Source organism: Chenopodium album, chromosome 17 (assembly GCF_948465745.1).
Source record: "Chenopodium album chromosome 17, dcCheAlbu1.1, whole genome shotgun sequence".
NCBI lineage: Eukaryota > Viridiplantae > Streptophyta > Magnoliopsida > Caryophyllales > Amaranthaceae > Chenopodium > Chenopodium album.
Genome location: NC_137850.1, coordinates 5,689,015 through 5,756,272, shown reverse-complemented (window position 1 = coordinate 5,756,272; position 67,258 = coordinate 5,689,015). Strand labels below are relative to the sequence as shown.

At 35.7% G+C, this 67,258-nt stretch overlaps 3 protein-coding genes and 1 pseudogene across 6 annotated transcripts; 1 reads left to right on the top strand and 3 right to left on the bottom strand.

Annotated features, from left to right (window-relative positions):
* Positions 1-19,451: 19,451 nt before the first annotated feature.
* Positions 19,452-25,129, top strand: LOC145587493 (protein SOSEKI 3-like). Of its 4 annotated transcripts, none has more exons than XM_081644229.1 (8): positions 19,452-19,658; positions 20,190-20,486; positions 20,577-20,646; positions 21,428-21,543; positions 21,706-22,600; positions 23,320-23,624; positions 23,713-23,777; positions 24,999-25,128. In XM_081644229.1, exons 2-8 carry the CDS (start codon positions 20,297-20,299, stop codon positions 25,098-25,100), a joined length of 1,743 nt encoding a protein of 580 aa, XP_081500355.1. In that variant the 5' UTR covers positions 19,452-19,658; positions 20,190-20,296; the 3' UTR covers positions 25,101-25,128. The 4 variants fall into 4 exon arrangements, with proteins under 4 accessions (XP_081500355.1, XP_081500358.1, XP_081500357.1 ...); XM_081644231.1 differs by lacking the exon at positions 19,452-19,658 and adding an exon at positions 19,666-19,835 and having other exon boundaries at positions 24,999-25,129; XM_081644230.1 differs by lacking the exon at positions 19,452-19,658 and having other exon boundaries at positions 19,666-20,486; positions 24,999-25,129.
* A 732-nt stretch (positions 25,130-25,861) lies between these two features.
* On the bottom strand, positions 25,862-27,665 carry LOC145587492 (benzyl alcohol O-benzoyltransferase-like). Its single transcript, XM_081644228.1, has 2 exons — positions 27,210-27,665; positions 25,862-26,853 (listed from the first exon to the last, which is right to left on the bottom strand). The coding sequence occupies exons 1-2, from the start codon at positions 27,660-27,662 to the stop codon at positions 25,945-25,947; spliced, it is 1,362 nt and encodes a 453-aa protein (XP_081500354.1). The 5' UTR covers positions 27,663-27,665; the 3' UTR covers positions 25,862-25,944.
* Positions 27,666-34,407: 6,742 nt separating this feature from the next.
* LOC145587491 (benzyl alcohol O-benzoyltransferase-like) lies at positions 34,408-37,521 on the bottom strand. The gene is made up of 2 exons (XM_081644227.1): positions 37,069-37,521; positions 34,408-35,289 (listed from the first exon to the last, which is right to left on the bottom strand). Exons 1-2 carry the CDS (start codon positions 37,519-37,521, stop codon positions 34,408-34,410), a joined length of 1,335 nt encoding a protein of 444 aa, XP_081500353.1.
* A 17,364-nt stretch (positions 37,522-54,885) lies between these two features.
* Positions 54,886-56,532, bottom strand: LOC145588567 (methanol O-anthraniloyltransferase pseudogene; annotated as a pseudogene).
* Positions 56,533-67,258: the final 10,726 nt, after the last annotated feature.

The window sequence follows — 67,258 nt, the reverse complement described above, 5'->3', positions numbered from 1 at the left end:
GGATTCAGAAAGGCACAACATAAAGAACACAATAATTTGGGGGTACCTCGTAGAAAAAACCCTTTTTTATTTTTTTTATTTATTTATTTTTTATCTTTTATTTTTTTTTTGAAAGGAAATTTAAAAGTTAAAACAACTACTTCTCAAATAAGTTAAAACAATAGCTTATTAAGGAAGATAAACCAAACTAAACACCTAAGCAGCAATAAGGAGGTGGTGGTCGCCTAGCTGCCAACGGTACGAGCAACTAAATCCAGTGATGGTGAAGCTTCAAATACTGGCCTCAACTTTTAATGTTTCGAATACACTTTAACCGCAAATTAACAAGTCCACAACAAATAAATAAAGGATGAGGAGATTAATGTATATGTAAAACTCAAACCCCCTGCATACCAACACGGACATGCCACTTTTGGCGTGAGTGTGCAGCATGCTACCTCAACCCATAGCTTATGGTTTATCGAAACAACTTCATTTTGGACGGTTATAATTTTTCGTTACTCATAAAAAAAAGGCATGTGACCAAATGTTGGAAAACTTTTGAGGTGAAATTTGATTCCCAATTTAAATCAACTCAAAATATTGATCAGAGGAAGAAAAAAAAAAAAAAAAGAAAGATATGTCATTTAAAGTTGATCCTTGCAAAATCCTTCCAATCAATTCCTCTTATTTCACCTAAAAAATTTTGCTTTTATTTCGCTTCAGTGCAATCTTTCTTGGTTTTGTGAGTGAAATTAAGATCTCCATTGTCAAACTACATCATTAAAAATATAAAAATAAAAAAGAAAGTACAAAGTACTGGAAAAGTAACAAACACACATACACACACACCAAAAAAAAAAGGACTTGATCTAGATGAAAAGGAGAATATCATCCCCTTATTATTTCAAACTAGTGAATAGTCCGAGTGTTACTCCGGGTTGCTACTATTGTAGACGTGTAATCGATAACTTTTTTTAAAAGGCTTTTAAAAAGGTAATTGTCATTGTCAAACCAACATTGAATTATTCTTTGAGTTTTTTTAATTGAATCTTGTGGTTTACACTTATATAATTTTGGGTTTTTCTAAGCTATGCCCCCCAAGTTTTTCGGTTTCTAAGTTGTACCCATGCATTTTCAAAGTTATAAGCTGTGCCCTCCACCTCACGATATTTTATCAACAATACTCTTTGACAACCATATCCAATTAACGAAAGTTAAGTTATTTTATCAACAATGGTGTTGTGGCGTTATTAATTTGACACGTGTCCCGTTCTAATTGGTTTAACACTTTATAAAAATTTAAAAAATCAGAAAATAAAATAATAAAAAAAAAGTTATTGTTAATAAAAATTAGTGAGGTTGAGGGCACAACTTAGACGTTTGAAAAGGCATGGGCACAGCTTAAAAACCGAAGAAGTTTGGGGGCATAACTTAGAAAAACCTTATAATTTTTTTTATACATATTAATAACATAGTTGATAATTGGCTTAGTTGATAAGAGGTTGAGGGTTCGAACTTACTCCTTATGTTTTTATATGGAATAATGTTTGTTGCATGGGTGATGTATTTAAGCTATAAAAAGGGAAATCAAATTGTGTGGCAGAACTAAAGGGACGTACAAAAGTTTTGATATCCTCATTACATTTCAAAAAATTACTACTGAAACATTGAAAGTGTGTACTTGATGCTAAAAGAATTGAAGCAATGTAATTAGTATGCAAGAAACATTGAAAGGGATTGCTTGATGCTAAAGATGAGAAGGGTTGCTACCACTACTAGAAAACAACCCATTTTTTACGGACGCATAATTTCATCGAAAAATTCGAAATTTTCAACGGATTTTTATTTCGTTGTCCGCCGGAAAATAAATCCGTCGGAATATATGTATTTTCCGACGGAATATTTTTTCATATATTAAATTTCCTACGGAAATTCCGTCGGAATATATATTAAAAAAATTCTTTTTGTTGATTTTAAATCACGCCACTCGTTCAGTCGTTCCTCTCTTAAAAAAACTTCTCTCCTCATCTCTTCATCTCCTCCTCTTCCTCAGATTTCACGCTTCTCTCCTCCTCTATTCTCTTTCTCTCTCATCTCTCTCCCTCACTTTTCTCTTTCTCAAGCCTCTGCTCTTCTTTTTTTGCCTCCTTTACTCTCTTCTTTTGCTTTCTCACCCCTTTCTTTCCCTCTCTACAGTTTTTATGATCAAATTCATGGTTTTTACTGTCAAATTCGACCTTGAAATCCCTAGATCTAGAGGTTTCATGGTCGAATTTGGCCGTATTACACCAAATTCAAGGTAAAATTTAAAGCTTCGGTTGTAAAGGTATGTTTTCTAGTTTTTAATCTTCTTTCTTTCTTTTTTTTTTGTTAATTTTTGTGTTGTGATTCTGGTTTGAAGTGGCGGTGTAACACTCCCAGGGTTTGATGGTTAGGTTTGGAAGTTAAAAAGGCTACTCTTATTGTTTTAAAAGACTCGAATTTTGGGAATGTTACAAATTGGTATGCAGAGCCAAGGTTTTTCAAAATTTAGGGACTAAAATGAATTAAATTAAAGACTTAGGTTTAAAACTTGTATATAAGTTTTGTAAATTGATTTAAGCTTAGGAAGGCCGTGAGTGTGGGAATCACGATAAGGGATCTATGTGTTTTACAGTTCTTTTATTAAGTACTTATGATGTGGTTATTTATTTTCTTTTGTTAGACGATGGTACGAGAACGTAAAACTGCAAGAAAGGTGGGTGCTAGGAAGAGTACAAATTTATTACCCTATTCACCCTATATGATTCGTATGAAGTACAACGAAGACATTCGACGTTATGTCTACCGTTTGAATCTTTGCATTGAACATTTTCATTACAATGTACTTGAGGGCCAATCTGACTGCTTTACTCCGAAGAGACAATCTCAAATTCTTTTACACACACTACTTATAAAGGGACTCGATATTTTCTCAACTTAATTAAGAAGAAGTATGCTGATTTATACATTAATGGTGAACCAAATGATAAATACTATTATAAGGAAAGATGGATCCCTACTGTGGAATACCTTGAGAAGGCGATGATGGAAGCCAAGCAAGAATTTGACTATAACCTGGATGATGATGAGGAGGAGGAGCCTCGGGAAAATGAAGCTCGTGAGAATCAGGGGGAAAATAATGGTTGAATTTTTTTTAATTGCGTTTAGCTTACTTATTTAAATTTTTTTTAATTTTACAAATAAAAGCTAGTTTCTTATGATTAGAAACTATAGTATAGTTTTGGTTTATTTGTAACTAGTAGTTTATTGAGCTAATTAGCACTAGTGTGTTATTTCAAAGATGATTTTCTTTCTCTTTTGGTTTTGCAATAAAATAATTTTTGACAAACATATTTATAATTTGCCATTTTATGTTTATCAATTAATGTATTTGTAGGACTTTAGATACTATAAGCGGAATTTCATGAATCATATTCATAAGCATTTAATAACCAAGATTATTGCATAACACATAAAGAACATATAATTGTACCTTTGAAGCGTGATTACACGTGTGATCGAGCAAGAACAATGGGAGATAAAGAACCCCAAGCGTGACTCCTCTACTTGGTCCACGGGCACAAGTTAAACCTCCACTAATGCTAGTTAGTCGTGATTGAACGCTTCAATCAACCTTCAACGAAGAAGAGAGACACGAACTAACCACAAACCACCACAACGAACACCACGAGCCACGACGAGGGGCGCTGGCCGTACGAACGTGAAGAGAGATGGGAGGGCCGTGAGTGAGGAGAGAGAAAATGGAGCTTAGGGTTTTTGGGAAAACTGGTTGCCTTGTTTCACAATTCACTTACTGTTAATTGTGACTTATGTCAACCCTAGGCATGAATCTTATTTATAGATCATATCTCTAAATAAGAGTCCATGTCAAGCCTAAAGTCCTAACCCTAATCAAACCATTCTAGCCCAACACTCCATGTGGTATGTCATGATCTAATGAGGCCTATTAATGGGCCTCTTACTTGTTTAACCTAATACCTTTGTTGTGTGACCTTATAGGATCCATTCTATTGGGCTTTGGACTATTTAACTAGCTCAAAGATGATTTGCCATATCTAGTACCAGACAATGACGACCCTGTAGAATGAACTAATTATCTTCATAATAGTGATCCTTGATATATCTAGTAATTGCACTTATCGAAGACATAATTCCTTCAGTATCATAGTAGTATCATTTCATTTTTCTATCTATTATATTTGTATAAAATAAAGCTCTTACTTTCTTGTGCTTACTTTAGTCGAGTGTAGTAATGACTTGGTTGGATTATAGTGGGATCGATAAAAGTCATATGCAGACCAGAATAGGAGAATAGTGGAATTTGAAGTTGGGGAAAAGGCTTTATTTAAGGTTTCACCTACCAAGGGAGTCATGCGGTTCGGTAGGAAAGGGAAACTAAGTCTTGGATACATTAGGCCGTATGAAGTATTAAAGAAATTTGGAGAGGTAGCATATCAACTAGCCTTACGCATTGAGTTACCCAATGTTCATAATGTTTTTCATGTTTCTCAACCTACCCATGTTATCCAACCTGAGACTATTGAGCTAGATGAGACCTTAACTTTCGAAGAACGCCCTGTGAAAATTCTTGACACCAAAGCTTATTCTGTTATTAGCCTTTATCCGTGAAACCATTTATGCCATTTTTTTTTTCAGTTTTTAAAATCAGTTTCTGTAAATTATCCAAAACCATTTTTTTTAATAAATCTGAAAATGGAAGATAATTATTATAAATTTATTACTATAACATATAAATTTGAGAATAATTATAAATTTAAAAGTTTATACTAGAAAATTCGTTGACTAAATATACTAAAAAATTTGGGGTATTACAGGCGGCGGTGGTGGTTTTAGGTGGGTGGTGGGGTGGTTTGTTTAGGATGGGTAGTTCAGCCGGATTTGTTATGGTTAGGGTTGTAGATTCGGGTTTGGTTTGGGTAGTAGATCTTGATTTGGGTGGGTTAGGGTTAAATTAGGTGGGGTGGGTTAAGGTGGTGAATTTGGTCGTTTAGGGTTAAGGGGTGGGTATGGTTTGGTTAGGTGGGTGGTAGGGTGGTTCGATTTGGATGAGTGGTGGTGTGGTCCAGGTTAGGGTGGGGATAGTTTGGATTAGGGTTTAAGGTTAGTAATTGGGGAGTGGCGGTCTAAGTCTGGGCTTAGGGTAGTGGCAGTGGTGGTCTGATGTTGGGGTTAGGGTTAGTTAGGGGTTGAAGGTGGTGATACGTCGTGCGGTGGTGGTGCGACGTGTTTTTTTTAAAATTTGATTGAAGCATTTTCCGACGGAATTTCTGTCACAAATTTCCGACAGAATTGTGTCCGTCGGACTTTTCCAGGGCCAAAAATTCTCTTCCGACAAAGGAATTTCGTTGGAAACTCTATCAGAAAAGTGTTTTTCGGAAAAGGCCATTTTTCCTACAAAATCTTTTTCGACAATCGGTTCTGACGGAATTTCCGTCGAAAAGGGGTTTTTCGATGGAATTCAGGGTGTTTTCGACGGAAATTTTTCAATCGAAAATGGGTTGTTTTCTAGTAGTGTACGATGAATTTGGGGTACAATTGTGAGCTATGGAAGATTATTTTGGTTGCGTTTGTAAGTGTAATGTGGTATTGTAGACACCTGATTGTGTCTCCCCAAAAACCAAACCTAGTAATGAATACCTTTCACGTCTTTGATTAACGAAATCGGTAAAGAGTTGAAGAGTCTCGTGAAGTTCCCCTTAATCCTTGACCATACCCCCTAACCTTACTTAAAATGTTTTAATCCAAAATCATTTATTTTGCGTCCTTAAAATCATTCATTTTGTGTACAATTTATAAAAAATCCAAACCTAATTATTTTGGTCCATAATCCTGGTCTAATTATTATTTAGTTTAATGGCTTTTGAAAAGAGCTTTCCAATGACATATTATAAGCCCAAATATGACTTAAAACGAATAAGTTATGGCCAAAATACTAAATCGAGCACAAACCGAGCCATTCTTAATTTCGTGCCTCATTTTTTTATACAAATTTTAAATGGTTGGATATCCCATGAAATTACCTTTGCAATGATATATCATAATATTAATTCCGATTAGAAACGAAAAATATATGATTAAAATACCAAACTCTATCCAAAACTGACACTGTTCCACTATTTCGATCATATATCAAATTCTACAAAATATATCAATTTTATTCCAATTGGGTTATTCCAATTAGGTTGAAATGTATACTTTAAGAGCTTTTCGACTATATATTATTTATCTTATTCCAAATTCTGGATCAAAAGTTATGATAAAAACAAAATAGCAAAACTGCAGGACCATCGCACCGCGACAGCTCCATCGCGACTCTGGCGCGTCGCGATAGATCTATTGCCTCATGATAAAAGCTTTTTTTTACTTTCGTTCAAATTCTGATTTTTCTGATCGCTTCGACCCTCTTTTTTCCTTATAAATAGAGGTCGTTTCTCTTTATTTCAGATCATGGACAATAGTCATCAACAACCATCATAATCCTTATCATCAATCATCAATCCTCGAAGTTCTTAAACACCAATGTTCTTAGCCTTAACCTAAACACATCCTTGATATTCTCCTAAATCAATCACAATACCTCCTTCACGAGATTCGAATACTATAAGCCATACTCGACGTTGTCTTCGACCTCGACGTGAAATGTTGATAGTTCTGAGGGTTTGGTCCCAAATCTATACTTCAATTCATATTTGATTTCTTTACTTTATTGATTTAACTTTCTTGAAGTTTACTAACGTGCGTATTGTTTTAATAGCAAAAAGGTTGAGACATCAAAGTGAGTAAACCAATCACTCTTAATTATTCTCTGATTTTGGAGTAGAAATCATGTTTTAATTCCTAGTATCATGTTTAGGGACTTAGGGTGTTTTTATGAATTCTAGTATCATACTTAGGATGTTTGTATGATTTTTAGTATCATGTTTAGGATAACGCTTTGATTATGATTATTAATGACATGCTAGGGTTTGTTATTAATCCTTTTAGTATCATGCCTAGGATCTTACTATTAACGATGTTTTGATGGTGTTATTATGATGCTTATTGTTATATTAATCGTTGCTTGATTGTTCATGATTTATTGTTATTGCTTGATCACACCCCTGTCCTTTGTAGGTTTAAAGGAAATTTATACTTGAAATCATGCCTAATAAGATAATTAATCATTAAATTTAGGATAATATGAATTTTTAGATTTGATTGTGCATTAATAATCAACCAACGTAGATTAATCAGGTTTAGGATTAATTTGATGCATGTATGTTGATCTAGGGGTGGCAATTCGGGTTAGCAGGTTGGGTTCGAGTCAGATTTCGGATCGATTTCGGTTTATGCTTAGAAACTATCAAAAATAATGTAAAACTTAATATTGTTACGAAATATGAAATTTGGGTCAAATCGGGTTGAATTCGGGTTGTTCGTGTTCGGTTCGAGTCGGGTTCGTGTTTCTCTCATTAGCTTTGGGTCGGGTTCGGGTCGTGTTATCGGGTTGGGTCAGAGATTGTCTGCCTTATGTTGATCGAAAAGCGCATGCATGAATTTTATAAGAATTAAGTAGAGACCTATTTAGGGCGGGTTTGGTTTCTCTTAGGTCAAATTCGTACCATCATCACTGAACATTCAGTCATAGGTCCGGACCACTATGGAGTTAGCGATCTCCGTGATCATGAATGGGGTGTAACCTTTACACCTGTGCGGTTTACAAGTTGGCAACTCTTTTATCTCTAGTTTCTTTTCCTTGGAACGCCGCCATGCCTTAAAGCATGAACCACAGTATGGCTCAATAAGAGTTTGAAATTTTTTTTGCAAGTATACTATCAAGAAAAGATTGTAATAATAATTGAATATGGATTGAAGAATTGATAAAAGAACCTTCATCACAATTTGAAGAATATAATCTTTATCCTCAAAAAAAAAAAAAAAAATTAAAAAAAAAATTTTAAAAAAAAAACATAAGGAAAAAAAAAGATAAATAAAATTGAAAATCTTTCTCTCACCAACGAATTCTCAATTACATTTTTTTATAATTGCACATTGAATTACTTTAAAATTCAAAATTTAACATTGATTCTCTCTTTATATAGAATCAACTTCTCTTTTTTATACGAAAAAATGAAATTATATTCACTAAAAATATTTTATTAATTAATATCAAATCGAATCCTCAAATCAAAGAGTATAAATGACAAACCAGTTCCTTAAATCAAGAAGGGAATCGTTTTGAATTTTTTTTGCCCGTGTATTTTTAGATTTGTACTCCATCCGTTTTTAAATACTTGCTCCATTTCTCCATGCGCGGAGTTTTAGTAGAAATTGGAGAATGTAATAAAATATGGAGGTAGTGGGATAAGTAGAAGAATAAAAAAAAAATTGTAAAAAGCAAAAGTAATAGAGAAAATTGGAGGCGATGGAAGATAAAATTAATAAAATATGATTTATGTTGAGTCCACTAGGTGAGAGAAAATTGGAGGCGATGGAAGATAAAATTAATAAAAATGACAGAAAATGAAAAGTTGAACAATTATTTAAAAACAGATGAAGTATACAATGTTCTTTCCCACTGGCAGGGCTAGCAATCCCCCTACTTTAAAAAAATAAGAAGAAAAAAAAAACTGTTTATATACATGTAATTTACCTAATTTTTTATACAAAATGAGATAGAGCAGCGGTCAAAGTCACATTAGTAGAGATTTGTGTACTATGACTACACGGAATAATCACTTTTTGTTCATGTAGCCGACCCCACTTTTGAAATTAAGGCTTTGATTAATTGATTGATTTAATGTTTGAATTCTTCGAAAAAAATTCTAAACCCCTAAGCATATATTAATGGAGAAAAAATTGGTATATGATGTTGGATTTATTTTTTTTTTTTTTTTTTGGCTAAGTACATACTCTGTATTTTGTAAATTTTGAGTTGTAATACTTTAACTATTTAAGTGTTGTGTATTCAGATATTTTTGTCAATCTAAGCTATTTCTATTTGTTTCCCCGTTTTGAAATTCCTGACTCCGCCACTGTTCTTTCCGTGTTATTTATAAGCGTAGTATTTTGTTATAATTTTTGTTTATAAATTAATGTTTGATAATATCAATCAATTAAAGCTTTTATTCCAAAAGTGAGGTCGGATATACGAATAAAAGTGATTATTCCATATAATCATCCACAAAAATCTTCTTCCTCGATCCCTTACAATCAATATAATATAATTTCTTTTTGTTAATATAAAAAAAATGTATTTAGAGCTATCTAAAAACTTTGGTTTGATCATTTTTATTTACAACTTTAAAAGTTTTTAGGTAGATACTTATCAAAAAATATTATAATGAAGGATGCTTAAGGAACTGCCACTTGTCACTATGTTAAGTGTGTTTTTTAGTATATTTTAACTTTAAAAGTAATAGTTTATCTCAATCAAATGTCACAGAATTTTTTTTTTTTTTTAAAATGTGTATTTACTATAATATTAATTTATTTAATTATGTATTTTTAAAAAATTTGATTGAGATTTTGCATTTCTTTAGAATTAAACATGTTACTGCAATTATCAAATATAATATTATTTTATAGTCACGTCATTTCTATGCATAAAACTTGAATATATAGTGAATATAAAATTTGTGTAGAGGTATTCGAAATAATTATTAAGTAATTTTTTAAATTAGTTAATAGCTTAAATATTAAAATGTTTGGTATATTTTATAATATACTAATATTCTCAAATAATGATATTGGTAATATTATAGGTAGTTTTGGAAGGAAAAGTTATAAATCGATAATTAAATATATGGCAATTACAAAAATTGGAAAATAAGGTTTTTGGAGGAAATATTTTTTACAAATTATATTGCTTATTTTTTCAAGGTTGAAAAGAAAAGAATATTTTGAATTTCAAGTTGTTTTTATTATATTTAAGGTCATTAGCCTTAAACATCTGTCCAAAAGGCTTGATGTTGAAAATGAGGAATTCAATGGCCGCATATATCGTGATGAAATACGTAAGCTTGATCGGTAGCAATGGCGGAGCCACGTTGGAACATGGGGGACAACTGTCCCCGTTTTCGATTTTTTTTAATTTAAATAGTAAATAAGAATAAATAGATTACTTATTCAACTTATTACCCAAACATAAGCATGACCTGGTCTGGTGGTTGTAGTGCATGAATAGGGTGTGCTCCTCTCTTTGTCCTGGATTTTATTTAATATTTGATTTTCTCTCTCTTTTTTAAATTTGAAAATTCAAAAAAAATTGCAATTTTTTTCCGAATGTAACCCAAATCCCTTCATTCTATTATCAAATTGTTCAAAGGCTTATTATATGAATTTATGATAAGGTAATTGATTCGTACTTATCGTTTGTTGGATTACATATTATGGAATTGGGGTTACGTACAAACAAAATTTATTCCTTTGTTGGATAATATTTAATACGGAGTAATGTAACTTTTAACAACTCCTCTTTTATCATATAGCCGATATAGGAATACTACCATAAGCAATTTCAAATAATATTAAATAATTTATGTGATCAAATTTTTTTTCTCGAGATTTTTTATCAAATTATTAAACATCTGACATTTGTCCGCCGAATTAAAAATCCTGGCTCCACCATTCGGTGCTTCATTAGGTTTAACAATATTATAAAACTTTATGAGCGAATTACCTCCAACAACCACATAAACAATATCACAGTCTGCTTGTACCATAAGTTGTTGTGGAACAATTAGTTATAGCCCAAGGTTCTCTCCGAATGCATAGTGACCTAATTCATGATAATGATCAAATCACTTTTCGGGCACTGTCTCATGCAATTCGATCATTTGCCATAATGTATATACACAAAGTCTTATATGTGGCTGGTCATACCGTGTGGCAAGGGGTTACTTCGTTAATGTAATAAGGGTTACTTGGTCTGTGTTAAAGGGTGTTACTCGTCAGTGCTATAGGGTTACTCGGTTAGTGTTATAGGGCTTACTCAGTTAGTATTACAGGAGTTTCTTGGTCAGTTTTATATGGGTTACTTTGTTCTTTTATAAGTAGCCACATGGTGTGGCTGGCCGCATACAAGACTATGTTATAGCCCATGAGAATAACAATAACGTCACACCCGTACACCTAAAATAAATTAAAACTAGTGTAAGAGCCGGGTGTTGTCCTAAATGTTAATTTAAGTAATTTTTTTTCAAAAGTACTTAAATTTTTTAATATTGGAATATAATGTCGAATATTGAAGAGAATATAAACAATAATATGAGTCTTTTTTGTCTGCGTAAAAAAAAATATGAGTTTTTTTTTGTTTGGATGTTATTTTATCAGATCACATTATTTAAAAAAAATTTGATCATAAATTTTTGTGCGACTTTTTGATTAGTAAATATTTCTGATTCCGTAATGAAAAAATTATAAAAATTAAAAAAAATCCACATTAACTCAAATCTAGTAAGACCCATTTTGTATTTTATCCCTGTGGATTAACGCATATATAATGTCAAAGTTTAATCAGATCAGGCCGTAAAATTAGACCACAAAAAAATAATGTAAGATTATATTAGATAATTTAAGTTTAGATCAAATCAGATAATTAATAATAAGGTGAATAAAAACATAGCTTTAGAGTTGACCCCAGATAATACATTGCGGGGAATAAACTCTAGACCAATTCAAGGAGAACTGGATACACAACAAGAACTTGTGATCAAAATCTTGTCATGTCCGAGCAAATACGAGTTAAGTATAATGGAAGGACTTTACTTTTCGATTTATTCACTTTTAAGGACCTCTCACATTATTTATTTTTTTTTCACTTTTGAGGACTTAAGTTTTGATTTCCGCCAAAAATGGTAAGTTAATTCAAAGTGAGTTAAGCATAAAGTTCTGACATCACTAATAAGTAAGTTAACAAAACTCTAGGACCTTTTTTTTTTTTTAAACACACACCAAAGGAATATTATAGATAAGGCCTAAAGGCCATTAATCAGCAGAATGTTGTTCATTACAATAGGCAAGGGATTTAAAAGGGGAATGCTAATAGAACAAACACCAGCACTCCCAAACATAAAAAAAAAAAAAATAAAAAAAAAAAAAAATAAAAAAAAATAAAAAAAAAAAAAACAAAGAAATGAAGGAAAGTACAACTAGCCGTCATAATTTGGGAAAATTCAGCACGAGCAAGCATGATGTCAGGAGCTTGACTCTTCAAGGTTGTTCCACTAGTTGTGTTTTGGGTCCTTAGCAAAAACATCAGCAACAGGCTTGGCTGGGTAGTAGTAGTACTTCAGGTCATCTTCTGTCATTTGGGATCCCATCTTTGCTAATCCGTGTGCTACAGCATTTGCTGGCCATTTTGCGTGCAGAATAACAACAATCCAATCCTCCTCCAACATCTTCTTGATATCTTGGATGATCATCCCAGTTCGTGATGTAGAAAGTCCTCTGCAGTCACAAGCATTTCTGAAGAGCCTCTACATCTGTTTCCAGCTCAAGGTGGTGAAGATTGAACTTCTTCGCAGCTATAAGACCTTCCTGATCGTGATCAGTTCAGCAGCTTCCGGACTTACTGGCCTTAGCCTCAAAGTAAAGCCTACCAGCCACGACCCATCATCGTTCTTAATTACTCCTCCACCACCTGCATTTTGTTCTCCCTTCTAGCTTCCGTCTGTGTTGAGCTTTTTGTATCCCATTTGAGGGAGTTTCCATTCTGTCGGAGGGCCATTACTTATTGGAATTCCATTTCTTGTCTGCAAAATATATTGTTATTACAATAAAGATCAATTCTGAAATTTGCAAAAAGATGTTGAATTCTTGTCATTGACTTCTCAAAGACTGCCTTGTTCCTGTAATTCCACAAGTGCCATATACCAATTGCAAAAATAACTTTCCATTCTTTGTTTTGGTTGAGATTGTAACAAACCCAATCCCACCATTGGTTATTTTGAAATTGGTACAGATTAATATCTTTTGCTCCCCTGATTTTTGCTAACACACCAATGAGCAAGATGAGGAAGGATAGGAAAGATGGTGAAATTACAGAGAGGGCCATCCCCAACCCAAGTGGATACCAAAGCGAGGTGGTGATACCATTGCCAATAGTACTAATCAGTCCCTGTTTGAGAATATGTCGGCCTTTTAAACTCTAGGACCTAACATTCCATATTTTTCATTCCAAAAAAACTCTAAGACCTAACATTCCATATTTTTCACCTTTAAGGACCTCTCATTTTTTTTTATTTTTTTTTTACCTTTAAAGTAGTTTAAGTGTTCCATCAAAAAAAAAAAAAATTAAGTGTGATCCATTGTAATGATTTCTATTAATTTATCAATTTAATAATAAAGACCATATCATTTAGGGTCTGTTCACATTTACTGAACTGAACTGGACTAAATGGAGCTGAACTAAACTGAACTGAACTGAATTGAGCTGAAATGAATATTTTATGAGAGAGGGAAATTAGAAGCTGAATTGAACTGAACTGATTGGAGCTGAACTGAACTGAACTGAACTGAAATTAAGTAAATGTGAACAGGCCTTTAATTTAACAAGAAAATGTCAACTTTGAACTAGATTCATCAAACCAAAATCCTATACTAACCTGGATAATTATTGAAGCAAATAGATGTCACAAATTACCGAACTTCAAGTATCTTTGTCCAAAAATAAAATTAAAAATAATGAAAAAAATATTACTTCGATTTCTTATTATTTAAAACAAATGAATAATATTATTTATACATATCTCACAAATAATAACCTTTTATTGCAAATAATTAAAAACAAAAGTACTAAAATAAAACTTTCATTAAATCTGAAATCACATAAACCAAAAAAAATCAAATTCTACACATAAAAAACAAAACTCATCAACCTTATCAAATAATACACCATAAAAAACCGATCAACCAAAAAATTAGGGAATTTTTTTTTCAATTATCTGTCGGTGGAGCAACTCCCGGAGAATGAGAAAGAAATGATTCTGATTAAGGAACCAACATTTATGCATGATAATGAATTAAGGGAAATTCTACATGGTGGCCTCTAGTTTTCAATTTTTCTATGTGGAAGACAAACTTTTTTCCAACTCTCTCAAGTGGCACTCTGATTTTGCGAAATTAAGTGTAATGTCCCTTTTTTGGTTTTAGAGCTAACTTTTATAATTAAAATGGTTAACCTAAAGTTTTTTAGTTTAAAAATTAATTAAATTATATTTTAAAATAATAAAATTAAAAAAAAGAAAAATAATATATATGAAAAAACAGCCCCCAACCCATGACCACCCTCCCCACCACCATCCACAACCCTAACCGGAACCCCCACACACCGTCGGCGGCCACAAACCCTTTACCCGCCCCGACAACCCCGTCCCCCTACCCACTGACCCACCACTTGAAAACTGACCCAACCCAAACCAGATCCAAAGTTACCGAGAGAAACCCGAACCCGACCTGATTTCATATTTCGCAATAATATTAAGTTTTACACTATTTTTGATTGTTTCTAAGCATAACCCGAATTGTTGACCCGAATTGCCATCTCTACTGAAAACCCCATGTCCCTAACCCGAAACCCCAAAATCCCCAACCCAAAAACCTTTAAAAAACCCCCCACCCCCACTTTAAACCCCGAATCAAGCCCTCCCCTAACATTGAAAGGATTTTGAGGGTGGGAGAAGGCCGAATTTGGGGTTTGACGTGGTGGGGGAGGGTTTATTGAGGTTTCGGGTTGGTTATTTGGGGTTTCGGGTGGTAGGATTAGTGGGTAGGGAGAGGGGAGAGGGGGGACGGGTCGCCGGCGCGGGAAAAGGTCGTCTAGGCGTCGAAAGAGGTGGGGGGCGGGTTGGGCTGTTGGAATGGTGAAGGTTGCCGCCTTCCAGGATGGTGGGGTGGCCGTTGGAAATTTTGTTTTTTTTTTTAATTATTTTAAAATATAATTTAATTAATTTTTAAATTAAAAAAATCTTAGGTTAACCATTTTAATTATAAAAGTTAGCCATAAAACCAAAAAAAGACACTATACTTACTTTTGCAAAACCAGAGGGCCACTTGAAAGAGTTGGAAAAAAGTTTTTCTTCCACGTAGAAAAATTGAAACTTGGAGGCCACCATGTAGAATTTCCTATCAATTAATTATGATATGATATGCACTTCGTAATGTATATATAAAGAGTTGACATAATATTGTTAACATAAATTGAGTTAAGTATAATACAAGGGTCTAACCTTTTCATTTTTTCACGTTTTGGGATCTCTCACTTTTTTTTCACCTTTTGGGACCTCTAGTTAAGTTTTCGGTCATTTAACCCACCTTTAACTCACCGGAGAAAAAGTGAGTCCCTTATTTCAGTTTTTGGCAAAAAAAAAGTTTGTCCCCTCGTTAACTTTTGTACAAAATAAGTCAGTCCCTTCATTAATTAGCATGCATATCCAAAAAAAAGTGTATATTATCCAAATATTCAACAGAAAATAAAACCCAAAAAAATAAAGTTGCAACAATATTCCAACTAGCCGTTAATCTTAAAAAAAATTAAAATCCAAGAAGAACAGTAGCAGCAAGCCTTCAGTCCTTCGTATTTCTTCTCCAATCTCTGCAAGAAAATAGGAATAGCTATTGTTACAATTTTCTGCAGATGTTTCAGAAGGGTTGCTCGGAGAATTTCAAGAACAACTAGAAATCCTTTTAGGAGATTTCATACATGCCAAAATAACATGAAACCCAATGGATGTGATTTTTGGGAGTGGATTGATGATGATTATGAATGGGAGATGAAAAATGAAATAATCAAAGTGATACAAAGCAATGACAGGCTGCATGAAAGGGAAGAAATCAATAAGAATCATGTTTAATTTTATAGGATTGTAATCGTAAGTCTAGTGATGGTGATTGTTGTAATGTATATGTACAAGTGAATTAGTGTTTGGTAGAAAAATACCTCGTTAGTACATCCGAGCTGTTGTAGTAGTTGAACCGAGGTTGGATTGTGTTTGAGATGTCTGTGATGTATGAATTGGGTGCAAAAATTATCAATAAAAGCTTTTATTATTTTTTTTAATAACAGGAAACAAATCATTTTTAATCTCGACCACTCGTTGACAAAGCTTGCAGCAGAAGGTTTGCCTTCCTCGTGCATACGTGTCCTTGTTTCATATGCCGCCATCCAATCAACCTGCAAAAGTAATAATGAGGGGACTAACATTTTTGAGCTGATTTAATTTCTTTCAGAACGTTTTTAGGGGACTAACTTATTTAACCAAGGGACTCACTTTTTGGCCGGATTCTACCCATGAGGTCCCAAAAGGTGAAAATAAAGTGGGAGATACCAAAAGGTGAAAAATGAAAAGGTTAGTCCTCAAATTTATACTTAACTCACATAAATTAAGGACCTAAGTTTTTTTCATTTGCTCCGATGAGTTAAAGTTGAGTTAATTTGCCGAAAACTTAACCACAAGTCCTTAAAGGAGAAAAATAAGGTGGGAGGTCTTTAGAGGTGAAAAAATCAAAAAGTGAAGTCCTTCTCTTGTGCTTAACTTGAGAAATACTGATGATCACATTTTATTTGTTGTTATAGTGACCATGTGCCGTAGTCCTTAGACCATAGTGCAGTACTAATTTTCGAAATTAGTTGGGTGATTAATATAAATTAACTATTTCATATAATATGAGGATCCAAGGAAAATAGATAAATAAAATAAACACTTTGTAGTTGTGTTAGTTATTGTTATTATTGAGTTGACACAATAATTTAAACCCACGTTGAACTAGAAGCACTAGATATGGTAGCTTCAGGTAGGGATGGCAACGGGTCGGACTCGGAGCGGATTATGCTAAATCCGACTCCGATCCGACAAGAAGTCGGATGTTAAATCCGACATCCGACTCCGAAATCCGACTCCGACTCCGACTTCAATATTCGACCTCCGACTCCGACTCCGATCCGACCCGACTCCGAGTTTCTTTTACATTATTTAATATACTTTGAGATGTTGGGCTATTTGGGCCTTGACAACCCACACCCATTGCCACCATGACCCACACAAAAATCCACTATCTATTGGAGTCGGAGTCGGATAATCCGTCAAAATCGGACATTTGTCGGAGTCGGATTTTTTTCTCGGATTTTTTTTAGGATCCGACTCCGACCCTCCTCCGACTCGGAGTCGGATTATTTTAACGGAGTCGAACTCGGATTACTTTTTTCTCGGACTCGGAGCGGATTTTTTACCTCGGATCGGGGCAGGTTAGGATCGGATTCGGACTGGATTGCCATCCCTAGCTTCACGCCTCACTCTTCTCCATAAAATTTCTTGGTGGACTTTATTCCAAAAAAAAGTCTAAAAAGGATTGAGTGTGATGTTTACCAAAAGTAAACATTGTAGGTAGCTTTAAGAAAATGGAACTTAAAGCAATTAAATTAATTTAAAAAAACATAATGTACTGTACAAGAAACCAAAAGACAAAAGAACCAAATGATGTAAACTTATTCCTTCCTTTCAAACAATGCATTAAAAAAGGGAAGGGACCCAATCAACTAAAACTAGGTCCAAGGCTTTGGACAAGGTCATGTACTCATATAGTGACTTAATTCTCTAGTCAAAATTCATCCCTACATCAATGGACTATTTAATTTATTTTAGGTAATCTTTATTTTCTGATTTTTTTTTTAGAAAGTACTAAGGGTAAGTGATGAGAATCGATCACAAGATGTCTTGAAATCGGAAGAGTAACTCTATTCACTTGAACTATTCCTCAATCTCTTTTGGATCACCTTATTGGTAGTCAAACCTTATTTTCTTATAAAAGGTGGTGAATTACAATATCTACAATAAAAACTTTAAACTAGGAGGTTGTTTATAACTTTTTTTTTAAAGAAAAGATTTTTCACAAAAACAAGGATTTAAAAAGTAATTTTGACAATTTTTTTTCTTCTAATTTGATTCACCTACATAATGGTTGAATTTATATTGCAATCTAGGTTAAACACAACAGTTAATAAATACAATTTGCATACGATAATTAAATGCATGCAATAAAATTTGCCTTTAATAATTCGATACGGATTTTAAATTTCTACAAATACTTATGTATGAAAAGGATATATTTGTCTTGCAAATTGCAATTCAATTTATGTATATATGATCTTAAGTCAATTTAGTTAGTTACTCGTTATTTCAATTCAGCTTTTAAAACACATTTAAAAAGTCGATATTAATACGAACCATTTCAATTTAGGACTTGTTCTCTTCAGCTTAATTTCAGTTCAGTTCAGATTCTAATTTTCTTCTCTCATAAACAGTTCAGTTCAGCTCAATTCAGTAAATCAGAACATGCCCTTAATTAATATCACATTTTTAGTTGAGTTTAATTTTAAAAAATTTTATATAGAATAATTTAGATTTTCGGATTTTTGTACAACCCTACCACAAAAGAGGAAAATGACGGAGTAGGGGCGAAATTTCTCTGTCTTTATAAAATACACACCATATATAATTAAATACTATGTCCATCAACCTTTGTGAAAGTAATGTTTTTTTTAGCTAAAATAAACATTAATACATCAACTAAATCAGTACTAATACATTTGTATTACACTAAAAGAAATTTTAAGTTCAGTTATTTTATCATCATTGTCTTTGAAATTTTACACAATTTTGTGCAACAGAAAACACATTCCTTTTTACAAATTTTAACACTTGAGAACCACTTTCTTTATACTACTAAAAGGGAAAATTTCCTTTATTATTATTATTTTTTTTTTTTTTTGAAGCAGGGAAAATTTCCTTTATAAAGGCATGCAAATGAAACATTAAAGATTCTATTAAAAAAAAAAAAAAAAAATTGTTTGAGCCAAAAAACTAAACAAAAACATTTGAAGATTACCAAGAATGATGCAGGATGAGTAGAAATTAGTAAACCAAATCGAAACAAAAAGTGAATAATTAAAATTTCCAAAGAATAAAGAAGCATTTTGATCTACTTATTTCTTCAAGTATACTTTAAATAAATTTAAAATTATAGCTTCATTACTTTAATACTCCGTATTACTAATATAAGAATGATTTTTTTTTTTTTTTTTTTTTTTGGTGTTTAGAGAGCCACAAGAGCGAGAGAGAGAATTAATCACAGGATCTCCTGAAACCGAGAGAGAAGCTCCAACCACTTAAGCTATCTCTCAATCTCACCAATATAAGAATGATGCAAAGTGAGTAGCAATTAATAAACCACATTGAAACAAAAAAGTGACCTATTAAGATCTACTTATTTTTAGTTACTCTAAATTTTAAATAAATTAAAAATTATACCTACGTTACTTTTATAATTAACGCGCATAATGTGACCTATCATTCAGGAAACGGTAAACAGGACATAAAAACAACAAAAGCCTCGAATTAAAAGCATTTTGGATTGGTAGAATCCCTCATTCTCCGGTTGGTCCCTTTCCTTCTCAAATTTCACTCTCTGTGTGTTGAACCTTTCAGACACACCTTTGCTGTGCTGTACTGCTACTGTTCAGTGCTCAGTTCCCTCTGCTTCTTTCCCGCATTTACTGTCAACACCCCATTTTTGTACTCATGACCACCATTTCCAACCACCTCCTTTCTCCCTCATCTTTCCTCTGCTCTCTTCAGGTTCATTCTCTCTCTTCCTTTTCATTTCCATTTTCTCTCTCTTTTCATCTTTCGATTTCTGCAGTTTTTCATTCTTCTGTTACCACTTTTTATATACTTTTGTTTAGTTAATTTCTTCATTTTATGCTGATTTTGTTTCTAAATTTGCTTTGAAATTGGTGAAGGCGTTGATTCCAGGTGATATTTTTGAAAAATTTGATGTTTGTTATGCTAATTATTTGTTTGATTTTGAATTAAAGCTCGGCTGTAAGCGAGATTTACGTTAATTTGGCTGATATTTGTGTACGAATTAGCTTAAATTTGGTGAAAAAGGAGATTTGAACTGTAATTTTCGAGGAATTTGATGTTAGTTCGGCAATTATCTATGTTCGATTTTGAATTTTAGTTCCGCGTTGAGTGAGATTTGCTTTACTTTGGCCAGTATCTGTGCATAAATTAGCTGTAATTAGCGAAAATGTTGATTCGAGTTCGAAATTTTGAAGAATTTGATGTAAATATATCTATTTTTTGTGTTTGATTTTTGATTTATAGCTCGTATGCGAGTGAGATTTGCGCATTTAATTGGTTGGAATTTGGAAGCAAAGTTTTGTTAGGGATTTGAGATAATAGAGGGAGAAAGAGGAGAGAGAAAGTTGAAAATGGAGGGAAGGATGAAGAAGTACAGACAAGTGAGTCCAGAGAGAGCAAAAGTGTGGAAGGAGAGGTCGCCAAAGTATGTGCAGAATCGTAAAGTGCCGGTTGTTTATTATCTGTGTCGAAATCGACAGCTCGAACATCCTCATTTCATTGAGGTTCCTATATCCTCTCCTGATGGTCTCTATTTAAGAGGTAATGCTGCTAAATTTACTTAAGACAGTGAAAAATTCGTAGTTATTGAAACATGATGCTGATACAAGTGTGTTTATGTTTCTGTTGCAGATGTGATTGAGAGGCTTAACAATCTGAGAGGAAGAGGCATGGCTTCAATGTATTCATGGTCTTCTAAAAGGTAGTCATACATTATCACTTTTGCACATGTTGCTTGTCTGGTGATCTAATAAAAGAAAAAAGGGTTAAAAGGATACTTAGATGTTCTGTGTCAATTTAACTAAAGCCAATGTCTTTGTGACTTTTAATTGCACAATCATGTGTTCTGAAGCTTAGATGTGTTTATTGATACTGTCGACTTTAGCTTGATTTTTCTAGCTTTATTACTGTAATACTTAAGTCTAATTATGCTATTTGCATACGCAATTGAATAGCGAACAAACAACATGCTCACACTTAATTTCTGTAGCTTCTGTAGAAAAAATGTGTTCTGATTTTTTTAAAGCTTAGATGAGTTTATTGGCACTATCGACTTTAGACCAATTTGCTAGTTTTATTACGAGTAATACTTTCTAGTCTACTTGTGGTTTTTGCATACAATAATGAATAGTGAACTTATTCAATTTAGCTTTTAATCTCAAATTGACGAAACTGTAGCCCATAGGATTTATTATTTATGGTAATAGTTATGCAAGTGACCACTAAGATCTCAAGTGTTACTATAAATCTTGATTAATGATATTTTGAGCAGAGAATTCGTTTGTAAACAAATGCCTTCTCTCCTAGCTATATGGATCATTGTCATTGCCTTTTGCTGGTAAAAAAATCTTAAATTTTACTTGGCACCAAAGAGAATTTACTCATGGCTTATTGCTTATTGCATGACCTTTGAACTTCATCTTGAACATAAGTGTTCCCGTTATGGAGTTTTCAACTCATTCTGCTTCTTTAAACCACCACAGAAGCTACAAGAGTGGGTTTGTGTGGCATGATCTGTGTGAAGATGATCTCATACTTCCGGCACATGGAGATGAGTATATTCTCAAGGGTTCGGAGATCATTGAAGATTCCAACTCAGGTAAAATTTCAGTGACAGTAGCTTGTTGAAAGATGTAATGCTATGAAACTATAGAGTTCATTGTTGACAGGTGTTAATTATCAAAATTGAGACAATGAAGAATTTGGCGTCACATACTAATCACAGTGGTATTAATGAATGTTGGTGTATTCAATATTGCAGATCGTTTCAGCCCAGTAGCTGTTTACAGAATGCACAACTTAAAGCAGTTGCCTGAACCACCTACTTGTAGAAGTAACGAGGATACATCCCCTTCCATGAGCATGGATGACAAGAGCACAGATGACAAAGAAACAAAGCATCCTCATGAAGATGAGACATCTCCTCCATCTCAACGTTCAGGTTCCTCAGCTGTTTCTCCTGACTCAAGAGCAGGAAGCCACTCTCCATGGGGAACTTCCTTAAGTCTGACGGAATACAAGTTACCCAACAGTGAAGGTGCAGCCGATGCTTCTACTCAGACTGAGGAAAATCCGAAACAAGATAATCAGAAAGAAACCTGTACTCGAGGTGTTTCTACAGAGGATGGGACATTAGATGGTGAACATCATGAGGACAACCCAATTCATGCTGATAGCTCAAAACAGAATCCAGAGATAAGTGGAAATTCTGTTTCGCCACCAACTTCCTCAAGTGCATCTTCATCTGGTGGAAAAGCTGAAACATTGGAATCTTTAATTAGGTCTGATTTAAGTAAGATTAATAGCTTCAGAAGACTTGAAGCGGAAGGCATGCAGATGCCATCCAGCAACAAAATGAAAGCGTCAAACATGTTGATGCAACTGATATCTTGTGGGTCAATATCAGTGAAAGATCATAGTTTTGGGCTGATACCTCTCTACAGACCGAGATTTTCTGATTCAAAATTTCCTTCTCCCCTATATTCTACTTCGGTTATGTTAGGTGAGCTCGATTGCTTGTCAGACAACTCAAGGTTAATGGGTCTCAGATTGGAAGATAAGGAATACTTTAGTGGAAGCTTGGTTGAGACTAAAATGCCCAAGGAACAAGGGGACGGGCGTACTCTTAAACGGTCTTCTTCATATAATGCTGACAGGTAAAATAAGACTATATCTCAATTTGCACTTCTTTTAACCTAGCATATATTACTGTATTGTAGTGTACTAACATACTTCAATTTTCTCATCCTCAAGCTTATTGGCTTTGTGTGATTAGTTCTTTAGCTAAATCTACCTTCTAGTTTGTAGTTTCCTGGTTCATTAGTACATCATGCTGAGAGGGGAAAACCCATAAAACATCTTTTGGCTCGTAAAATGGAGTTGGGCTTGAAGGTGAGTCAAAGGTGCAAATTAGGAAATATGTCTGGTCCTGATGATGAAACAGAACCTCTGGTCCTGGTCGTTAAAAGACCATGAAAATTAATGGAAATAAAAAAACAAATTTCTCAATTGCCTTTATAAATCTCCTTGTCATATGGTGGATTTTGAAGAAGCATGCTAAAGGAAAAGAGGTCTACAAAACACACTAGTCCTGTAGAACAAAGATCGTACTGAACATCTAGACATGATCGATTGGTTTGCACCAAAAAAAGATATGATAGGCCAGTCAAATCTGAAACAGAAACAGGCATGTTATCGGCTGTAATATCAATTTTGCATTTGCATTATTTTTTAATTGTACTTGATATTTGTTTCTTATTCCATTACTTGATATTTGATTCTTATATCTCTCTATCAGCTTAAGCTGTGAAGAAGCTATAAAATCATGTTACTAAGGAGTTGTGCTTAAAGATAACAATCAATTTGTTTCATTCAGATCTTCTAAAAAATTTGATTCGGTTGATAACAATGGAGAGGCAACCTCAACAAAGACTAAATGCATTCCAAGGTCCATCAAAACCTCTTTAAGCAAGCCAAGAAGCGAGTCATTGAGATCGCCCATTTCAGATAAACCTAGGGTGTCTTCTGATGGAAGCCGTGAATCACGTATCATATCTCATGATATGGCAAATGGTGGCAGTAAAAGGATGTCAGAGACTTCCTCAGGGAAGAATCCATCGACGAGAGTAAATTCCTTCAGAGAAGAAGAGATTCAGGAGAAGATCATTAAAATCGAAGAAAGTTAAGTTTCAACTCCTACCCACTTATTTGTAACCACTTCTTGATCGCATCATTTTGTTGCCTGAATTCCACTATACTATCCTAACAGGCTGGCTTCAGGAGCCCGGATCATTATTCAATCCAAAGAGAACTAACATTGCCTGCTGTAAAACTGTAAGTCCTCGCCTTCTCGGACAATCAAGGTACTCTTTACACAGGTCTGAATGGCAGCCATTAGATTGTTGGCGGGACAATTTGACAAATCTGTAAAAATGAGAAAAGGGAGGGAAATTTAAGATGTCTAAAATTCTTGGGAGATTGGGGGTTGAGGATGTGGTAAAGTACAGCTGAGGTGGTCCTACTGCTTTGATATACAGAACTGTTTTCCAAATGTTAGGTTCCCTGAAGGTGTAGAGTACTATAGTTATGCAGTGAAAGTATCATTCCAATTTTTCTGCTACTGCTGTCCTGTATGTTGTCTCACAAATAGCTTAGCCTGTACTGTAACAGTAAAAAAGGTTGGGCAACCAGCATCTTGTCTCTTTGTTAAATTCTTTTGTCTAAAAAAGAAAGTTTTGTTTTATTCTTCTGAAACGTTTCTCCTAGAATTTATGAGCATATGTAGGTATGTCCAAATCAATGTACCATAAACATGAATTATTAATATGTTGTACTCTGTAGACTGTAGTTGTCCAAAAAAAAAAAAAAAAAAAAAAATGTAATGTTGACTTAGATTCGGTGCAAAATCTTGTATGAGATGAACTTATATAGTAAGACCAGAGTAATTTATCTACTCCATATTTTTAAGGTGACTACAAAGTCCTTGTTCTTCTTAAGGATTGCCCCCTATTGACTACTATTAAGTTTTAGTTGCCTCTCCTATAATTGTTGAAATTTTTGATTGAATTGCTCCTCAATGTCCAAGCTCCATATTGTAGTGATGTACTTGGAGAGAGGGGAATAAAAAAGGGAGAGTTAAATGGTGACATAATATTGTTGAGAGAATGCAAGAAATATTAATAATAAGCTAAGAACCTAAAAAAAAACACACACACACAAATGATATTTGTGGCTCACTACAATGTGTTGACTATATCTGATAGAGTATGAAATATATTCTTGTATTTCAACCATTAGTTTAAGCTTTTGGTTTAGATGGTCCTTTAATCTGGTATCAGAGTTAGCGTGATACAAAGGTCTATTGTCTATATATTATCCATCCCTCCTTTCAAGTGGAATATTAAGCGTTAGTAGGAGGAAAGTCCATCTTCAAAAATAAGTCTATATAGTAGAAAATTGTAGCCAACATATACTGTATTGGATCATTCGTAAATGACTGGCCAATTCAATGCATATTTTAACGGTACATGCTCTATTTTGTTGCATGGAAATCAGAATGCAGCCAAGGTAGCGCTAGCCCAATGTCTGCTGAAGTCCTCGAAGGTCAACGTTGCGATGTATCAGCACGATTCACATGTTTACTGCAGTGGTCCTTAAGTAATTTGTCCAGTTTGTCCTCTTAATCCAGTCCACCTCGGCACCCTCAATGGTCTAATGCCCTACATTAAATGTTTTTTTTTTTTTTTTTTTTTATAAAAAAAAATAATAAATAAGCTTGAGTGCATCTAAAAAAAGAGAAATTTTTGTCCAGCAATACGTTAAGTGAAACTTCCTCTTGATTCCCCCATACTCTAGTGGCCTTTCAATGATTGGAGCAAAAATAGTTGACTATGAAGATCAAACATACAGTCCTTTGATCCTTCCGTGTTTTTTTTTTAAGTGCTCTAATTTGATTTTTGCACTATACTATCACTTTAATAGTTAAGCAAACATGGTATATAAATTAAATAAAATTAAACATAGGCATGAGTACTTGTTATATACGTCTCAATGTGTATATACTCAATGTTAACTTTTTTTTTATAATATACTTTCGTATATTAATATTAATAAAAAATATTATTGGCTAAAGTCACATAAACTAAAAACAAAGGGAGTAAGTTCGTTTATAACATAGGCATAAAATATTTGGGCAAAGTTCATAGACAAATTACATTTTTTTTTTTTTTTGAGGGAAGACATATTACATATCGAGTAAACTGTAAAAGTGACTCTTAGAATTAAAAACCTAGAGAAAGTATAAGCTTACCAATTACCCCAAATATATTGTAAAACGTTCTTAGGTTAATTTTTATTTCTTTCAACCGTACTTTGTGTAGTACAATACAGTTATTCCAATACAATTACAAGAAATCATTAAAAGAATGTAAATAAATTTGGTCTACAACAATTGATAAATTAATAATCATAACACTCCAAAGCACCTTGCAATGCCTAAATTCTAAAAATGGCTGAATGTTGAGGGGTAAATGTCAATCATACCTCGTAGTTCTTTAACAAAAACATCCATTGATGTAGGAGGCAAGGAAATGGGCACCATAATCATATTATCACCTTTCTTGTTCTTAAAGGTAATAAAGAAGCTTGCATCCGGTACCGACCCGTTACTAGCCGGTCCTCCATAAACGGGTTTTCCCCACCCGAAATCCACGTCCGCAAACCCTAAATGCCTAAGGTCAGACACCACGTATGTTTGACGTACCGAAAATTCTGGCCTATCATTTGTTACCATAAGGTTCATAATAGACCTCATATATTCCTCATTCACTTCTTTTTTGGTAGACCTAATGAGGTCCAATATATGTGCCATGTCATTGTTGCATATATCGCCCGCCCTAGCGCAAACTGCCGGAAATGCACACGCATTTCCGTAGTATCCCTTCGCTAAGGGCGGGTTAAACTTGTTCCTTGCATTGACAGCGAATAGTAGACGGACCTCTTCCTCGGGGTCTAGTCCAAGTGCTATGGTACGACAACGCCATAGGGAGGCACTAAGGATGTCGAAAGAGGAGAATTGTTTGATGTGTGGAGGGATATTGCGTCGTAGGGCTGCAAGCTCGGTTGATCCGAAGAGGAAGGATTGTTGGACAAGGTTGGCTGCTTGATCATGATCGGAGTGATGGTGATCGACTTCTTCGTGTTGGTCGTACTCGGGGTGAGGGAAGGTGACATTCGTGGGTTCTTTCGCGGTTAAGCGTTCGCGATCCCAAACTGGGGGGACGGACAGGGTGGTGAAGCCCCTCGCTAGCTCGCCTACCGCGTTCATTAGTTGCATTACGCCTGTGCCATCGGCGATGACATGGTTTCCTCGAATGGCTACTATGAATCCACCACATCTAAGACGGGTTACCTATACACCAAAGAGTATGTCGTATGTTAGCATATTATCAAAGAATTAAACTAGAAGATAATATTTTTTTATTTGAAGAAAACATATGTAAAAGCTTTTATCATCTTAACAGTACATACCAAGGATAATCAATAGTAATTACCGTGTTCACTGTAATTAATGGAATTTATACATCATTCATCAACCTTTGTTTATGTATGAAAGTATGAGCAACTTAATACTTCGTAATGAAGTACTAAAAAGTAGTACAGTATTCGTTTATATTATTTACCACAATTAGACATCTCTCTCACACTGTATATTAAATCGTTACAAATAGTATGAAACAGAGGTAGGGAGTAACAAAAAATAAGTACCTGAACAATGAACAAGGGAGTGCCAAGCATTCCATCAGTACCAGGAATGTCATAAAGCAAATCCTCCAAAGGAAATGGAGGATGAATTTCATCTCCGAAATCCTCTAGCGTTGCATCCGCCTCAGCCTCGATGAAGGGCACGCCTTCACCATTGCAATCGACAATGAGCTTCCTCTTAGGCCCTTCTACTAATCGGCCAGCATAGGGGTAGAAAAACACAAGAGCCTTAGCCAAAGCATCCTTGACCACCTTGACCGGGTCTTTTCCCTCCATGGAGCGTTCAGCCCGGTAAAACATTATGCCCGGCATCTGAAATCGAAGACCCTCTTGGTCATCAATGTCTGAGAGCGGTTTTAGCTCTCGTGGCGTAGGCTCAGCCGGGCACACTAGCTCTGGCTCCCCTCGTGTTACGTTTAACACTAGCGGAGTCGTGTCTTGTGCCATAAGAGCCATAATAGTGATAGTGATAGGTTGAGTTTTGAATGAGAAGATGAACTTTGATAAGTTGAGAAGAAGCTAAGTTGTAATGAACTTTGATGGTGTAAGATAAATGTATGTATTCACGTCTACTTATAGGTGTAATAAGTGGGTTGTTTAATAGTATTAAATCTACAAAAAGTAAAGTAAATGCATTATGATTGGAGTTAAAATTAGGTTAATGTTTTAGCACACGTGAACAATACAAATAATTGAGCAAATAAGATTGGATAATTAAAAAAACTTGGTGGAATTGAATTTTCATGTGCGTGGCTGCGCCAGTATGTGGATGATTTTTTTTTTTTTTCCTTCAAAGTGGGGTAGGTGCAATTCATGTAAAGACCAAAAAAATAACAATATTGCGAGTTGCATGCAATTCATCCGTATTTACCAGAGAGAAAAATATTGAAAAAAACTTTGGGATGTCACAAGAATAGTCAAAATTGAACCAACAATATATTTATGTAAGTAAGAAATATTTATTCAAAGCAATATGAACCATATGGAGTATAAACGTATAATGTACTCAAAGCAAAACGAACCAGGCAATATGGAGTATAATCAACTTTTTTTAAAATATGATTAGGCAGCTAGTAATCCATTTTATATTTCTAACCTATATAATTAATATGGACTAACACCTTACATATATCTTAAAAAATATGTTTTGGATTTGTTTATCTCATTTGAAATTTTGAGAGATTTAATTACAATTAACAATTTTTATATAAAGTCCTTTAGAATATAGTCATGTGGAAAATTTTAGATTTGTTTTGATTATATAGATTTAGAGTCGAATGAAAAGTTCCTTAATCAAAATAAGAAAGACGAGAAGGTTTAAATATGCATATATTAATTGTATATTGAAAGGTGCATACTTTTTAAACAAAATGTGTTAATAATTTTTTTTTAACTAGCTACAATATAATGTTGCATTGTTACCTGCACAAAATAAAAAGTACATTAATGGGACAAAAAAAGAGTAGAGGGTTTAATTAATTAATGAAAAATGTTATACATATCCCTTACGGCTACTCTGAAAAATTATTTAAATTTAGAAAATCATGACCAAAACACAATAATTATACCGATCTACGCGTGTTTTTGTCATAAATTCCTAATTTTATATAATTTTCAAGAGTATTTTTAAAGTTTATACATAGCCCATTAGGATAATGTATAGCATTACCCTTAATTAATCTAGAATTAAATTTTCTTTGAGGTATGTTGATTGCCTATTATATTGCCATTCAAATTTATTGTTTTATGTTTGTCCCATTATTTGCTTTATGCACGGATCCTTTTGCTTTATGCACGTATTCAATACTTAAACATTGACCAATAGTATTTTTAACCACAAACACTAATTAAAAGTTACAAAGCAAAAATTTTGATTCTACACATCGAAACAAATCTAACAAAATTGCACGGTAGAAAACTATATTTTGTTTTGTTTATTATTTTATTGGTACTAATATTAATTGTAAAATATTAATGATCAAAGGTTTGTATGCATTGAAAATGGTAAAGAAAAAAATGCCACCATTTTACTAAACAAAGGTAGAGTATTATAAATTCTTCTTCCTTATTATTTGAAGAAGGCAAAACTACATACAATTGATTTTAAATCTTCAACATTAGGATTAAGGCCATGTCAAAAGTAAATTAGTAAAAAATATGGAGAGTAAAAATAGTACTAATGTAAATAGTTGTTGTTTAACAATATTTGTCTACCTAAAAAGTATGAGATAATCTTAATAGTGTTTGGTTAATTAATCCTCTAAAATGTTTGTTTACTTATTTGCCTTTATTAAAGTTAATTTTTTTTTTTAAACTTATAGTAATAGTGTGCAGACATTTATACCTCTAAAAATAAATTTTTTAACATATTTTCCCTTATTAATATTGCCAATAATTAACTTTGTGGCATAAGGTCAAACCAAAACAGCTCATCAGACATAACTAGCTATGACGCGCACATCACGTGCATTAACCGCCCTACTTTATATAAAAATGTATGCCAAGAATCCAAATTAGTTACTACGAATATAGTCATAATTATTGTTTGTCCATGGTGAAAAGTCAAGAAGTTGGGATTTTTTTTACAAGCTAGAACCAGAAGTTGTTGCCTAATCTATGTTCCTCTTGCCGTTGACTGTTGACGCCACCCATGGCCAGTATGTTGACCAATAATGACAACTCGTATTATTTTTAATTAGTTGACATTCATGATATAGAGTTCTTTCTTAGATATTATTGAACACTTGCAACTTGCAACTTGCAAACTAGTTAGGTTTTTGGCTGTTCACGTCTACTAGTTTGACAAGGTCTATGAATTAAAACTAAGACACTATTCCAACATATGCGACATAAGAATCAGGTACTAGGCACCAAGAAATATCGTGGTATCTCGCTTTATTTTCATCTCAATTTTTTTGGTGTTTAAGAGTCTTTAGGGTGAGTGATGGGAATTGAACCTAAGATCTCCTGAAATTGGGAGGGAGATCTAACAACTCGAGCTATCTCTCACTCTCGCTTTTCATCTCAATTTAAGAACCATAAACTTCCTATTTGACCTATCTTTATCTTCATTTTCTATCATCGTTTCCCTACATTTTAAAAAGTAAGAGATAACTTTTATGAATAGTGTTTGGACAATCTTATGAATAGTGTTTGAACAATTAGAACCTCTAAAATATTTATTTACTTAATTGCCCCCATTAATGTTAATTAACTCTTTTAAAAAACTTTTAAAAATAGTGCATGTGCAGTCATTTATACTCCTAAAATGATTTGTGTACATATTTTCCTTTATTAATGTAACTAACAAATAAAAATAAAATGTACATTATTCCAGCCCCTTAATATTGTCAAATAATTCATTCAATCAACTACCTTAACAGTTTCAACAACTTACCAGTTTTAGCTCCATTATAATTAGTGTTGCAAATATAGCCTAAGGCCCTGTTCACTTCACCTTAAAAAAAATTCTATAAAAATAAGTTCAATTCAGTAAATTAAGTTCAGTTTAGTAAAAATAATTTCAGTTTAGTAAAAATAATTTTAGTTTAGTAAAAAAGGAATATAATAGAGATTCAGTAAAAATAATTAAGTTCAGCAAAAATAATTTTAATTTAGTAAAATTAATTTTGATTCAGTAAAAATAATTTAAGTTCTGCAAAAATATTTTCAGTTTAGTAAAAACAATTTCAGTTCAGCAAAAATAAGGTGAAGTGAACAGGGTCTAAGTTTAACTCAAGCTACAACATGGGATTCTATAGCTATGCAAGAATGATTTCAAATGGCTATAACGCAGTGTAGCTCTAGTACTTACTATCAATGTATATACCAAAAGGCCAAGCCAAAATAGCTCTTTAGACATGACTAGTACAATTACTGTCGCTGCTGCTACTACTACTACTCTTACCACACACTCCTCCTGCTTGTTGTTGTTTACTATAAGAAAACAATTGATTGCCATTGGACAAGTTTCGACAGACACATAATTTTGTCGGAAAAACAGAAAATTTCGACGGAAATATAGTTCGTCATGAATTTCTGACGAGCTCAAATATTCCGTCAAAAATCTGTTGGAAATTTCCGATGGAATATTAATCCATCATATCGGAATATATATACTTTCCAACGGATTCATATTTCGGAAATTTTCGATGGATTATTTAAAAAATACAAAAAAAACCCTAAAAACTCTTTAACCTAACCGAGAACTCAATTAGCCCCTTCTTTGGTCACTTTTCTCTTTCCTCTCTTCTCCCTCTCTCTTCTTTTTTTTTTTGATATTTCAAGGGTTTCTCCTTCTCCATCCCAAAATACCATAGGCCCAGACCTAAACCCCTAACCCGACTCGATTTTTTCCCTTTTCTTCTTTCTTTCTCACAAAATCTTACCGTTAAAAGTTCGCAACAATACCTCACGCATGAAAACTCGACTAGGGTTTTAATTTTTTGAACAAATAAAGGTTTTTCATGTCAACTTTAACCATAGACTTTTCATGATTGAATTTGACCTTTAAAACCCTCCTAGAGTTTTTATGGTTGAATTTGACCTTTAAGACCTAAATTCAAGCCAATTTCAAGGTTTTGTTGGTGGAATTCAAGGTATGTTCTTTTTTTTTTTATCTTTTTTTTTTTGGTTTTTGAGATTTTTTTTATAAATTTTGTGGTAATCTGTGGTTGAATTGCAGCAGTGGTGGGTGGTTTGTGTTCAGGGAATTGCGGTGGTGGTTGGTGGTTTGTGTTTGGGGAATTGTGGTGATGGTGGTGTATGGTTTGTGTTTGGGGAATTTTCGAATGGATCTGGGCCAGTTGTTAGGGTCAGAGTGGGCCAGTTGTTTTGCGCGAATCTGGTTTTGGTGGGTTGGGATGTGGTTTGGGTGGGGATAGGGGTCGTAGTGGGAATCTGGTGGAGATTTTGGTGGTCGGGTTATGGGTGGTGTTGGGAGTTTAATAGGGTAGTGGTACGAGTTAGGGGGGCTAGTAGGGGTGGTGTGGGGAATATTTTTTTTTTAATTTTTTTTAACATTTTGCGACGGAATTTTCGTCGGAAATTTCTGGTTGAATTGTGTAAATGTCGTCGAAAAAGTGTTTCCGATGGAAATTCAGTCGAAAAAGTTCGTTTTTCCAACAACTTTTACAACGATAGTTTTCGACGAAATTCAATTGGAAACACATTTTTCGACGAAAAATTGGGGGACGAAATAATTCCGTTGGAAATCGCCTATTTTCTAGTAGTGGTGTTATGTTACTAATGCTAATACTTCCACTAGAGATGGTAAACGTGATGTGTCGTGCAGTGTCACTCGTTTTTGTGTTCATGTTTGAAGTTAAACGGGTTTGAAGATCTCAGCACTAACCCGACCCATTTCATAAGCATATCATGTCGTATTGACCCATAAACTAAACGCGTCGAAAGCTCTTAACAATAACCCGCTTTTTGTGTTTTTTCGTGTTGTGTGATAATTAGTAAAAATGTTAGCCCACTCAAGATATATACTACCTCCATATTTTTTTTAGTTGACACGTTTTGACTTTAGCACTATTCACACACCTCCCTTTGACTATATTTTGTGCTTTATATGTAATGAAAAATATAATCATGTGAGATCTTGTTAGATTTGTCACGTTATATACTTTCAAAATATCAACTTTTAATAATTTTTGCTTATCGATAATTAAATATATTAATGATTGAATAAGTGCATTGGCAAACGTGACTAAAGAAACGTGTCAACTAAAAAGAAACGGAGAAAGTATATCATAAGTTCCATATATTATTAACTATTTTCCTGAAGCAGGCTGATTCGTGTTTTTTTCGTATTGGAATTCTCAACACTAACCTGACCTATTTAATTAAAGTAAATCGTGTCATGTTGACCTGTTTTATAATACGTGTTTTAAACCCACCCTTGACACTAACCAAATCGTTTCATGTCCGATTTGTGTCGTTTGATTGTGTTGTGTTAGTTTTTGCCATCTCTAATGCCTATTGATATTGTTGCTGCTTACTACTAAAACTGCTATTACTAATTTGAGAACAATTCTTTTGAAATTTTACATAAGAGTTGTTCCTTTTTTGTTTTACAAAATACTTAGATTGAATCAGAGAAATATCTAATTCTAGTTTCATGAAATCAACATAGTTTTTACGATCAATGTGCATGCGGTCCAACGTTAATTTGGAGAAGATAATATCTTATTTTCAAATGAATGTAGGTAATTTAACAAAAATACAGTACAATAGGATAATGTGACCCAAAATATATTTAATGCATAGTTGGTGTACCCGGGTGCACCATGCACTGAGTAACCATGAAAATGAACATGCTTTTTTTTTAATGTATTATCATGTTTTTTTTTTTGTAAAGACTTTATATTCTTTGTAATGTCATGTTTTTTGTCAAACACAAGCATATTCTTTTGTCAAACACAGATATATTCTTTTTCAAACATTAGTATATTTTTTTCCGCCCATGTTGATTAAAATATGTCTTATGTTCTTTCCGGGAGCATGATGCACCTGGGTGCACTATATTACTTTCATAATATATTATTAATTTCTTAATAGATTACATACAAAGGTACAATAGTTACAACCAAACCTAAAATAATAAATTAATATTTGTACAAAAATGAACGAACAAAGAAATTTTTAAAATATGATACTAATATATTTGATATATGTTTCATACTTTCATATGAATGGTTTCCATAATCCCATAGTACTATTGTACTAAAATTTGTTGTTGGGCCAAAACCTCTAGAATTATTACCAAAACTTGATATAGGATCCATATCATTTTCCTAGGCATTGTATATTGCTAATATGGCAATAAAAAAGCTAAAACACCGATAACTTTTATCAACAAGTTTTGTGTAAGGCTGGTGTACGTTAATTTTATTGTAAAACGATCAGTTTAAGAACAACTTAACTATTTTTATGGTAATTTTAAAGAGTAGTTTTTAATTTGTCGTTGATTTAAATTTTATTTTATGTGTAAGTTTTTATACATTCATGATTACATACTATAAAGGCTAATATGATTAATCTAATACATTATAAGATTTTTATAAGATAAAATTTATTATTTGAAAAATAATAACTTTTGTAATACAAAGGGTAACTTTAAATACTTTTAACGTAACTTTAGCTATACCCGTTTTACAATAAATTAATGTACACCGGCCTTTTTAGAGAACTTGTGTTATGGATTAATTTGGAGCATCTCTTGCAATTCCTTAACAAAAACATCCATTTTAGACAGAGGCAAGGAAATGGGCACCATAATCACAGTCTCCCCTTTCTTGTTCTTAAAGGATATAAAGAAGCTTGCATCCGGGACCGAACCATTACTTGCCGGCCCTCCGAAAATCGGCTTCCCCCATCCGAAATCAACATCTGCAAACCCTAAATGCCTAAGGTCCGACACCACGTAAGACTGATGCACGGTAAATTCTGGCCTATCTTTTGTTACCATAAGGTCCATAATAGATCTCATATATTCCTCATTCACTTCATTTTTAGTGTTCTTTATTCGTTCCAGAATAAATCCAACTTTGTTGTTGCATATATCCCCTGCTTTAGCACAGATAGCCGGAAATGCACATGCATTCCCGTAGTATCCCTTAGCTAGTGGAGGATTAAATTTATTCCTCGCGTTCACAGCAAAGAGTAGACGTACCTCTTGACCAGGGTCGAGTTTAAGGGCTATGGTACGACAACGCCACAAGGAGGCACATATGATGTCGAAGGAGGAGAATTGTTTAGTTTGAGGAGCGACATGGCGGCGTAGGGCAGCAAGCTCGGTAGGTCCAAAGAGGAAGGACTGTTGGATTAGCTTGAGTTGATCATTGGATTGGTGGTTGATAACTTGATGTTGGTTGTACTCAGGGTGGGGAAAGGTGACTTTTGGGGACTCTCTAGCAGTTAAGCGTTCGCGATCCCAAACGGGGAGGATGGTTGGGGTGGCAAATCCTCTCCCTATCTCACCTATAGCGTTCATTAGCTGCATTATGCCACTACCATCGTTGATAACATGGTTTACTCGAAGGGCCACTATGAATCCTCCGCATCTTAGACGAATTACCTATGTATCACATAACATAGAAAAGCAAGTGATTTTTTTTATTAGATGTTATTTTAAAAAGGGAAAATTTGTTCAAAATGACCACCTAAGTGATCTCTTTCGTTTAGAAGGACCTAATAAGAAAAAGGTTGTTTAAAAGGACCACATAAGACGATTTAGGTTGACAAAGAGGACCAAATCCAATTTTCAGGGAAGTCAACGCTAAAATCCGGCATTGACCGTCATTAAGTTGACCCATATTTAGGGATTTACCCCCAATTTATCCCATTATCACTAAATAATCATTACACACTATAACATTCTTATCAAATTTCATTGATTGCATAACTCATTATATACGATTAAAAACCTAACAACAACAATTAATTTATAATTAACCATTATCAAATTAGCTCCACAATTACCCATCATCAAACTAGCTCCACAATTACTCATCATCAAGCTAATTCCTCAATTACCCATTATCAAACCAATTCCAAAATTACCAATTATCAAACTAATTCCTCAATTACCCATTACATATCAAACGTATTACTCAATCACCCATTATCGACTTAATTCCTCCATTACACACCTTACTTCAAATCATCTCAATTCTTCAAAAAAATCAGACATTTTTCCATCAAAATACAAGAAGAGAATCGAAAGCAGAGAGAAAGAAAACCTGTGCTCCATAGTAATGCTATCAATAAGAGATTGCTTAAAAAGTTGACGAAGATGAGGATTAAGCTTAGCCCAATGCCCAGTAACCTTCATACGAAATAAAACAGCAAGTTGACGAACATTGGGAGTTTTAGCAGTACGAAAATGGTGAATTAAAGTAAATTGTCTGCTTAGAGGCCAGGAGAGAGAAAGGAGAAGAAAGGCAACAATTGGGGGAAAGAGGGGGAAAAAAGAGAGAATTTTTTTTTTTTGGTCAACTTAATGAGTCACGTGCCTGGCACGTAACAGTCAACGCCGAATTCCCTGGAAATTGGATTTGGTCCTCCTTGTCATCTCAAATCGTCTTATGTGGTCCTTTTAAATAACCTTTTTCTTATTAGATCATTCTAAACAAAAGAAACTATTTAGGTGGTCCTTTTGAACAAATTTTCCTTTAAAAATTTATAAAATCAATGGAAACAAGGCTATGCAAGAAATTAGGTCATTTGGATGAAGAATAGTTGTAAATTACCAATAAAACTATATGATACCCCGTCCTTAAGGGCTTGTTTGGATTCATTTTTGGTTTTCAGTTTCTTGTTTTTTTTTAAAACCAAAAACAGGAAACAAGAAAAAGGTATTTCCACTATTCTGTTGTCAGTTTTCAAAATTATCATGATTTTAATAAGTTTAAATAAGTTTTGATTTATTATGGGACATATATCATATACTTTTAAAAAACAAAAAACCAAAAAACAGAAAACCACAGTAATAACGAACCCTAATATATTTAATTTGTTTTATTTTCCTTAAAATCACATACTAGAATACAAATCTATCTATAACTCAATATAACTTTTTCTTTGGTCAATTTCCCTCCTTTTCCTGCTAACCCTTGAACACTTGTTTTCGTGCTACCACGCAAATGATTTATATGCCAACAAGACACAAGGTAGGTTGGTAACTCAATACAACTTTTCATAAAGTGAAAAACATAAATGAGGCAAATTTTCAAAGATATGGGAAATACTACTTTCAATCATTGAAATTATCACATTACAATCAAATAGCCATCTTATAAAAATTTTATTAAGTAAAGGGACTATAGTCTATAGAGCATGGATTAATATTAAGTACCTGAATTATTAGCAAGGGGGTGCCAAGCATTCCATTAGTACCTGGAATGTCATAAAGCAAATCCTCCAAAGGAAATGGAGGATGAATTTCATCTCCAAAATCTTCAAGCATTGCATCCGCCCTAGCCTCGATGAAGGGCACACCCTCACCCGTGCACTCGACACTTAGCTTCCTATTCGGCCCTTCTACTAACCGACCAGCATAAGGGTAGAAAACCACAAGAGCCTTAGCCAAAGCATCCTTAACCACCTTCACCGGGTCTTTCCCTTCCATGGAGGGATCAGCCCTATAAAACATTATGCCCGGCATATGGAATCGAAGACCCTCTTGGTCATCAATATCTGAGAGAGGTTTTAACTCCTTTGGAGTAGGTTCAATCGGGCACACTAGCTCTGGCTCCCCTCGTGTTACGTTTAACACTAGGGGAGTTGTGTCATGTGCCATAAGAATCATATTAGTTGTTGGTCTAGACGTCAAATAATACTAATAATCAAGCTTAATAGAGGTGTATGAATTGAAATCTATGAGATTATGAAGTTGTAGAAAATTTGTTAACGTTAATAGATTATTTATAGTATAAAGATTGAAGCATATTCTTAGATCGACCACGTGATCAAGCAATAATTTTATAGATTCAATTAAGGGACATAGTATAGAAATAAAATGGACGAATTCCGTCAAAGAATTGAAGGGGTAGGTGCATGCTAGAAATAACTCATATTAGAAGGGCGTAAGGAGGTGGCTAACAAGCAACTCTCATTAGTTAAAGAGATAAAAATGGGACAAAACTGGATAAGTACTATAAAATGGAAAGACCTCGAGCATTGGTCACAAAATAATACTATTTTCATTTCATTTTGTTTGTCGCGGTTACTATTTATTTGGTCAAATTTAAAAACATTGACCATGATTAAATTCACTAATATTCATTAAAAAACATATAGTTTTTTTTTGGGGGAAAAATATATTGCGGAACCTTCTTAGATTTATCTCGACGAATAGTTCTAAATGTTAACTTACAACAATTTAATATCATATTATATCGCTAATAAATAAAGCCGATCTCGCAGCAAGACCATGAAATAACGATACTTAGCATTCCATTAATTCTCCAAGTGGCATGCCATGTAGGAAAAAAGTTAGTATTATTATGACACCTATGATGCTAAGTAAACGAATTTTGGATAGATTTTTTAAGAGAAAAGTGTTGTATAGAGTTTTATTGTCGATATACTTCAAATATTTTATATATACAAAATTAATCATAACTTTTAATAAATATCCTATAACTCGGTTCTATTTTCATCATAAAATTATTTTAAAAAGTTCTTTAAAATAAGATCCATTAATAATATATTAATTTATTTTATAAAAAATAGTGAACATTGGTAAAAAAATACTTTCAGTTCAATAAAAGTAATTTAAGTTCAATAAAAATAATTTTAAGTTAATAATGACATAGATAGATTTAATTTATTCAGAAAAATAGAGAATATATAAAAACAAGTTCTAATCAGTAAAAATAATTTTAGTTTTCTAAAAATACTCTCACTTCAGTATAAATGATTTCATTTCAATAAAATTAATTTCAAGTCAATAATAACATAGATATTTATTTACAAACAAAATTACAAAAAGTACACTACTATATAAATCATCAAAAGAGATTATATGACCGTATTTAGCATTTACGCCAAATGTTTTTCAACCATCTGGGCATCGGCATCGCCTAGGCACCAAATTGTATATATAAAAAGGAGAGTTTTATCCTGACCTATGAAAGAGCCAAGTAGGATAAAATTTTCTTAACGCGCCATGTAGGGCTATAAATTTTAGTTATAGCCAATTAAATATGAGATTTGTAAGTTCTTTTAGAATTAAATAATTGAAATGCCACATGTGAAAAATTGGCAAATGAGATTTTAAAGTATAAATCTTTTACATATAAAATATTATTTTTTTGAGATTAGGAATTTTAATTAACTAAGTATATAATGAATGAGAGGAAATTCACAGTTTATTTTAAAATAAAAAATAAATAATTTACGTTTAATGAATAAAATAATAAATTTTATCACATAAATACAAAAAATATTTATTTAAAAAAAATACAAACAAACCGTTGTTAACTAACTTCATCAAAAGTAACTTTAGTTTAATAAGAATACTTACTAATTCGTATAAAATCATTAACTTGAAAGAATGAAAACATAATAGCGAATCAATAAAGATAGATTTTAATTAGAAAAAATAATTTAATTTTAGGTTCAAAAAAATATTTTTAATGTAGCATAAATAATTAAATTTGGGGTTGTTAAATATCGTCCTCGAATATCTAACTCACGCCCGCAAAATAAAATAAAATTACGTATTTATCCTTATAATAACGATTATAAAAATAATTAATTTTACCTCAATTTCACACTTTTACTGTACACAAAACTTTTTACCGTTCTCTCTAGTGGTTAACGGCCAATAACGCTCATCGAACAACCACCCCAACCATCATGAGTTTCAAAATCAAACAAATTTTTTAAATTTTGTAAAATCAAATTCGTTAGATCTTATGGACAACGACGAAATACCAGAAACACAACCTTAGACGCTCGCCAAAGGCTCGTCAAACCGTACGAAATCGGTAGGTCGCGATAATTTTTTTAAAAAAATTCAAAACCCAAGAAATGCCAAGAATTTTCGAATACCCCAGGCTGAAACGCCTAGTTTTTTCGAAACATCCTAGGCTATTCGAAAAAACTAGGCGTTTCAGCCTAGGGTATTCTAAAAAACTAGGCGTTTCAACCTAGGGTATTCTAAAAAACTAGGCATTTCACCTCAAACGCCCAGATTTTTCATACAACCACACGGTTGTTCGCATGAACTAGGCGTTTGAGCCTAGGACGTGCGAAAAATCTAGGCATTTGCCGCGAATTCAGAAAATAAAAAAAAAACATTTTCTCCGCCAGCAACCGACTTCCCTTTGTCCTTAATTACTCGTCATTACCGCGGCTGTGTAGATCGTGAAACCGGAGGTAAGGAGTTGGTGGTTAAAAGAGGAGGAGGAGGTGGTGGTGGTAGTGGTGGTTAGTATGAAGAGGTGGTAGTGGTAGGTAGTATGAAGAAGGGGTAATTTTTTTTATTAAAAAGGGTAAATTTGTAATTGTAATTTATTTTGCGGGCGTTAGTTAGATATTTGAGGGTGACGTTTAGCTTTCCACTTAAATTTTAGTAAAAACAACTAGATATAACATCTTTAGTACTCTATGTGTTTCTTATTTATTTTCTCAATTTGAAAAATTTTGTCTAAAAAAAAGATTTTAAGTGAAGATAATAAATTAATAGGTATGAAAAAAAGGGAATATATATAAATTAAACAAACATATTTAAAGTGCAAATAGTGCACCTAAGTAAGAAAAAAATTAAGTTCTTGTTTTAATCTCATCACCTTAAAATAATAATATTCAACAAAAATAATTTCAGTTTAGTAAAAATAAATTTAGTACAGCAAAAATAACTTCACTTTAGTAAATATAATTATAGTTCAACAAAAATTAATTTCAATTTATTAAAAATAGGTTATTATCCATAAAAATTAGTAACTTAAAATAGCAAATATAATAGAGAATCAGTATTAATAAGTTTTAATTAGTAAACCTAATTATAGTTCATTAAAAATAATTTCATTTCAGCAAAAATAAGGTGAATAGAAAATGGCGTAAAATTATTTTATAATATTAGAAGACCTCATTTTTTTACCAAAAAAAAAAAAAAAAAAAAAAAAAAAAAAAAAAAAATCTAAGCATTCACTATATACAAGCATAAAGTAGTAAAAGAAAAAGAATATGATCCCAGGACTTTTGAGGATTTCATCCTGAATGATAAAAAACAGCTACTTTGATTTAAATAGTGGCGCTCTATGGGTAGAATCTTGGTCTTGGTGAATATTTTAACAAGTTGGTTCTGAGATGAGATATAGGTTGTAGCCGATGAGCAATCACACCATCATTGCATTTGTCTTTGATGAAGTAACATCTCGTAAGAGAGCCCTAGATGATGAAGAATGATGTGGATTAAACCACAATAAGAGATACTAGCAATTAGGGTAAACCTAATTCAAGAAAGTTTTTTTTATCTTTTCGACTTAAACAAGAAGAAAAAAATGTAAATTTTGATCCTTTCAAAAGAAAAGCAATGTTTTAAAATCAATTTGATTCAATCGAACTAATTCACAATTTTCATATTTTCATACACTCAAAGACATTCTATTTTATTAATGAAAATAATCATATATATATGAGAAAATTGTGAAAGAGGACCTTTTAAGTGGTCGACTTTTTGAAAAAGGACAATAAGTGAAAAAAGGACCTTTTAAGTTGCATTTTGTTTGTATGGGGTACTTGAGTGAGCTTGTGTGGTGGTCAACGTCGGAGCTCCAGCTTGACTATCATGTGTTAGTGACGTGACTTGTTTAAATTTTTTAAAAAAAAAAAATCCCCAAATTTCCCTCCTTTCCCGACCTAACCCTTTGGTGGAGGGAAATTTAGTTAGGTCGGAAAAGGAGGGAAATTTGGGGATTTTTTTAAAAAAAATAAATCATGTGACTAACACGTGATAGTCAACGCCGGAGCTCCGGCGTTGACCACCACACAAGCTCTCCCAAGTACCCCATACAAATGCAATTTAAAAGGTCCTTTTTCACAAGTTTTCACTTAAAAAGTCCTTTTTCACAATTTTCTTTATATATATAGGCATACAATCCCATGTTCCATATGATAAATAAAAGGACTTTTTGTGAAGAAGTACCTTATACAAGTCAATTTTTGTGAAAAACTACCTTATCTAAAATATGTTGTAAGAAACTACCTTTTAAACAATAAATGTTGCAAAAAACTACCTTATAAAACAATTAATATTGTAAAAAGCTACATTTTGCCGAATTATTGCATTTAATAAGAGACGTTTAAATGGTTTAATGATTCATTTTCAATCATTGTTTCTCCTTTTACCACCCAATTTCTCCATAGCCCCCTTATAACCCCTAGTTCTCCCTTCTCTTTCATTGTTAAATTATGCAAGTGGTAGCAACTTATAACATTTAGCTTTTGTAAGGTAGTTTCTTACAACATTTATTTTATAAGGTAGTTTTTCACAAAATTTGATGTATATAAGGTAGTTTTTCACAAAAAGTCCTAAATAAAATTAAAAGATAAAATTAAATCCTAACAAATTCTAGTTATATCTTGTAAGAAATAACTCTAATGATATCTTATAAAAAGATAATTTTTCCTAATTTTTATCCCTAAGTAAATGACACGAATATCGAAAATAAACCCTAAAGAAAATAAATCTAGACTCTTAAATTATTGATGCTTTATCCGCATCATTCTCCCTCTCTTGAAAAAAACTTGTCTGAAGTTTTTTTGAACCAAGAAATCATCCAAATCAAACGATCAAACATGAAAACATATTTTCTTGATGATCATTGTTTCCACCTCTCCTGATTTTACCACCAATTAAGCTAAATAAGCATAACATGAGAGGTTTGGAGTTGCTAAAAGCTATCCCAAATTTCAATGTGGTTGCTTCAATATGCAAACAATTAATATAAATGAGAAAAGATATATCTTGAAACATCAAGTCTAATTTTCGCACAATTAATATAAATGAGAAAAGATATATCTTGCCGAAGGTCCAATGAGGTGGTGAAGACTGGGCTCGATCCAAGTGATGATGGACCGAGGGTTTCCTGCACAGCAAGCACACGTAAACTAGCCTCGGGGGTGTTGCCGAGGAAGGCCCCTCCGATGCTAAAGTTAGTACAATGTGTAGAGAGAGAAAGCTATGCAAGAGAATTAATTGCTTGAGGCTTTGTTGTGTCGTTTTCAAATGTAATATTGAAGGCTTTTATACCTTGGCATATATGGGAGAAGTGGGCTTGGGCCCAATTGACATGCTTCGTGGACTGATCTTGACTTTAGCACTATTTGGAGAGTTGAACCTTGACCTTGGGCTTCTAATTGGATCATTTAATGACTTGGCCCAATTGGACTAAATTGGACCCAAACAACTTGCCCCCCAGACCCGATTTGGAAGAATGACGGGTCGGGTTTAATTAACCAGAAAAAAGGAGGGAAGTAAATGATTTAATTAATCCAAAAAGATTTAAATTTAAACCGCCATTAGTGAGATAACGGCTGTTGGGTGGATAATTTGTGGAAGCTGGACGGATAATGGGTAGTTAATCACTAATTACGGGGAAACGTGTTTAACGGTTACTTAATGAGGAATTTAAGAGCAAATTTAAGCGTGAACCCCCCAAAATTCCCACTTCCGGAAATAAAACCAAAAGGGACGCACTCTTTCCTCATTTCTTCACCAACACGAGCTTGAACCCCGCAAAAGAATCCCCGAATCCGCATCAAAACTTCGCCGAATCCCCGAGAAATAATCTTAGGAACCGGAATTCGTCATTCCGAACTTGTAGATCGGCGAATTCCGCTTCAGATAAAGGTAATTTCCTCTAATTTTTGTTTAATTTTCTTCGAATTTGAACTCCTTCCCCCTTTCCTTTCGATTTTTCTTCGAAAAACCAACAATGGTGAGAGGAGTCAGAGGTAGAGCCCGTGCTCCAAGAAGGGCAAGGCAATTCCCCGATCCCAGGAATAGGACCGGGACCTGGAACGGACAAGAAGTGGGGTCTGACCCTGCTGAAGGAATTAGGGCGACCCCAATTTCATCGGCGCCTCCTGAAGGATCGGAGGAGCCGAGCGTCTCTGGGCAGGACGAAGTAGCTCCCGCTCAACTTTGGGATGTCCTTCCTGGATTTCAGGAATGGCAGGACGCCGAAGTAGCTTCAGCCATGATAAAGAACCGTCCCTACCATTGGTGGGTACAGCACGCCGAGGTGTATCGGTTTGCCGAACAAATAGAGCTGCACTACGGTATAATGGAAGCTGATGGGTATTGGTGCAGAATGCCCGTTGCATCTGATAGAATCCATCGTCCACCCCCGGGGTATGTGGGGGTGTACACAAGACAACTCCAGTATGGGCTGAGGTTTCCTCTGGACACATTTGTCCGAGACTTGCTGATCCACTACAGGGTCTCCCTGTGCCAGCTAACTCCCGTCAGCATCCGAAGGGTGATGACGTACTTGTGGGTCTGTAAGTTTTTCAGATATGTACCGAACCTCCACTGCTTCAAAAAGCTTCATCGGCTAGTGCCTAACACTCAAAGTGGGCACGGTGATCATGGTCCTGGGTGGTACCGAATTGAGTCTCGGCCCCAGTATCTAACCATGTGGCCGAATGATTCCTCGGATAAGGAATGGAGGGGCCAATGGATATGGGTTAGGGCGCCCACTGATCCTGCCCATCCTTACGTCTTCAGCGCTCCCAGGTATCTATCTGATCCTGACCCTGAAATGGGAAGTCTAGGCCCTCCCGAAGATACAGGCCCAGACCTGCACCTTGACCAGCAAAATATCTTCGGCCGAAGGCTGAATCCTGGGGGCGCTGGGGGCCGAATGAAGTGTATCCCGGAGACTTGGCTCCCGGATAACCACTACATTTTCCAAGAGCACATGCTAGCAGCTGTCGGCCTCAGCCGAAAGTTCAGGGATGGTAAGTTTCTTCGGCTGGGGCCGAGGCCTTTGTTACTTACTCTTAGCAAGGACTTTGTTTTGCACTTTCCTGCTGAGCCGATCCAGCATTTTTATTTTGCCGAACTGACCTTTGTTCTTTTCCTGTACTCAGAGCGGAACGAGACGAACGTCGGCATCGACTACAACCGCCTCGGCGTCAGCCAAGAGCGAGTTATTCTCGACCGGGCCCCCGCTATCACCGACTCCAAGCACAGGGAGGTCCATCTAGACCACTCTCATTTCCAAATAGAGGCTGTTGCCCTGTATCAGAGGCAGAAGCCTTGGTGGAAGAAGAGAGACCCTTGGCTCCAGTTGCTAGCCGAGGAGCTTGAAGCTGCCCGTACAGCCGAGGAGGTTGCACGGGCTTTTGAAGCTTTTGAAGGAGGAGAAGGGACCTCCAGGGCTGCCGAAGAATCAGCGGCAGCCAGGGCAGCTGAGAAAGAAGACGAGGCTTTGCTGGAGACCTCGGTGAGTTTACTTATTAGCTTTGAAATTTCTTCTTTTCTTTTTTTTTTTTTTTTTTACTCACTCTTCTTGCCCTCCCTGTTTCTTGCAATCCGAAGGGAGCAAAAATCACAGAGAAGGAAAAGCTCCTGTTCGTCCCGAAGATCAAATCCAAGAGGACTCCTCGGAATTGGATATGGACGAACAGCCCCTTCGGAAAAGGAGACGGATGGCTATCATCGGCCCTCATGACTTCCAAATGGGGCCGAGGCCAGGCGGCATCAACATAAGGGAGCCCGAGGAAGGCGGCGAATTGCCGAGGGTTCCCCCACCACCACCGCAATCTCCGCCGAAGACCCCTCCCCCACCTCCTGAAATGGAGGTGGACCAGAAGACTCCCGATCCAAAGGGAGGGGTCCCAGCTGAGGGAACAATGGATGGTGTCGAAGGGCACAATGCTGAAAGCGCTGAGAAGCCCGCTGCTGAGGGCTTCTCAGCTGAGATTGCCAGAGAGGTTGAGGCCCTCGTCCTCAAACCTGAAGCAGAGGTCATCACAATCGACTCTGCTGAGAAGGAAGAAGAGACAGCTGAAGGAGGGGGCGCTGAACCCCGAAGGGTTCAGGAGGTTCCTGAGTCTTCCTTCCCCTCATTCCAGACGCTGCATTCTGGAGATATGGGGTTCTCGGCCCCCCGAATTCCAATTCCAGAGCATATCTGGGATACCATTTGGGGCCAGAACCGAGAAGGTGCAGAAGCCTACTTCGGCAATTTTGCTGGGATGTCCGAAGTAGACAGGGCAAGGGCCTGGTCGCTGAAGGCCACTGCTGGGATGGGTGAATCCAGCAGATCTGTTCCAGACCCTGCAAGGACGAATCAGCTGCTGATGATGCAGGTAAATCCTTACACGTGCCTCTGATTTTCCTACCTAGCTCTTCAGTTTCAAGTTTTTTTTTTTTTTTTTTTTTTTTTTTTTTTTTTTTTTTTTTTTTTTACTGAGTTGTGCCTTCGCTTTCCAGTTTGTGCACAATCAGACTCTTACTGTAGAGCTGATAGATTCCCTACAAGATAGGGTTGACGAGGCTGAGCACGCCCACAAGGTAGCTCTTGAAGAGCTGAAGCTTGCTAAGCTGAAGCAGGCAGCAGCCGAGGAAAGGCAGAGGGAGGGAGAGGAATATGAAAGGAAAGCTGCTGAAGCCCTCCAGACCTTCTGCACTGCGATGGAGGAGGAGGTTTTCCCCCCGCTGATAGAGGGGGAGAACTTCCTCCGGGACCACATGGGAGTGGACGTCACCAAGTTCAAGGCTGCCATTGAAAGCCGAATCAGGGACGGAGCTACTGCACAGGCTGAGGTGCAGCAAAGACTAGAAGCTTCAGAAGCCAGTAGGATGGCTGCTGAAGAACAGCTCCAAGCCCAGAACGTCCAACTCTCAGAGGTTGCTGCTGCTGCCGAAGCTGAGAGAGCGAAGCTTAAAGAGGCTGAGGATCAGCTGAGGGTCAGAGATGAAGAGCTGACTCAACTGAGGGCTGAAGCTTCAGAGGTTCAGCAAGAGCTGAACAAGCAGAAGGGTACCTCTTCCGAGCTCGCTGAAGAGCTAAATCAATCCAAGAAAAGCTTGGAGGAGGTACAAAAGAAGCTGGCAGACGCTGAAGCCCTGCTCAAGACCCGCCTTTATACTCAAGAAGAGTACGAAATGGGTTTTAAGAACGGGTTCAGAGTATGCCGAAGACTCTGTCTCCATGCTGAGCCAAATCTGGACTGGTCCAAGTGTGCTGAATGGAGCCAGGATCCAGAAGATCCCCATATGAAGTTCCCAACTCAGGCCGAAGCTGAGATTCTTGCAGCTGAGGAAGCTGAGGAAGAGGAAGAGAGAAGGGAGGCTCAGCAGGGTGCACAACCTGCTTCATCTGCTGCTGGAGCTGAAGCCAGCATTGCTGATCAGTCTGATCCCCGGGCCGAAGCATAGGAACTCGGGCAGTCGTCTTCAGAATCTTGCGGTTCATCTGCGCTCAACTTTAGACTTGCCGCTTCTGAAATTTTTTGCCTTGTTTTTTGCTTCAGCTTGCCTTGATGTACAAACTGCTTTATTGCTTTTGCATGTACTTCGACAGCTGTATTTTCCGTTTGTGGACGGCTGCCGATATTGCTTTCTTTGAATATTTGCACTTTGTAGCTCATTTTATTTTATAATGAGCCTTATTAATCTGATGCATTTTCTTCAACTGCTTTGCCTTAGCTTGTATGCTTTACTGTTTCTGAGTTTTGAAAAATCTTCGTAAAGTTTGCTAAGTACTTCGTCTGAAGAATTATGCTGAAGATGAATTTGCATTGGCAGTGCTCCTTGCCCCCCCAGTAATCTGAAGATCCAAGTCTTTGGATTGCTGGGTTGGATTTGAGATCTTCAGCCGAAGCTGAACAAAAATGGATATCTAAGACACAGGGCCAACCGAAGGCAATGTCTCAGACAATGGCCCTCTGGGATACAAGGCTCAGTTAAGGCAGTATCCCAGATTTGTCCATAGAGTCTTTGAGGAACAAGTCTTACTGAAGTTGATCCTCAGCTGAAAGACCAGATTTCCTTAATAAGACAAATTTATCAGCAGTCTGGAACCCAATTACCCGAAGGTGAAAGTTCCAAGCTGGACTGAAATAAAAAACTTTAATGGTTGATGTTATGCTTGATTTTCTGTCTATCTATAAAAATGGATACCTGAAACACAAGGCCAACTGAAGGCAATGTCTCAGATAATGGCTTTCTGGGATACGGGGCTCAGTTAAGGCAATATCCCAGATTTGTCCATGGACTCAATGTCTTTGGAGAACAAGTCTTACTGAAGTTGAACTTCAGCTGAAAGACCAGGGTTCTTTAAAAAGACGAGCTTGTCAGCAATCTGAAACCCAGTTAGCCGAAGGCGAAGGTCTCAGACAAGGCTGAATAAAAGCCCTTAAAGAGTAGATAGCCAAATGAAAACTTGAAAGCATAAAATGTTGAAAATTATTGTTGAAATGGTGGCTCTGAGGCCTTTCATTAATAATTCAAAATGTACTTACAAAGATTTTTTTCGCCCCGAAGGGTTTACACATGGTATTTCTTAAGTACATCGGCGTTCCAATGATTTTTCAGCTCAGTTCCGTCCAACTGCCGAAGTCGGTATGTCCCTGGCTGAAGCTCATCATAAATTTCGTAAGGTCCCTCCCATGCAGCTGAGAGTTTCCCATGAATTCGGCTTTTTTGAACTGCAGCAGCATTCCGAAGAACAAGGTCTCCAATTCTGAGAGGCCTTGCGTGGACCCTTCGGTTGTAAAATTTGCTGATTCTCTGCTTATAAGCAGCCATTCTGTCTCGAGCTGAGTCCCTCACTTCGTCGAGGAAATCAAGGGATTCCTTCATAAGTTGTTCGTTCTCAGCCGAGAAATGGTGCACTCTTAAACTTTCAGAGCCGATTTCCACTGGCAGAACGGCTTCAGCGCCATACACCAGCTCAAAAGGTGAACAGCCCGTTGCCTCTTTTTCAGTTGTCCGAAGTGACCAGAGGGTTCCTGGAAGCTCCTCTATCCACTTGGACTTTTGATCTTCAACCCTTTTCTTCAAAGCGTTGAGGATTTGCTTATTTGCGGCTTCGGCTTGGCCATTACTTTGTGGATGACACACTGCCGAATATGCCAATTTGATGCCGAATTGATCTGTGTACCGCCTCAGCGGTAGATTGTCAAATTGCCTTCCATGATCGAAGACAAAAACCCTCGGAATACCAAAACGAGTAATAATATTTTGCCAGATAAATTTCCTGACAGTTTGCTCTGTGATATTCGAGGCTGCCTCAGCCTCAATCCATTTGCTGAAATAGTCGATGCCGACTATTAACCATCTTTTCTGATAGGGTGCATCTGGAAATGGTCCCAAAATATCCAACCCCCATTGGGCAAATGGAAGCGGATTAAGGATCGGCTGAAGGTCTCTAGCTGGCTGATGGATGACTGGTGCAAATTTTTGACACTTCTCGCATTTTCTGACCAGCTCCTTAGCGTCTGAGATCATGGTGGGCCAGTAATATCCGGCCCTTAATGCCTTATGGGCTAAGGCCCTTCCCCCGATGTGGTTCCCACAGATGCCGAGGTGAATTTCCCGAAGAATGTAATCTGCATCTGTTGGTCCCACGCATTTCAGCAACGGGGCTGAGAAGGATTTTTTCAGGAGCTCTCCTCTGAAGACGATGAACCTTGAGCTAGTTCTCTTCAGCTTGGAGGCCAAAATTCTGTCTTCGGGAATCTCTCCCCGAAGCTTGAAAGCTAGGATGGGGTCCATCCAGCTGGGCTCTGGGTCGGCGCAGCACACTTCGGGTGCTTCGTCGACACTTCTTTCTCGGCGCACCTCCACATATACAGATCTGTTCAGCTCGGTGAGAGTTGAACTGGCAAGTTTGGAGAGTGCATCGGCTTGAGCGTTCTGACCCCTTGGGATCAGCTGCACTTCAAAGGTTCTCAGCTTTGCCATAACTGATTTGATTTTGGCAAGGTAATTTATCATGGAGGGCTCTTTGGCCTCATAACTGCCACCAATCTGATATGCAACTAGCTGAGAGTCTGTTTTCAGACAGACATGCTCGGCTTCCAAAGAGATGCACAATTCTAGGCCTGCAATTGCCGCCTCGTATTCAGCTTCGTTGTTCGAAGCCTTGAAAGAAAATTTTAGTGCATACTCGAAGGATTTGCCCTCTGGGGAGGTTATCACTACCCCTGCCCCCGAACCATTTACGGTGGAGGATCCATCCGTAAACACGGTCCAGATTTTCTTTTCATCATCCAACGTCTCCTGGTACGAGCATTCGGCCAGGAAGTCCGCTAGAGCCTGAGCCTTGATGGCTGCTCTCGGCTGGTAGCTGATGCTGAATTCAGTGAGCTCGAAGGCCCACTTGGCCAGCCTACCAGATCTTTCTACTTTGCCGAGAATTTTTTCCAGCGGCTGATCAGTGAAAACCACTATCTGATGACAATCAAAATAGGGCCTCAACTTCCGAGCGGCTACCACTACTGCAAAAGCGATTTTTTCGAGTAGAGGGTAACGGGTCTCGGCATCTGTCAGAGTATGACTGATGAAATAGATCGGTTGCTGAATTTTATTTTCTTCCCTCAGCAGCACTGCACTGATGGTAGCTGGGCTAACAGCCACGTACAGGTATAAAGTTTCTCCCTCCACTGGACTAGCCAGAGTTGGGAGCTGAGCCAGATGCTCCCGAAGCTGCTTGAAGGCCTCTTTTTGCTCTTCTTCCCAAATGAGCTCCTTTGTTTTTGGAAGTTTCAGGGCTTTGAAGAAGGGTAACCCCTTATCCGAAGCTCTTGAAATGAACCTCGAGAGGGCTGCCATTCTTCCGGTGAGCCGCTGAACGTCCCTTTTTGTTTTCGGCTCAGGAAGATCTAGGGCTGCTTTGACTTTGGAGGGGTTGGCATCAATCCCCCTCTTGCTGACCATGAATCCAAGGAACTTCCCTGACTTCACCCCGAAGACACACTTCTTCGGATTCAGCTTCATTTGATGTTTCCTTAAGGTGGCGAAGGTTTCAGCTAGGTCCTTAACATGGTCTTCAGATTTTTTGCTTTTGACGATTGAATCGTCCACATAGACTTCCATGTTTCGGCCTTTCTGATCGGCAAAAACCTGATCCACCAGCCTTTGATACGTTGCCCCCGCATTTTTCAATCCGAAGGGCATCATTTTGTAATTGTACACCCCGACGTTCGTGACGAATGCCGTCTTTGCTCGGTCGTCGGGGTGCATGAAGATCTGATGATACCCTGAGAATGCGTCCATGAAACTAAGCAAGGCGTGACCGCTCGTCGAGTCGACTAGCTGATCGATTTCGGCAAGGGATAGAAATCCTTCGGACAAGCCTTATTTAGGTCCGTGAAGTCAACGCACATTCTCCAGGTACCATTGGATTTCTGAACCATCACCACATTGGCCAGCCATTCTGGATACTGACAAGGTTCAATGAAACCTGCGTCCAGCAATTTTTTGACCTCGGCTGCGATGTCTCGGTTCTTATTTGCGGAGTAATTCCGCTTCTTTTGCTTAACTGACCGACACGTTGGGTCGACGTTAAGCTTATGGGAGATGAGGTCTGGACTTATCCCGGGCATATCAGCTGCCGAGAAAGCAAACACATCTCTGTTGTCCCGGAGGAGCTGAATAAGTTCACAACGGGTGTTCGGATCAAGGTCCATCCCGATTGCTACACATTTGTCAGCGTCTCCTTCGGACAACTCGACCGTTTCGGTCTGCTGGTCTAGCTCCATTGAAGCGGGGCCAGACTCTTCGTTATCTGGCCTGCTGTCTATGTCAGCAGGTGTCCCAGACTTTTTCTTCGGCTGGCTCTCTGAGTCTTTCGGCTCAGATGAAGAGCTTGCCTTTTCTTTTTCTGACCCTTTTTCTTTGGGTACAGAACCTTGTGCCGAAGCACTTAGGCCTTTCGGCTTCTTCGTGCTCGGCTCTTTTTCTTTTTCTTTCTCCTCCTCATCCTCATCATCGCTTTCTGGGCGACTAGTGGATGGCTTGAGGTAGTTGCACCTTCGGGCTTCCTTTTGGCTGCCCTGGATCCTTTCGGGGAAGCCGACGTCTGAAACGTAAATCATCAGCTGATGATAGGTTGAGACAACCCCTTGGATCTCGTGAATTATGGGTCTCCCCAAGATCACGTTGTACACTGAAGGAGCATCGATGACCAGAAATTCGGTCATGACATTCCTAGCTGCTTCGTCGCAGCCGATAGTGACAGGAAGTAGGACCTTCCCATCAGGATAAGTTGAAGCCCCATTGAATCCGGATACCGGGTAGGGTACCGGCGTGAGGTGCTTGGGCTTCAGCTTGATTTGATTGTAGGCCTTCCGGAACAAAATATTTGCCCCGCTACCACCGTCAACTAAGACTTTGCTGACGTCGTGGTTGGCCACCGTGGCGATTATCACCAACGGGTCCTCGTGAGGGTACGTCACCCCCCGACAGTCAGCGGCTGTGAACGTCATGTTCGGCACCGGTGACTGGGGTGGCTGTATATCAGCATGATTCACCTGATGGGTCAGAGCCCTGAGGTGACGTTTGTGCTCCTTCCGAGAGCATATTCCTCCCGAGATAACATGGATTGGAGGGAATTTTCCTTCCGCAGCTTTGCTGTTCTTTCGGGGGAAGTCAATTTCTTGCCGAGAGTCTTTCTCAAGCTTCTCGGCCTCTTTTTTCTCGCGGTGATCCGCGATATATTTTTTCAAGTACCCTTTCCGGACCATATCCTCGATTTGGTTCTTCAGCTGGATACATTCTTCAGTGTTGTGTCCCGGTGATTCATGGAACTCACACCACTGATTTTTATTCTTGCGCTGATACCACTCTGGGAGCGGTCTCGGCTTTCTGTAACTCTGCTCCTCCTTCGTCACGCTGTAAATCTTAGCGCGCGGAAGAGAGAGCGGAGTGTAAGATTCGTATCTGCCCTGGAAAGGAGCAGATTTTTCCTTCTTCGACTCGTTGGCCGAAGATTGTTCCGAGGCTTTCGCCTTTCCCTTTGCCTTTTGGCCTTGGCCTTCAGACGAGGGTCCTTGTTTTTGTTTCCCTCCCCCAGATTGGGGTTGGGTTTTTGCTTTGTTCCACTCCTCAGCTCGGATGAACTTGTCCGAGGCGCTCAATGCCTCCTCCAAGGTCTGAGGTGAATTCATGACCATGAAGTCTGAGAATGGCCCAGTTTTGAGACCGTGCTGAAGGGCGAAGACTGCCAGCCCTTGGTCCAGCTGAGAAATGCTGGATGATTCATTGCTGAAGCGGGTTAGGTAATCTCGGAGGCTCTCGGCCTCGCCTTGCTGCAGGCCCATGAGCTCTGCAGTAGTCTTTTCCCGGCGGTTTGCCGTGGAAAACTTGCTCTTGAACTTGGAGGACAGATCGTCCCACCCAGTAATTGAGCCCTCTTTTACTCCCTTGGAGATCCACGCTTGCGCGACCCCCTTGAGAGTGGTTGGGAAATACTTGCACCAAGTTGCTTCGGACCTGGGGCAAAGATGCATATGAGCCTCGTACGAGGCAACATGGTCCTTCGGATCCGAAGTTCCATCGTAGGTAATGTGCGACGGGATTTTGACCGTCGGCACATGGGATTCCAATATCCATTGCTCGAATGGAGAACTGGAAGGCAGCATCACGGCTTTGCCCTTATTCCCAGCCGAAGGGACCGCGCTCCGCCCTCTCAGAGAGGTAGAAGTGGTTTTCGTCCCGGGCTGGGAGGTCTGGGCCTCGGCTGCAGGGTAGGAGAGGCGACTGTGCACACTCCGCTCCCTATCGCCGAGCCGGTCGTGAACGCTTCGGCGAGCAGTTTCCGGCCGAGAGGCAGAACTGCTGCTTTTATGGGTCCGGCTCGTGGTGAGCTGGAGGGAGGAATCCCTGAAGAAATGAGAGTTCCTGTTTTTCTCCCTCTCGGTTCTCCAAGTATCCTCTTCCCATTCGCCAAGCTCCTTAAAAGAGGAGAGTTTCCCCCCCTCCTGGCCGAGGCATCTCCGCTGGTTTCTGGTTTGCGGAGGTGTTCGGCCGCGTGGAGGTGGCACATTTTGGGCCTTCATGGCTTCCATGAGGACCGCTAGGGCTCTCACTACCTCTTCCGAGTTGGGTCCCGTCAAGGGTGTCCTCGGCTGAGAGCGAGAGTTGGTGCGAATGCTCCGAGATTGGCTCCGGGCATGAGATTGAGTCCTTTGACTGGACCAGCCGTCCTCATTTAACCGAGGCGGGCTCGGCGGATGACTGGACTGGATGATAGGAGATTCGGATCTCTCCCTTGGCTCCTCGTGAGAATCGGGTCCCGCGGAGGGGCTCCTATCCCGAGGAGTTAGACTAGGAGTGGGGCGTTCCGAGGGACCCCCTCCTAGTGACTTTCGGCGCTTTCTCGGAGGAGAAGCCCCGTCGTTTTTGTTCTTGCGATTCTTAGCCATTGGAACTAAGATTGAGGTAGAACGATTGGAATCGGCTTAAAGATTTTTTGAAAGTCTTCCCCACAGACGGCGCCAAATTGTTTCGGGTAAAAACAATGGGACCTTGCCGAAGGTCCAATGAGGTGGTGAAGACTGGGCTCGATCCAAGTGATGATGGACCGAGGGTTTCCTGCACAGCAAGCACACGTAAACTAGCCTCGGGGGTGTTGCCGAGGAAGGCCCCTCCGATGCTAAAGTTAGTACAATGTGTAGAGAGAGAAAGCTATGCAAGAGAATTAATTGCTTGAGGCTTTGTTGTGTCGTTTTCAAATGTAATATTGAAGGCTTTTATACCTTGGCATATATGGGAGAAGTGGGCTTGGGCCCAATTGACATGCTTCGTGGACTGATCTTGACTTTAGCACTATTTGGAGAGTTGAACCTTGACCTTGGGCTTCTAATTGGATCATTTAATGACTTGGCCCAATTGGACTAAATTGGACCCAAACAACATTCTTATCAAATTTCATTGATTGCATAACTCATTATATACGATTAAAAACCTAACAACAACAATTAATTTATAATTAACCATTATCAAATTAGCTCCACAATTACCCATCATCAAACTAGCTCCACAATTACTCATCATCAAGCTAATTCCTCAATTACCCATTATCAAACCAATTCCAAAATTACCAATTATCAAACTAATTCCTCAATTACCCATTACATATCAAACGTATTACTCAATCACCCATTATCGACTTAATTCCTCCATTACACACCTTACTTCAAATCATCTCAATTCTTCAAAAAAATCAGACATTTTTCCATCAAAATACAAGAAGAGAATCGAAAGCAGAGAGAAAGAAAACCTGTGCTCCATAGTAATGCTATCAATAAGAGATTGCTTAAAAAGTTGACGAAGATGAGGATTAAGCTTAGCCCAATGCCCAGTAACCTTCATACGAAATAAAACAGCAAGTTGACGAACATTGGGAGTTTTAGCAGTACGAAAATGGTGAATTAAAGTAAATTGTCTGCTTAGAGGCCAGGAGAGAGAAAGGAGAAGAAAGGCAACAATTGGGGGAAAGAGGGGGAAAAAAGAGAGAATTTTTTTTTTTTGGTCAACTTAATGAGTCACGTGCCTGGCACGTAACAGTCAACGCCGAATTCCCTGGAAATTGGATTTGGTCCTCCTTGTCATCTCAAATCGTCTTATGTGGTCCTTTTAAATAACCTTTTTCTTATTAGATCATTCTAAACAAAAGAAACTATTTAGGTGGTCCTTTTGAACAAATTTTCCTTTAAAAATTTATAAAATCAATGGAAACAAGGCTATGCAAGAAATTAGGTCATTTGGATGAAGAATAGTTGTAAATTACCAATAAAACTATATGATACCCCGTCCTTAAGGGCTTGTTTGGATTCATTTTTGGTTTTCAGTTTCTTGTTTTTTTTTAAAACCAAAAACAGGAAACAAGAAAAAGGTATTTCCACTATTCTGTTGTCAGTTTTCAAAATTATCATGATTTTAATAAGTTTAAATAAGTTTTGATTTATTATGGGACATATATCATATACTTTTAAAAAACAAAAAACCAAAAAACAGAAAACCACAGTAATAACGAACCCTAATATATTTAATTTGTTTTATTTTCCTTAAAATCACATACTAGAATACAAATCTATCTATAACTCAATATAACTTTTTCTTTGGTCAATTTCCCTCCTTTTCCTGCTAACCCTTGAACACTTGTTTTCGTGCTACCACGCAAATGATTTATATGCCAACAAGACACAAGGTAGGTTGGTAACTCAATACAACTTTTCATAAAGTGAAAAACATAAATGAGGCAAATTTTCAAAGATATGGGAAATACTACTTTCAATCATTGAAATTATCACATTACAATCAAATAGCCATCTTATAAAAATTTTATTAAGTAAAGGGACTATAGTCTATAGAGCATGGATTAATATTAAGTACCTGAATTATTAGCAAGGGGGTGCCAAGCATTCCATTAGTACCTGGAATGTCATAAAGCAAATCCTCCAAAGGAAATGGAGGATGAATTTCATCTCCAAAATCTTCAAGCATTGCATCCGCCCTAGCCTCGATGAAGGGCACACCCTCACCCGTGCACTCGACACTTAGCTTCCTATTCGGCCCTTCTACTAACCGACCAGCATAAGGGTAGAAAACCACAAGAGCCTTAGCCAAAGCATCCTTAACCACCTTCACCGGGTCTTTCCCTTCCATGGAGGGATCAGCCCTATAAAACATTATGCCCGGCATATGGAATCGAAGACCCTCTTGGTCATCAATATCTGAGAGAGGTTTTAACTCCTTTGGAGTAGGTTCAATCGGGCACACTAGCTCTGGCTCCCCTCGTGTTACGTTTAACACTAGGGGAGTTGTGTCATGTGCCATAAGAATCATATTAGTTGTTGGTCTAGACGTCAAATAATACTAATAATCAAGCTTAATAGAGGTGTATGAATTGAAATCTATGAGATTATGAAGTTGTAGAAAATTTGTTAACGTTAATAGATTATTTATAGTATAAAGATTGAAGCATATTCTTAGATCGACCACGTGATCAAGCAATAATTTTATAGATTCAATTAAGGGACATAGTATAGAAATAAAATGGACGAATTCCGTCAAAGAATTGAAGGGGTAGGTGCATGCTAGAAATAACTCATATTAGAAGGGCGTAAGGAGGTGGCTAACAAGCAACTCTCATTAGTTAAAGAGATAAAAATGGGACAAAACTGGATAAGTACTATAAAATGGAAAGACCTCGAGCATTGGTCACAAAATAATACTATTTTCATTTCATTTTGTTTGTCGCGGTTACTATTTATTTGGTCAAATTTAAAAACATTGACCATGATTAAATTCACTAATATTCATTAAAAAACATATAGTTTTTTTTTGGGGGAAAAATATATTGCGGAACCTTCTTAGATTTATCTCGACGAATAGTTCTAAATGTTAACTTACAACAATTTAATATCATATTATATCGCTAATAAATAAAGCCGATCTCGCAGCAAGACCATGAAATAACGATACTTAGCATTCCATTAATTCTCCAAGTGGCATGCCATGTAGGAAAAAAGTTAGTATTATTATGACACCTATGATGCTAAGTAAACGAATTTTGGATAGATTTTTTAAGAGAAAAGTGTTGTATAGAGTTTTATTGTCGATATACTTCAAATATTTTATATATACAAAATTAATCATAACTTTTAATAAATATCCTATAACTCGGTTCTATTTTCATCATAAAATTATTTTAAAAAGTTCTTTAAAATAAGATCCATTAATAATATATTAATTTATTTTATAAAAAATAGTGAACATTGGTAAAAAAATACTTTCAGTTCAATAAAAGTAATTTAAGTTCAATAAAAATAATTTTAAGTTAATAATGACATAGATAGATTTAATTTATTCAGAAAAATAGAGAATATATAAAAACAAGTTCTAATCAGTAAAAATAATTTTAGTTTTCTAAAAATACTCTCACTTCAGTATAAATGATTTCATTTCAATAAAATTAATTTCAAGTCAATAATAACATAGATATTTATTTACAAACAAAATTACAAAAAGTACACTACTATATAAATCATCAAAAGAGATTATATGACCGTATTTAGCATTTACGCCAAATGTTTTTCAACCATCTGGGCATCGGCATCGCCTAGGCACCAAATTGTATATATAAAAAGGAGAGTTTTATCCTGACCTATGAAAGAGCCAAGTAGGATAAAATTTTCTTAACGCGCCATGTAGGGCTATAAATTTTAGTTATAGCCAATTAAATATGAGATTTGTAAGTTCTTTTAGAATTAAATAATTGAAATGCCACATGTGAAAAATTGGCAAATGAGATTTTAAAGTATAAATCTTTTACATATAAAATATTATTTTTTTGAGATTAGGAATTTTAATTAACTAAGTATATAATGAATGAGAGGAAATTCACAGTTTATTTTAAAATAAAAAATAAATAATTTACGTTTAATGAATAAAATAATAAATTTTATCACATAAATACAAAAAATATTTATTTAAAAAAAATACAAACAAACCGTTGTTAACTAACTTCATCAAAAGTAACTTTAGTTTAATAAGAATACTTACTAATTCGTATAAAATCATTAACTTGAAAGAATGAAAACATAATAGCGAATCAATAAAGATAGATTTTAATTAGAAAAAATAATTTAATTTTAGGTTCAAAAAAATATTTTTAATGTAGCATAAATAATTAAATTTGGGGTTGTTAAATATCGTCCTCGAATATCTAACTCACGCCCGCAAAATAAAATAAAATTACGTATTTATCCTTATAATAACGATTATAAAAATAATTAATTTTACCTCAATTTCACACTTTTACTGTACACAAAACTTTTTACCGTTCTCTCTAGTGGTTAACGGCCAATAACGCTCATCGAACAACCACCCCAACCATCATGAGTTTCAAAATCAAACAAATTTTTTAAATTTTGTAAAATCAAATTCGTTAGATCTTATGGACAACGACGAAATACCAGAAACACAACCTTAGACGCTCGCCAAAGGCTCGTCAAACCGTACGAAATCGGTAGGTCGCGATAATTTTTTTAAAAAAATTCAAAACCCAAGAAATGCCAAGAATTTTCGAATACCCCAGGCTGAAACGCCTAGTTTTTTCGAAACATCCTAGGCTATTCGAAAAAACTAGGCGTTTCAGCCTAGGGTATTCTAAAAAACTAGGCGTTTCAACCTAGGGTATTCTAAAAAACTAGGCATTTCACCTCAAACGCCCAGATTTTTCATACAACCACACGGTTGTTCGCATGAACTAGGCGTTTGAGCCTAGGACGTGCGAAAAATCTAGGCATTTGCCGCGAATTCAGAAAATAAAAAAAAACATTTTCTCCGCCAGCAACCGACTTCCCTTTGTCCTTAATTACTCGTCATTACCGCGGCTGTGTAGATCGTGAAACCGGAGGTAAGGAGTTGGTGGTTAAAAGAGGAGGAGGAGGTGGTGGTGGTAGTGGTGGTTAGTATGAAGAGGTGGTAGTGGTAGGTAGTATGAAGAAGGGGTAATTTTTTTTATTAAAAAGGGTAAATTTGTAATTGTAATTTATTTTGCGGGCGTTAGTTAGATATTTGAGGGTGACGTTTAGCTTTCCACTTAAATTTTAGTAAAAACAACTAGATATAACATCTTTAGTACTCTATGTGTTTCTTATTTATTTTCTCAATTTGAAAAATTTTGTCTAAAAAAAAGATTTTAAGTGAAGATAATAAATTAATAGGTATGAAAAAAGGGAATATATATAAATTAAACAAACATATTTAAAGTGCAAATAGTGCACCTAAGTAAGAAAAAAATTAAGTTCTTGTTTTAATCTCATCACCTTAAAATAATAATATTCAACAAAAATAATTTCAGTTTAGTAAAAATAAATTCAGTACAGCAAAAATAACTTCACTTTAGTAAATATAATTATAGTTCAACAAAAATTAATTTCAATTTATTAAAAATAGGTTATTATCCATAAAAATTAGTAACTTAAAATAGCAAATATAATAGAGAATCAGTATTAATAAGTTTTAATTAGTAAACCTAATTATAGTTCATTAAAAATAATTTCATTTCAGCAAAAATAAGGTGAATAGAAAATGGCGTAAAATTATTTTATAATATTAGAAGACCTCATTTTTTTACCAAAAAAAAAAAAAAAAAAAAAAAAAAAAAAAAAAAAAAAAAAAAAATCTAAGCATTCACTATATACAAGCATAAAGTAGTAAAAGAAAAAGAATATGATCCCAGGACTTTTGAGGATTTCATCCTGAATGATAAAAAACAGCTACTTTGATTTAAATAGTGGCGCTCTATGGGTAGAATCTTGGTCTTGGTGAATATTTTAACAAGTTGGTTCTGAGATGAGATATAGGTTGTAGCCGATGAGCAATCACACCATCATTGCATTTGTCTTTGATGAAGTAACATCTCGTAAGAGAGCCCTAGATGATGAAGAATGATGTGGATTAAACCACAATAAGAGATACTAGCAATTAGGGTAAACCTAATTCAAGAAAGTTTTTTTTATCTTTTCGACTTAAACAAGAAGAAAAAAATGTAAATTTTGATCCTTTCAAAAGAAAAGCAATGTTTTAAAATCAATTTGATTCAATCGAACTAATTCACAATTTTCATATTTTCATACACTCAAAGACATTCTATTTTATTAATGAAAATAATCATATATATATGAGAAAATTGTGAAAGAGGACCTTTTAAGTGGTCGACTTTTTGAAAAAGGACAATAAGTGAAAAAAGGACCTTTTAAGTTGCATTTTGTTTGTATGGGGTACTTGAGTGAGCTTGTGTGGTGGTCAACGTCGGAGCTCCAGCTTGACTATCATGTGTTAGTGACGTGACTTGTTTAAATTTTTTAAAAAAAAAAAATCCCCAAATTTCCCTCCTTTCCCGACCTAACCCTTTGGTGGAGGGAAATTTAGTTAGGTCGGAAAAGGAGGGAAATTTGGGGATTTTTTTAAAAAAAATAAATCATGTGACTAACACGTGATAGTCAACGCCGGAGCTCCGGCGTTGACCACCACACAAGCTCTCCCAAGTACCCCATACAAATGCAATTTAAAAGGTCCTTTTTCACAAGTTTTCACTTAAAAAGTCCTTTTTCACAATTTTCTTTATATATATAGGCATACAATCCCATGTTCCATATGATAAATAAAAGGACTTTTTGTGAAGAAGTACCTTATACAAGTCAATTTTTGTGAAAAACTACCTTATCTAAAATATGTTGTAAGAAACTACCTTTTAAACAATAAATGTTGCAAAAAACTACCTTATAAAACAATTAATATTGTAAAAAGCTACATTTTGCCGAATTATTGCATTTAATAAGAGACGTTTAAATGGTTTAATGATTCATTTTCAATCATTGTTTCTCCTTTTACCACCCAATTTCTCCATAGCCCCCTTATAACCCCTAGTTCTCCCTTCTCTTTCATTGTTAAATTATGCAAGTGGTAGCAACTTATAACATTTAGCTTTTGTAAGGTAGTTTCTTACAACATTTATTTTATAAGGTAGTTTTTCACAAAATTTGATGTATATAAGGTAGTTTTTCACAAAAAGTCCTAAATAAAATTAAAAGATAAAATTAAATCCTAACAAATTCTAGTTATATCTTGTAAGAAATAACTCTAATGATATCTTATAAAAAGATAATTTTTCCTAATTTTTATCCCTAAGTAAATGACACGAATATCGAAAATAAACCCTAAAGAAAATAAATCTAGACTCTTAAATTATTGATGCTTTATCCGCATCATTCTCCCTCTCTTGAAAAAAACTTGTCTGAAGTTTTTTTGAACCAAGAAATCATCCAAATCAAACGATCAAACATGAAAACATATTTTCTTGATGATCATTGTTTCCACCTCTCCTGATTTTACCACCAATTAAGCTAAATAAGCATAACATGAGAGGTTTGGAGTTGCTAAAAGCTATCCCAAATTTCAATGTGGTTGCTTCAATATGCAAACAATTAATATAAATGAGAAAAGATATATCTTGAAACATCAAGTCTAATTTTCGCACATAAATATGTTTTATAGTTCGGATCTTCTATTCATCTTAATTGATTAATTATTTCTATTGCATCAAATAATAGATAAGACAAAGCTAAACCTAATTCATCATCTAGCACCTCAATTTTCTTCATCTTGCACAACCAGATTTGAAATATTATTAACCTTATTAATAAAAGTAGAGTCAACCACCTTCATTTTATGTGCTTTTGTTCATTCGTACCCTTGCATCTCAACAAAAATTCTAGTTATGATTGTATTACTCGCTGCAATTGTTGATTCATTTCCAACATTCTCTCCATATGTGTTATAAGTTCAATTTGGTCGTCCACATTGAACAACAAGTTGCAGTTGCAAAGAACACGTCCAATAGCAAGCAATCACATTATAGACTTAAACTGACCCGTTGGAAGAAACTGACACAATTTAATAGCAACCGTTTTCGAAAATTTCTGAAAATTATTTGTAGAAACTAGACAAAAAAAAAAAAACAACCCGATTCAAAAAAAAAAAAAAAAAAAAATCACCTTTAAAGCTTTTCTAACAAAGGAGAAAATAATTTTGCAGTAGAATAAATTGTTTTGGATTGGTTTTTTTTTTTAAAGAAAATTTCCAACTGGCTCTTGATACCAATTTGATGTAGATTAAACTACAATAATAAGGAATACTAGCAATTAGAGTAAACCTAATTCAACAAAGTTTTGATCTTTTCAACTTAAACAAGAAGAAAAGCAATGTAAATAATCATATTTATAAGCATACAATCCCATGCCCGATAGGATAAATAAAACTAAATGATGAAATTAAATCTTAACAAACTCTAATTATATCTTATAAGAAAAAAAACTCTAATAATATCTTATAAAAAACTTTTCTTAATCTTTATCCCTAAGTAAATCATACAAACATGATATGGAAAAATAAATTTAAAAAATAAATAAATCTAGACTCTTAAATTATTGATCACATCAAAGAAGCTAAGATAATATAACGCGCATAACATAGCTAGCAATCTAGCAATACCAAACAATATTATGTACAATTTCAAAGTAAAGAAGCTTCCAACAACCTTGTGCAGAGAAATATAACAAATATATTACCAACTTACAGGTCCAACCAAAATCGTCAAACAACAATTCATCGTCATCTAAAGGAAGGGAGGTTCCACACCTGAAATATATTTGTAGAGTGTGTTCTGGATTTGCAAAATAATCGCCATTTGAGCACTGATTCAAAATACTACATTGGCTTAAAGATCGAATGTGAGGAAGAACTCTACCTAGGTAAGGAATAATTAAGGGTTACTTGGTTATTTATCATATTTGAACTATAACACAAGCTCGCTTCAAACTGAAAATCTTTTGCAGAACATGGCTTGATACGAGTAATTCTTTCCATAAACCATGCATATCAACATGTTAATCAAACTGCGTACAAAAATTAATTGATGATCTGATGTACACGTTTTATACCACATTTTACCCTCATTCTATAGCTATTTTCGTATGGTTTTTAGCACTACAGAGCTATTTCTCACTAACATTCTCTTCTCTAGTGTGGCTTGGTCTATTTAATTGATTTTGTAGGCACATGAAGAAATCCGAATGATATGGACCTGTTTTGGGTGGCCACGAGAGCTTATTAAGATTAGGGGTATTCGCGGTACGGTTTGGATCATAAACCGTACCAAACCGCAAAAGTGCGGTTTGTAATTTTTTCAAACCGCAAAAGTGCGGTACTTAATTTTTTCAAACCGCACCAAACCGCACTTTTAAAAAATCGCACCAAACCGCACCACAAAATGCGGTGAGGTTTGCGGTTTAACCGTATTTTATTAAAATTGTAATTATTCTTTTTAAAACAAAACTTTTATTTTATTTTATAATTATTAGTTTATAATTCAAATATTAAACTCTTTTTATTAACTTTTGATTACCTAATAGTTAAATATTAGCTCATACATTTTAGTTCTTTTATATAATTTTAATGAAAATATAGTATAAAAATCGTAAACCGCATTAAAGTGCGGTTTGGTCTCAATATTTTTGGAAACCGCACCAAACCGAAAACCACGGTTTGGTCATTTTTAAAAACCGCACCGCAATTTTCAAACCACAAACCGCACCAAACCGCAGAACTGCGGTTTGGTGCAGTCTAAACCGCACTCTGTACAGCCTTAATTGAGATGGAGGAGCGTTTTCCCGTGTCCACCCTCGCAGGGCAACCAGGGCGAAGGAAGGAGAAGAGAAGAACATTGTGGAAGAGATGGAGACTTTGACTTCCATCAGCCCGGCCCGGGCAGCATTGCCCTGGTAGCCCAGGCAGACAAAGTACTGTACGAGAAATCTAGATGAAGAAGTGTTTGGTCGAATTTGCTTCTCGCGCCCGACCGGGCGGAGTTGTCCTGGTTGCCCGAGCACAGTTCGGCGAGGCGCGATTTCATTATTTTTCGAAATTTCTTATTTAAGGGATATAAATATACCCTTTGTAATCCCCGTTTAGACACTTAGTTATTATTTTTCTAGCTTTAAAACTTCATTAGAACCCTGATATTCTCTCTAGATCTAGATTAATTTGCACTTTCAAGTTTTAATCTTTGTTTATCAACAATTGGTACTTTTCTTTGTTCAAGTAATTGGTATTCATCTTTTCTTCTTCATGTTTTCTTCATTGAATATTGTTTTTGTTTCCATTAATATGTGTGAGTAGTCTTTTAATCCGGATCTTGCGGAACCCGAATATGATTGATGCATGAATTAAATATTTAAATTCTCCAATAATAATCCAATTGACATGCTTAATTGATTATGTTTATGCCAATACTAGATTAGAGATAATTAGTATTGTTATTATTCCTTTGTTTTAATCGCAACGAGAGTTAGGTTTTAACGGAATTGAATAGATTAATTAAGAGTTTGAAATTCATCATGAGAATAGTTGAATGAATGATTAGGAATCTAGGTAATGTGCTTAATGTCTCTAGAGAATAGGCATGATTGTGATTAGAGAAGCCATTGATAACTCGAGAGAGACCTTTGGTATTATCTAGGGATAACTTTTCCTCTTGTTAATTAATTTAATATTGGGGGTAGAATTATTATTGCATTAATTGTATTCGAGGTAATGCTTGATCTTGGATGTCTTTAGTATTTGATTATCATATTATTTAGTTTAATCGTTGTTCTTGATATTTTGTTATTAATTCTTAACTATTTGATTTGGTTACTTGTTTAGCAGTTACTTGAGTCTATTTAATTAGTTGAATCATAGTCTCTTGGGATCCGACCCTTACTTGCCTGTCTACATAGTAGTGGTCTAGTTAGGTTTTTTTTTAGGTACGCGACACGCCTATCATGATCCCAAAAAAGCTCTTACAATGGATGATTCTATGGTCGTCATCCTTAAATTGACTACATAAAATGCACATGTAGCATGTTTGATTTTTCTAAATTTCTATGTACATTTATTAATTTCTATAATCATTTATTATAGTTTCAAAATATCTATTTTTATTTTCATAATTTATGTTTGACATTGTATTTTTAATAATATTGAAATTAAAATTCAAAACCAAAAAATTAAAATTATAACATCCTTAAATTGTGGGTTTGTTTTTGTTCATTTTAGGTTTTATTTTCGTTTTAATTTGAGTTTGATTTTTTGTTAATTTTGATTTTGGGTTTGATTTTTGTTGTTTGTTATTGGTGGGTAATTTTTGTGGATTTATATTTGTGGGTTTTTTTTTTTTGTTAGTTTTGTGGTTTTTTGCTTTTTGTTAGCTGTGATTTTCATTTTGTATTTTATTTGGTTTCACTTTTGTGGGTTGAATTTTCTGGTTTTTTAGGTTAAGGTTGATGGTGGTGGTGGGCAGAGGTGGTTTAGCGTAGGCGGTGGTGGTGGGTGGAGGTGGTTTAGCATGGGCGTTGGTTTAATTCGGGTGGTGGTGGAGGTTTAGGGTGTGAATGTATGCAGGCTGAGTTTAGGTGGTGTAGAGTACTGCTAGATTTTATTTATTTTTGGTTTTTTTTAATACTTTTTGCGACCGCTACTATACCAGTCACAATTAATTATATTTGTGACTGTTTTGGAATCGGTCGTTGAAAATAGTGAAAATAGGTTGCAAATTTATTGCGGCCGTCAACCAGTCGTAATTTTGTTTTTTTTGCGACCATGGGAATAACGACCATCGCTTTACGACCGTTGACGGTCGCAATTAATTTCAGCAACCGTTTGCGGCGGTCACAAAATCCTTTATTTTTAGTTGTGCTTGTAGATTACTAAGGCGTTTTGCATGAAAATAGAGAAAATGTGATCAATGAAGAAAATCTAAGAGGATTGAGTCTTGAAGTGGTTAGAGGAAAGCACGTAGAAATTGAGAACAAAAAGGAAAATACAGGAAAGGGAAGAGGAGAGAGATCCAAAGTGAGAGAAGCTCTTGCATGATTTGCTTGTTAAGAAAGTACAAGTTGATTTGTGTGAAAGTGTTGGCTTAAGAGAATTAGCCCTCGCTACTTACAGTTTCCCACATTTGAAGAATTTCCTACGGGGATATGATAGATTAATAAAACTTTAAATGTAAGCTTTTTAATGAGGAAGCCCCAGTTTCTCACCGTGAGAAACAAATTCATTTCTCATGAGGGCATTTTTGTGAATAAATCAACAACTTTTTCAACTTTATTCAACTGTGGAGCCCACAACATTGAAAAAGTTGTTGATTTATTCACAAAAATGCTCCCATGAGAAACAAATTTCGTTTCTCACCGTGAGAAACAGGGAATTTCCCCTTTTTAATAATTCCAATGCCAAAAGGGGAAAAGCAAAAGCAAACTTGGAGGTAAAATCGTTCTAGTTCCAGTTGAGTAAGTAACAAAGATTTCTCTAGTCTATCTTTATTTGCCTTTTCTTTATCAATTTTTGTTTGTTTTGTGTGTGTTTCAGTTTTGCTTATATTTTTTTTTTGAAAGAAAATGAAAAAACAAAAAAAATACGAGCCTTCTATTCTACTTGCTTATCTTAAGAATTTTGCTTGGTATGTCATCATCGAAAAGAGGGAAATAGTTAACCCTTGGAAGGTTTTGATGATGATGGTATGATTGAGCAAACTTCTAGCTAACAACAGTTCATTAGTGTTTTGATGTATGAATGAATAGTAAACTCTAGGAGTTGAATGAAGGTTGATCTAGAACTGAGAGACTCAAGAGGAACTAAGGATAGCAAGTAATATTAGAAGAAGAGTTCCAGAAGGAGGTTCTTAGAACAAAGTTGAATGAAACAGAAGGTGTTCCCTAACAAGAGCATACCATGAGCTTCATAACAGATGCATGACAGTAAGCTGACAAGTGAAACTTGGATTGCGAAAAAGAAGACAACAAATTGAGTAAAGTTTAGTCTGCAAGTTCCAACAAGATGCTAAAGAAGAAAGACAACAGGTTACTATGGCTTGGACTGCGGTTCCTAGTAGGAACGTGATCCCAAATGTAAAGAGCTCGAAATACCAATCTGTAGATAACTTAAAGACAATTTGGTGTTGAAC

What these genes read in the sequence shown, in the direction of transcription:
- LOC145587493 (XM_081644231.1), top strand. Translation starts at nt 20,297, where the DNA reads ATGGAGGGAAGGATGAAGAAGTACAGACAAGTGAGTCCAGAGAGAGCA. An exon ending in TGATGGTCTCTATTTAAGAG is followed by an intron (nt 20,487 to 20,576) that starts GTAATGCTGCTA and finishes TTTCTGTTGCAG; the next exon opens with ATGTGATTGAGAGGCTTAAC. An exon ending in CATTGAAGATTCCAACTCAG is followed by an intron (nt 21,544 to 21,705) that starts GTAAAATTTCAG and finishes TCAATATTGCAG; the next exon opens with ATCGTTTCAGCCCAGTAGCT.
- LOC145587492 (XM_081644228.1), bottom strand. Translation starts at nt 27,662, where the DNA reads ATGGCTCTTATGGCACAAGACACGACTCCGCTAGTGTTAAACGTAACA. An exon ending in CTCCCTTGTTCATTGTTCAG is followed by an intron (nt 26,854 to 27,209) that starts GTACTTATTTTT and finishes TTTGGTGTATAG; the next exon opens with GTAACCCGTCTTAGATGTGG.
- LOC145587491 (XM_081644227.1), bottom strand. Translation starts at nt 37,521, where the DNA reads ATGATTCTTATGGCACATGACACAACTCCCCTAGTGTTAAACGTAACA. An exon ending in CCCCCTTGCTAATAATTCAG is followed by an intron (nt 35,290 to 37,068) that starts GTACTTAATATT and finishes TGTGATACATAG; the next exon opens with GTAATTCGTCTAAGATGCGG.